The sequence below is a fragment of the Chiloscyllium punctatum genome, chromosome 14 (genome assembly GCF_047496795.1).
Source record: "Chiloscyllium punctatum isolate Juve2018m chromosome 14, sChiPun1.3, whole genome shotgun sequence".
NCBI classification, from domain to species: domain Eukaryota; kingdom Metazoa; phylum Chordata; class Chondrichthyes; order Orectolobiformes; family Hemiscylliidae; genus Chiloscyllium; species Chiloscyllium punctatum.
Genome location: NC_092752.1, coordinates 96,069,026 through 96,124,727, shown reverse-complemented (window position 1 = coordinate 96,124,727; position 55,702 = coordinate 96,069,026). Strand labels below are relative to the sequence as shown.

The 55,702-nt window shown below is 45.6% G+C and overlaps 1 long non-coding RNA gene across 1 annotated transcript; it reads left to right on the top strand.

The window, feature by feature from the left end:
• The first annotated feature begins 3,363 nt into the window (after nucleotides 1–3,363).
• On the top strand, nucleotides 3,364–32,789 carry LOC140485791 (uncharacterized). Its single transcript, XR_011962457.1, has 3 exons — nucleotides 3,364–3,452; nucleotides 26,710–26,803; nucleotides 32,569–32,789. It is a non-coding gene; the product is annotated as an uncharacterized lncRNA (long non-coding RNA).
• The last annotated feature ends 22,913 nt before the right edge of the window (nucleotides 32,790–55,702 follow it).

Below are 55,702 nucleotides of genomic sequence, written 5' to 3'. Positions count from 1 at the left end.
ATTTGAATCTACATGTAGATTGGTCGAACCAGCTCAGTCAGGGTAGCCGTGATGAGTTCATTAAGTGTATCCATGATAGTTTTTTTGAACACTATGAAATGGAACTGACAAGGAGCAAGCTATCCAAAATCTGGCCCCTGTGCAATGAGACAGGAATAATTAATGACCTCAGAGTTAGGGATCCTCTTGGAAGAAGTGATCACTGTATGGTTGAAGTTAGAACAGTTAGAATGGAGAGTGTAAAGATAAAATCTAATACCTTGGTCCTGTGCTTGAACACGGGAAACTAAAATAGAATGAGGGAGAACCTGGATAAAGTCGACTGGAAACAAAGATTTTAAGGTGGGACAGTTGATGAGCAGTGAAAAATGTTTAAAGACATTTAAGGAAGTGCTCAGCAAAAACATATTCCAGTGAAAAGGAAGGACTGTAAGAAAAGGTGGTGGACAAAAGATAGGGAATTCTACACCAGTTAGTTTATTCTCTGTTGTTGGAAAGATGCTTTGGTCTATTATCAAGGAAGAAATAGCAGGGAATCTCGATAGAAATTGTCCCATTGGGCAAACAGAGCATGGATTCATGAAGGGCAGGTCATGCTTGACAAATCGTTTGGAATTCTGTGAAGACATTTCGAGCAAGGTGGACAACGGCGACCCAGTGGATGCGGCGTGCCTGGATTTCCAAAAGGCCTTCAACAAGGTGCCACGCAAGAGGCTGTTGTATTATATAAGGGTGCATGGGATAGAGTATTAGCATGGATAGAAGATTGGTTGATTAACAGGAAGCAAAGAGTGGGGATAAATAAGCCTTTTTCTGGCTGGCAATCAGTAACTAGTAGCGTGCCTCTAGGATCAGTGTTGGGACTGCAATTATTTAGAATTGATACAGATGATTTGGAGTTGGGGACCACATGTAGGGTGTCAAAGTTTGCATATGACACTAAGATGAGTAGCAGAACAAAGTGTGTGGAGGACTGGGAAACTTTGCAGAGGAACAGAGATACATTGAGTGAGTGGGCAATGGGCTGGCAAGTGGAATATTATGTACATAAATGTAAAGTCATACTCTTTGGTTGGAGTAATATTAGTAAAAAGATTATTACTTGAATTTTTAAACAAATGCATTATTTGCTATGCAGAGGCACCTGAACATCCTTCTGTAGGAGGGTTAGTCACCAGATACAACAATAAATTCAGAAGGCAAATGGAATATTGTCCTTCATTGCTGAAGGGATTGTGTTTAAAAGCAGAGGTGGGGTATAGTGGGTGCTGTTGATCCCACACCTGGAGTACTGCATGTAGTTTTTATCTCCTTTCTTGCTCAAGGATGTACTGGAACTAGAGGGGGTGCAGGGGAGGTTAACTATGTTGACTCCGGAGGTGAAGGCGTTGGCTTAACAGAGATTGAGTAGATTGGGATTATATTCATTGGAATTCAGAAGAATGGAAAGATATAAAATAATGAATGGAATGGATAAAATAGAAGTAGAGAGGATGTTTCCACTGGCAGACGAAGCTAGGACAAGACGGCATCGCCTCAATATTAGAGGCAGCAAATTTAGGACTGAATTGAGAAGGAACTTCTTGACCTCTATGGAATGCATTGCCCAGGGAAGTAGTTGATGCTAGTTCAATAAATGTTTTTAAAGCTAAGTTAGTTTTTTTTTAAAAAAAAGAAATAATTAATTTAGGAATACGGTAAGAACGTGGGTAAATGGTTCAGCACCCACAAAATGATCAGCCATGATCTTATTGAATGGTAGAGCATGCTTGAAGGGCAGGACGGCCTTCTCCTTTTCCTAGATCTTTTCTTCTTATGTTATGCATGCCTCCATCTCTCGTGACTTGGAGGTGCTGGTGTTGGATTAGGATGGACAAAATTAAAATTCATAGAACACCAGGTTATAGTCCAACAGGTTTATTTGGAAGCACTACTTTGCTGGTCCTTCATCAGGTGATTATCTGATTTTTAACTTTGTCCCTCATTCTTGTAACTGAGAAACAGCAACAAAAGCCACGAAGCAGTGCGCAAGCTCCAGCCAACAGTTGGTATTGTGGACAATGAAGAAGGTTATCTCAGAATACAATGGGATATTGATCAGATGGGTTAGTGGGCTGAGGAGTGGCAGATAGGATTTAATTTAGACAGACTAGGTGAGAATATCTGGTTTTCATAGACAGGTTGGACCAATGTCTAGGAAGGGGAGGAGCTGGAGGACTTGGTGGGGCAGTTGGTCCTCCGGCCAATCAGTGAATGAGGCGGGACTAGACTTTCTTGGGGCGCGGATGTTCGGAATGTGTGCGCGCGGAGCGCTGTCGGTAAGGAAAGAAATAAACAGCAGGAAGCGGGAGGGAAATGGTGTTGGTATGGTCTGAGAGGTTTTACAATCATTTGGTACATATCGGAAAATATAAATCTGAAACTTTTGCAGCAAACGGGAATATGCCTCGTTGAGTAATCGGCCCGAGTGAGCGTCGCCATCTTTATTCGGGGCAATGATTCACTGGACACGTGGGCGGCCGCCAGCTTTGTAGGGGGCAAAGTTCAGAGGGATGTATGTACAGCCTTCCCTGGTAAAAAGAGTCATAGGGCAGGATTGACACAGCATATTCAAACCCAGAGAAATGGACTTTTTTCTGGATTTGTTTCGTCATTCATTTAAATGATTTGGATGTGAATAGAGGCCGTATAGTTAGTAAGTTTGCAGGTGACGACAAAATTGGAGGTATTGTGGACAATGAAGGAGGTTATCTCAGAGTACAGTGGGATATTGATCAGATGGGCCAATGGGCTAAGGAGTGGCAGATAGGATTTAATTTAGATAGATTAAGCTAGGATATCTGGTTGGCATAGGTTGGACCGAAGAAGTCTGTTTCTGTGCTAGACATCTTTGACTGTGGGATCATAAAAGTGAGTTCTGCTCTGGTTCACCTCTGGGTTCTCTGATATCCACTTGTTCATTATCTAGCTTCCTCAGTCTCTCATGGGTATATTTTTCCTCATTATAGTATTTTACGATTACTTTCACAGCTGTTTTGTAAATGATTTGAAAAATATAGAGCTGGAAAAACACAGCAGGCCAGGCAGCATCCGAGGAGCAGGAGAATGAATGTTTTGAGCATAAGCCCTTCTTCAGGAATGTAAATGAATTGTCCACTGCTGCCTGGCTCCTGACCATGTGCTGTTCCATTATCAGGTTATTTTTTTCCACAATATCTTTGACAGTCAAAAATTCTTTTGTCCAATAAGCGAGTGCATTTTCCTTCCATTTCTGACAGTCAAATTGTGCATCATTTTCATTCGCTGTAATTCATATTGCACTCCCTGAAACATCAACTGTGTATTTCTCCTTCCACAGAAACCAATGATCAATGCCAAAGCCTTGTTGCCTGTGGAGAGGGTGATGTTTGACTTCCTTGTACTGCTGCAGTTTGTATGGTGAAGGTGGTTGGGTAAGAGACATTAAAGATTATTCACTCAGCGATATTGAAGAGTAGAAGATATCTGTGCAAATCATCATGGTTTTAATTTCACAAAAATATTATTGAGAACTTTTGACATAAGGCTACAGATGGAGAATATTGTGTCCAGTGATCACAACCATTGCCAAATAAGCAGTTTTTCAAGAATGCCTTAAAGGAAGAAAGTAGATCTTAGTGGGGATTCCAGACCATGTTCCCTTGCAGTCTACAGAAACAGTCACACAGGTGAACTCAAAATTAAACACATGATTGAGAGTCTGAACTAAAATGAGTTATTGAGATATGAAAGGGTGTGTGGTGCAGGGAGATAGGAATAATTACAGCCAGGAATTAATTCAAAGGTGCGAAAGTAAATTGTTGTTGCTTCTAAATGGGAGTCTTTTGATTGATCGGCAAGTTTTGGTACGAGTGAGCACTTCGGCAGTAGAGTTTTTAATATTCTTGAGATTATCGGGAGGGTGAATGTGGGATGCTGGCCAGGAGTGGGTTTAGACAATGAAATCTAGAGTTAACAAAAGGAATGAATGAAGGTTTCAGCAAATGAGCTGAGACTGTGGTGAGGCCAGGTGATATCACTGAAGTCGAAATAGTGGACTTGGAGGGGGTCTGGCCTCAGCCTCACCTCCCCTCTGGGATTCAGCTGCTTGTCAGTTTGTGAATCCAATCTGTAACAAGCTCAGGAACTGAGTGGCCCAGGCAGAACCCAAACTGGGCATCGCTGAGCAGGTTATTGCTGAGCAGTTGCTTGACAGCACTGTTGATGACACCTTCCATCACTTCACTGCTGAGCGAGTGTGGACCGATGGAGGGGAATTGGCTGAGTTGGATCTGCCCCTGTGTTTTTGTGTTGGAACATCCCTGAGCAATGTTCCACAAAGTCAGTAGGTGCCAGTGCTGGAGCAGTACTTGCCTCGGTGGGCAGCAGGTTCTGGAGCACAGCCAATAGTATTATTGCCAGAATATTGGCAGGGCCCATACCTTTACACTGCTTATCCATTTCTTGATCTGATTTGACATGAGTTTTCAACCAAGTTGATCCATATCTGTGATGTCAGGGACCAATGGAGAAGGCTCATCCACTTGGCACTGCTGGCTGAAAATCGCTGCTAATGCTGTCCTCTTATCTGTTGCATGAATGTGTGAGACCCCTCCATCTGTAAGGGTGGGGATATCTGTGATGCTTCCTCCAGTGAGTTGTTTAATTGTCCATCACTATTCTTGACTAGGTGTGGCAGAACTGCAGAACTCAAATCTAATCTATTGGCTATGGGATCACTTAGTTCTATTTAGTGTTGCTTGTGCTGTTTGGCATGCAGCTTTTGGTAGCTTCACCAGGTTGGCACCTCATTTTTAGGTATGCCTGCTACTGCTCCTGGCATGCCCTCCTGCATTCACCATTGAACCAGGGTTGATTCCCCTGGCTTGATGTTAATGGTTGAGTAGGGGGTATCAGGCGATGAGATTTCAGATCGGGCTGGAGTACAGCTCTGCTGCTGTTGTTGGCCCTCAGTGAGACAGAAGTTGCAGGGTCAAGAGGGCTGATTGTGTGGTTGTATTTTCCAGTGCATTGGTAGATGTAATGTGGTCCATCCAGTTTCATTCCTTTGTTGAGACTGTGCAGTGATTAATACAATGAGTGATTTGATGGCCTTCTGTTGGATTTCTTTCCCTCAAGGACATTGTCAATGGCAGAAAAACATCCCCAATGGTTCCATGTCAAACAGTAGATTCTTCATTCCAGTTATTTTTTTCTTGACTTCAGAGCCACCCTCTACCAATTTGGGATTCAAACCTGAACTTCAGTTGTATATTTTAATATTCTTGATAAATGATAAATATGACAGGTTTGTTCACTTATTTTTAGAATCACTATCACAGGTTTTGTTTATTGTTTTGGAAATAAAAAGAATGTCCATTATCCTGTCTCCTCCATCCTCCCCTCCAACAAGAAGAGTGAGGAGCACATGGAGTTTCTCTGTCCATAACATTGAGACAATCCAGTCAGCTGCCTCTGCTTCTTTCCTCCCTCTCCACTAGCCCACCGAGTCACACTGCCTCACAAGGGTGCTCCTCATTTTAGTCCTAAACTTGCATTTCCTAGAGTCTCTTGTCAAGCCTTATCAGAGGTCATCTTGACCATTTACCCGAGTGTAGCTAAATGATGGACATTCCAAATCTCTGTCTCATTCTCCCGCTTGTCACCGCTCTCTTTCCCCCCCGCCCAAACCACCCACCCCCATTGCAATTCACAGATATTGTTCCATAATCTGTCTGTCTGTTTTTTTCTGGTTATGTCCTTCTCTCCCATTCAGCTAAAACCTAATATTTGACCTCACCATCAATGGAAAATCCTGCTCCATCTCCACTCTCCCTTACCTTTCTGAGTTCATTGTATTTGGTGTCCCTCCAGGATCTATCCTTGGCCCGTCCTGTTTCTCACCGACATAGTGCCAGGAGGTAACATCGCCCAAAAGCACCGTGTTAGGTTTCACATGTACACTGACGATGCCCAGCTCTCCCTCCCGATCATCCCTCTCCATTACTCCACTATTACTCAGTTATCAAACTGCTTACCACGCTTCGATTAGCTGCAATTCACTCCAATGAAACACTGTAATTGTTAAACCCATTGCCTTCAGTTGCTATTCCAAATTCATTTCCCTTACTGCTGTGTCCCTCCCTCTCACTGGGAAGTGTCTGAGGCAGAACTACATTCTTCACAATATTGCTCTCATATCTGACCCCAAGGTGACCTCCTGATCAGACATCTACACAATCACAAATACCAGGAATTCCAATCTCTAAAACGTTGCTTGTCTCCTTCTCACGCCAGCTCCATTGCTACTGAAACCCTAACCTGTGTCGGTGTTGCCTTTAACTTGACAAATCTGAAACAGAACCCTTGATTCCGCGACTGATCCAGAATCTGGTTCAAGACTCACTGTAATGGGACACATCGTCTCCATATTTACCCTGTCAAACCTCGATAGAATCCTGTATGTTTCAAAGAGATCACCTCTCATTCTTCCAAAGTCCAGTGAGTAGATTCCCAATTTATTCAGCCATTGCTGACAGGATAATCCCTTCAAAACAGGGATCATCCCAATGGATCGTCTCTGAAATGCCTCCAATAAACTATTCTATTTCATTAACTAAAGTGGCCATATCTGTTCACGTTACTCCAGATGTGGTCTCACTTGCCATTTGTTTAGTTGCCCTAAGGTATATACTCCAAACTCTTATATTGCAAACTCTTTGAAATAAGGGACAGCATTCCATTCCCCTTCCTGATTCCCTGTTGTAACTGTGTGCTCGCTTTCTGTGTTTCCTGCTCATTTTCCCCCAGTCCCTTTGTGGTGCAGCTTTCTACAGTTTATCCCAAGTTATACTCTATTTGCCAACTTGTTGCCCACGTTTCCTGTGAATATCTCTCTGTAAACTGTTTATAATCCTTTTGGAACTTTCCTGTTATGCCTTTTCTAGGAGATTCCCCCCCTCATTATTTGAACCATGTACTGAGAGCACTGGGCAGTCTTTCAGGCTATCTTTCAGGGATACTCTGTTTAATGACTGGGAGGATCTTGCTGCCCATTGGTCAGAATGTTGACAACTTGCCCATTAAGCTGCATGAGCCTTTCACACCCCATGTCTTATTGTGGAGACACAGCGGCAACACGGAAGGAAAGAAAACGAAGCAAATCCTGCTCTCCATATCTCACTGAATCTTGGGATATTCTGTCCCATGTTCAGTCACATGAAGTTCCAAGGTGGATACTTATAGAAACCCACACAGATTTGCCCTTGAAGTGCCTGCTAACCTCCACCAGGGGTAATGTGTACAGTCATCCTGGGCCAGGAGGAGGGGATTGTATGAGTTTCAAACTTGAACTGACAGTGACGGATTTTATAATCTTGTATTACAGGCAGATATTCAGATGGTAATCTCAGTCATTGTAACGCAAACTCTGACAGAATTACTCAATACTTCACGACCTGGATATTCATATTGTGTGAGAGTATTGTGTTCCAGATCAATACCATTTGCTGAATAAAAGTTCTCCTTTGAATCAAACCATCCTCTCAATAGATCTTCCCAAATTTTCAACATGTGTTCTGTAACCCTTGTAATAATGAGCTGATGGGTGTAAGGTTTATTATTATAACGTGTAACTTTTGTAAACCGCTTTGTCACAGCTCCCCAAATTTCCTTTGGTACAAGGAGAACAATCTCAGTTTTTTCAAAACCGCTGATTCCCCAATGTCTGTTTTCTCTCTTTCAGGTACACATCAGTGTTGTATTGGAACATTCTCCACTTGCCTGCATCAGTGCACCACCCCCCCCAACAATATTAAAGAAAGTGAAAATCCTCCAGGGTAAAGTACTGTACCCGAGTGGTTTCCCATCCACTACCTTCAGCATTACCTCTCCCAACCCTCGAGGCACAGTGGCATCACTGTGTAAAAGATCAAGTCAGCATTGTCCTACCCGACCATAGGACTGCTCTCTCATTAGAGAGAGATGTCTGGTCGTGGTTAACCTGAATATTACCACAGCGCAGGCAAGGGGAGAGGTTGAAAAGGAGAGTCCATTAATTGCGGATGGTTATTAGATTAGATTAGATTTCTTACAGTGTGGAAACAGGCACTTCGGCCCAACAAGTCCACACCGCCCCGCCGAAGCGTACCCACCCATACCCATACATCTACCCCTTACCTAACACTACGGGCAATTTAGCATGGCCAATTCACCTGACCTGCACATCTTTGGACTGTGGGAGGAAACCGGAGCACCCGGAGGAAACCCACGCAGACACGGGGAGAATGTGCAAACTCCACACAGTCAGTCGCCTGAGGCAGGAATTGAACCCAAGTCTCTGGCACTATGAGGCAGCAGTGCAAGTCACTGTGCCGTCCTTTGTTGAGACTGTGCAGTGATTAATACAATGAGTGATGTGGATTAGCAACACACATGTCACGTGAACAATTAATGTTAAAAAAGGCCCACAAATTCTGCAACTAAAATCCCCCATTCCTTGAACCATCCTGTTAAATCTCCTGTGCCCTCTCTCAGGGACCCTGCCACCCTTCACAATGTGTGGGCGATCTGTGGTTCGCACAGACCCAGCTGCTCTGAACCCTGTGGGGGATTGCATAGAGCAACAGTTGCACTAAACATCACTGTCTGGAAGAGAGCGAGAGACAGAAATCCCGAAGGCATTTAAAATCTATTTAGGAACACACTTGCAAGGCCAAGGCTGACAGGTCTATGGGCTCTGTGCTGGAAAATGGGATTAAAATAGTTAGCTGGGAGATTTCTTTACAGCGTAAACCCAATGGACCACAAAGCCATTTTCCGTCATGTAGACCACAAATGCGTAATATAGGAATATTACAAGCCACAATAGAAACCAGGTCAGAGAAGGTGATATTAGAATAGATGATAGGTGATTGATTAATGTTTTTTGGAGGAAAATGTGACAGAGGTTAAGCGGGACATTGTGGAGCTCTGGGTGCAGGAATCTGAAATAAAAATGGGTTATCTTGAAGGCTGGAATTAAAGAAAGGCACATCACAGAGATTTGTGAGGGTGGACAAGATGAAAGATAGAGAGGGTGTTGAGACTGGAGGATGTTGTAGAGATCGAGATGTTTTTGATGCAGAGATAGTGATAGTTCTGAGGCTAGAGAGGAATTATAGAGATAAGGATGAGTTGTTAGCTTTCCCAACAATACCTCTTTACTGATAATGATTGTTTCTCTGTCCTCATCTGCTATTGCCTCCATAGGCCTGCGACAATGAGACGACACAGACAGTATGTTCCTGTTAAGGCCAAGGCTGGGAGGGGTCGAGAATGCTGCATGACCTGAGAAATTGAGGCTCTGGTCAAGAAAATGAAGGGAGGATATGGCAGGTACAGACCCCACTGTGTTTGAGTAAGTCCCCAGGGGACGAAAAGGGCAGTAGGAGTATACTCGCGGGAAACCAGGAGCAGAAAAGGGGACATGAGATAATTTTGGGAAATAGGTTTAAGGAGAATCCAAAGAGATTCTACAAATACACTAAAGACAATAGAATTACTAGGCAGAGAATAGCGACCCTCAATGATCAACAAGACTGTCTATGGAACAGTAGGAGGTGGGAGAGATTCTATAAGTATTTCATGTCAGTTTTTACTGAAAGGGGATATAGAAGTTAGAGAAGTTGGAGAAATAAATAGTGATAACTTGGCAAGTGTACATATTACAGAGCAGGAGGTACTGGATGTCTTAAAATGCATAAAGGTGGATAAATCCCTGGAATCTGATCAGGTGTATCCCAGAATTTTGTGGGTAATTAGGGAAGCTTTTGCTAGGCCCCTCGCTGCGATATTTGTATCATCGATTGCCACAGGTGAGGTGCTGGAAGATGGGTGCCATTATTTGAGAAAGGTGGTAAGGAAAAGCCAGGGAACTATAGACCGGTGAGCCTGAAGTCAGTGGCAGAGATGTTGTTGGAAGGGATTCTCCGGGACAGGATTTACATGTCACTGGAAAAGCAAGAAATTATTAGGGAGAGTCAGCATGGCTTTTGCATTGAAATCATTAACTTGGACTTGAGAAAGACACAAGGTTTCACATAACACACTGGTTAGCAGGTTCAACACCATAGAATTCTGGTGGAACTAGCTGTTTGGATACGGAATTGGCTGGAAGGCCAAACAGTTATAGATGGACAGCACAGAAACAGAGACCCGTCGGTCCAACCAGTACATGCTGATCAGATATCCCAATGCAATCTAGTCCTACCTGTCCGCACCCGGCCCGTATCCTTCCTATTCATATACACATGAAGATGCCGTTTAAATGTTGCAATCGTAATGGCCTCCACCACTTCCTCTGGCAGCTCATTCCATACACGTCCCACCCTCTGTGTGAAAACGTTGCCTCTCAAGTCTCTTTAAAGTCTTTCCTCTCATACCATAAACCTATGCCCTCTCGTGCTGGGATCCCCCACGCCAGGGAAAAGACTTTGTCTATTTATCCTATCCATCCATCTCACGTTTTGATATGCATCGATAAGATCACCTCTCAGCCTCCGACGCTGCAGGGAAAACAGCCCCAGACTATTCAACCTCCATTCAACCCCCAGCCTAGCTCAAATCCTCCAACCCTGGCAACGTTCTTGTAAATCTTTTCTGAACCCTTTCAAGTTTCACAACATCCTTCCAATAGGAAGATGACGAGATTTGTACGCAACGTTCCAAAAGTGGCCTAACCAATGTCCTGTACAGCTGCAACATGATCTCATAACTCCTGGACTCAATACATTGTCCGATAAAGGCAAGCATACCAAATGCTGCCTTCACTATCCTATCTACCTGCACTCCAAGGCCTCTTTGTTCAGTAACACACCTCAGGACCTTACCATTAAGTGTATATGTCCTGCTAAGATTTGCTTTCCCAAAATACCACTCCTCAGCCATTCACCCATCTGATCAAGATCCCATTGTACTCTGAGGTAATCTTTTTCACTGTCCACTACACCTCCAGTTTTGGTGTCATCTCACTAACTATACCTCCTATGTTCACATCCAAGTCATTGATATAAATGACGAAAGGTAGTGGATCCAGCAGTGATCCTTGTAACAATCCACTAGTCACAGGCCTCCAGTCTGAAAAGCAACCCTCCATCACCACCCTCTGCCTTCTGCCTTTGAGCCAGTTCTGTATCCAAATGGTTAGATCTCCCTGTATGCCATGAGCTCTAAACTTGCTGAGGAGTCAGTGTCATAGTGGAGGGTGCTTTGGGACTTGAAGCCTGTGATGAGCAATATGCTGTCAGGCTGGGTACTGGGTCCACTGCTTTTTGCCATTGATATAAATGATATCTATGTGAATAAAGGAGCTATGGTTAGTAGGTTTACAATAGACACCAAAATTGGAGGTGCAATGGATAGCAAAGTTGCCAGAAAGTACAATGAGACTCTGATCAATTGGGCTGTGGAGTGGCAGATGAAGTTTAATTTAGATATCTGTGAGGTTCTGCATTTTGGAAAAGCAAATCAGGGTGGGACTTCTACACTTAATGGGAAGGTTCTGGGGAGTGTTGCTGAACAAAGAGATCTTGGAGTGCAGGTTCATAATTCCTTGAAAGTGGAATCATAGATAGGCAGGGTAGTGAAGAAAGTGTTTGGTGTACTTGCCTTTATTGGTCAGTGCATTGCGTACAGGTGCTGTGACGTCATTTTGCGGCTGTACAGGACATTCATTCAGCCACTTCTGGAATTCTGCTTTCAGTCCTGGTCTCCCCGCTATTGGAATGATATTGTGAAACTTGAAAGGATTCAGAAAAGATGCAAAGATGTTGCCAGGGTTGAGGGATTGAGCTATAGGGAGAGGCTGAATAGACTGAGGCTGTTTTCACTGGAGAATCGGATGCTGAGAAGTGACCATAGAGGTTGATAAAATCGTGAGGGGTATGGATAGGGTCAACAGCCAGGGTCTTATTCCTGTTTAGGTGAGTCCAAAAGTAGAAAGCACATGCATGTGGGAAAAGATTGAAAAGGGATATTAAGGGCAAAGTTTCAAACTGAACGTAGTATGTGTATGGAATGAGCTGCCAGAGAAAGTGTGGAGGCTCGTACAGTTACAACATTTAAAAGGCATCTCACTGGATATGTGATTGGGAAACGTTTCGAAGGCTATGGGCCAAGGGCTGGCATATGGGACGAGATTAATTTAGGATATCTGGTCGGCATGGACAAGTTGAACTGAAGGGTCTGTTTCTGTGCTGTACATCTCTATGGCACTAATAAATTAAAATTAAGATAGGTTTCTCTTTTATGGAGAGTTAGCAGAAGGTCAGACAATTCTCCTTGGAGCTGCGAAGGTTAAGCAGTGATTTTGACCAGGAGAGGATTTATTTCCAGGGTATTTTATTTTCAGAGAGACAGAGTGAGAAATTTTTAACGTCACAATTTTTAGCAACTATTTTCAGGTAACTGGCAAATAATGCAAAGAAAACTGTGAAGATTATTTTACTCACTAAGTTCTGAGCATCTGGAACAGTTTGACCGACAGCTGGATGCAGATTCAGTAGTTATTGTCAAAACAAATTTGAAATTTAACATTTTTAAGGAAGGATTTGGAGGGCTCTGTCCAAATGGGAGGTGAGTTGGGACTGACTGGCACCATCTCCAGAGGGAGAGAGTACAGCCCCAATGGGCAGAATAGCCTCCAGTCCCTGTGCTCTGTGATACTGACCCATTCACTGTGAATGATGAAGCTCATCACAGGGCAGAGCCGTAGAGATGTACAGCATGAAAATAAACCCTTTGGTTAAACTGGTCCATGCTGACCAGATATCCCAACCTACTCTAGACCCATTTGCCAACACTTGGCACATTTCACTCTACACCCTTCCTATTCATATACCCATCCAGATGCCAAATGGTTTAATTGTACCAACATCCTCCACTTCCCGACAGAAGATTCCATACACGCACCAACCTCCGTGGGGACAAATAATTGCCCCTCAGATCCATTTTAAATTCTTCCCCTCTCATCTTAAACCTATGCCCTCTCATTCTGGACTCCCCGACCCCAGGGAAATGACCTTGTCTATTTATCCTACCCATGCCCCTCATGGTTTTATAAACCTCTATGATGTCACCCCTCAGCCTCTGATGCACCTGGGAGGATCCCACCACTCAGGTCACAATGGGGCCTGGCTGATTGACACAGCTTCAGACCAAATGGAGAGTTGGCATGATCCTCCAGCCAATGGGAGTGAATGAGGGGTGGGTCCAGCAGGCCAACACATGACCATCAGCTTTGCAGGCGCAGTGTCACTGTGAGGGGGGACTGAATGTGAAGGAGTGGGAGAGACAGCAGATACTGGGAGAGAGATGGAGTTAGTGTGGACTGGGAAGGTTGATAAACGCTGTTTCAGTCTGCTGGACCTGAATGAGATACTCCGGGTAAATTGGAACCAAAAGAACTTTGGATGCTGCAAATCGCACACAACAACCAGAAGGTACTGGAAAAGCTCAGCAGATCAGGCAGCATCTGTGAAAAGAAATCAGTTCACATTTTCGATCCAGTGACGCTTCCTCAGGAACTGATGATAGTTAGAAAAAAAGTCTATTTTTATGCAGAAGGTCGGGGTTAAGGAATAAATGATAAGGGGGGATAGAGTCCAAAGAGAGAGATAAGAGCATTTGGACAAAGGAGTGGATAACGATCTGACGGGGGGAGGGTGAATAGCTGTTTATGGGGACTGTTAGTGGCTAACCATAGGTAGTGTGTAATGGTAGGCTACGTAATAACAAGGCCTGGTATGTGGGGTAGGGGCAAAGACACTAGGACGTGGGAGAGTTCAGGACCTAAAATTATTGAATTTGATGTTGAAGCCAGAGGGTTGCAGGGTCCCCGAGTGGGAGATGAGGTGTTGTTCTTCCAGCTTGTGTTAAAGTGTGATGCTGGAAAAGCACAGCAGGTCAGGCAGCATCCACGAAGCAGGAGAATTGAAGTATTGGGCATGTCAGTACTTCATCAGAAATGTGGGTGCTGGAATACGGCTGAGAGATAAATAGGGAGGTGTGTTTGGGGTTGGGGGAAGGGAGCTAGGGAGGCAATAGGTGGTTGTAGATGGAGGGTAGTTGTGAGAGGATGGAATGAACAATTGGGCAGGAAGATGGGAAGGTGGGACTGTTCAAGAGGCCAGTGCCGTGTTGGAGGGTTGAATCTGATATAAGTTGGGGGAGGGGAGTTGAGCAAACCTTGATGCCGTGTGGTTGAAAGTTCCCAAGGTGGAAGATGAGGTGTTCTTCCTCCAGGTGTCGGGTGGCTCAGATTTGGGGATGGAGGACTTGCATGTCCTTGGCAGCGTGGTGGCGGAGGGGGTGAGGGGTAGCTGAAGTGGTCGGCCACAGGGCGGTGGGGTTGGTTGGTGCATGTGTCCCAGAAATGTTATAGACAATAGACAATAGATGCAGGAGTAGGCCATTCTGCCCTTCGAGCCTGCACCGCCATTCAATATGATCATGGCTGATCATTCCTACTCAGTATCCTGTTCCAGCCTTATCTCCATACCCCTTGACTCCACTATCTTTAAGAGCTCTATCCAATTCTTTCTTAAAAGAATCCAGAGACTGGGCCTCCACTGCCCTCTGGGGCAGAGCATTCCACACAGCCACCATTCTCTGGGTGAACTAGTTTCTCCTCATCTCTGTCCTAAATGGTCTACCCCGTATTTTTAAGTTGTGTCCTCTGGTTCGGCACTCCCCCATCAACGGAAATATGTTCCCTCCTGCCAGAGTGTCCAGTCCTTTCATTATCCTATACGTTTCAATCAGATCCCCTCTCAGTCTTCTAATCTCAAGGGTATACAAGCCCAGTCGCTTCAGTCTTTCCGTGTAAGGCAATCCTGCCATTCCAGGAATTGACCTCGTGAACCGACGCTGCACTCCCTCAATAGCCAGAATGTCTTTCCTCAAATTTGGAGACCAGAACTATACACAGTATTCCAGGTGTGGTCTCACCAGGGCCCTGTACAGCTGCAGAAGCACCTCTTCGCTCCAATACTCAATCCTTCTTGTTATGAAGGCCAGCATGCTATTAGCCTTCTTCACGACCTGCTGTACCTGCATGCTTGCCTTCATTGACTGGTGGACAAGAACACCCAGATCTCTCTGAACAGCCCCTTGACCTAATTTGATACCATTGAGGTAGTCATCTGCCTTCCTGTTCTTGCCACCAAAGTGGATAACCAGACATTTATCCACATTAAACTGCATCTGCCATGCATCTGCCCACTCACCTAACTTGTCCAGGTCTCCCTGTAATCCCCTAACATCCTCATCACATTTCACCCTACCACCTAGCTTTGTGTCATCAGCAAATTTGCTAATGTTATTGCTGATACCATCTTCTATATCATTTACATATGTTGTAAAAAGCTGCGGTCCCAGCACAGATCCCTGCAGTACCCCACTGGTCACTGCCTGCCATTTCGAATTAGAGCCGTTAATCACTACCCTTTGTTTCCTATTAGCCAACCAATTCTCTATCCAATCTAGTACTTTGCCCCCAATCCCGTGCGCCCTAATTTGACTCACTAACCTCTTGTGTGGGACTTTATCAAAAGCTTTCTGAAAGTCCAGGTACACTACATCCACTGGATCTCCCTCGTCCATCTTCCGAGTTACATCCTCAAAAAATTCAAGAAGATAAGTTCCCTGAAATATTCCACAATTTGGCGTCCTGAGAGCAAGGGACACAATAGGTGAGGTGTTTGGGTGGGCAGGGAAATCTCTGCTGGATGTGGGAGGATCCAGTGGTGCCTTGGATGGAGGTGAGGGGAAGGTGTGGGCACAGGTTTTCCACCTCTTACAATGGCAAGCGAAGGTGCTTGGAGTGGAGAGTGGGTTGGTGGGGACTGTGGATCGAACGTGGAAGTCACAGAAGGTATGATCTCTGTGGAATGCTGAAAGGGGTGGGGAGGGAAATATAACTCAGGTGGTTGGATCTGATGGTGGACAGAGCAGAGGATGATGGGTTGTATCTGGGTGGAAGGTGAGGATGGTGGGATTCCATCTTTGTTGCATTTGGAGGGGTGGGGTTCAAAGGCAGTGGTTTGGGAAGTGGAGGAGATACACTGGAGGGCATTGTTGACCACATGTGAGGGGAAATTGCAGTCCTTGAAATAGCAAGCCATTTGGGTATGTTCTGAAGTGTTCTTCCAGCTTGCATCAAGCTTCACTGGAACACTGCAGTAAGCGTGAGACAGAGATGTTGGACAGGGAACAGTCTTGTGTGTTAAAGAGCAGGCAACTGGAAGCTCAGGGTCTTTTTTGCAGGCACAATGTAGATCATCAGCCACCATTTCCACCACCGCCACTGAGATTCTAGAAGGTTCCTGTCTCCTCCATTAACAGCTTTCCACCTTCCCACTCCTTTATCTTTCCAAATGTTCCTGTGTCTCTTTGGGCTCTGTCCCCACCTATTATTTACTCTTTAACCTTTATCTCCTGTAGTCCAAAGATCTGTAGGTTCGGTGAATTGGCCCAGCTAAGGTTCCCGTAGTGTTCGGGGATGTGCATTAGTTCGGGGAAATGGAGAGTAATAGAATAGGAGAATGGGTCTGGGTGGGATAAACTTCGGAGGGTGGGTGTGGAATTGTTGGGCCAAAGGGCCTGTTTCCTGAAGGGATTCTAATTTTCCCAGCTGTCATCGGTTCTGAGGAAGGGTCACTGGACCCGCGATAACCCATGGTGTGTGCAGGAGGCGGAAAGGGGAGAGTGGCAGCAGAAACCAGATGAAATGTATCAGTGTAGACTGGGAGGGTTTAGTTACACTCTGTGCAGGTCGTTAGTCTGAATTAGAAACTCTTGGTCCCACGTTTGCAGCAAAGGGGAAGATGGCTTGGGCCTCAGGCAGTGAGAGGAGCATTTACACATCAAACACATACCGAGAGAAGTGTTTGTCTTCACTATTCATCTTGCACTGACTGTGAGCTTTGTTTTGTGAATTCAGTTTATAGGATATTAATTGAGGATAATTGAGACAGGGATCTCAGTAAACAAGTTTCTACAGTCAGCGGGATCATGGGGATCTGAATATCATTGGCATTTAACTGTGGAACGAGAAAGGTTTGTCTGTTCTGTCTGTGGGAAAATGTCTTCAATATTTTTGTCAAGCCAAAAGCAGAAAGATGTTCAAGTCCATGGTTGGATCACCCTTGGGGTATGTGTTCAATTCATGGCCCTGTAGCTGTGGAAGGAGGTATTGGCCTGAGAGGGAGCACAGATTTATCCAAATTACACCTCGTCTTTTTGCAGGAACTGTCAGATTTAGTCTCAATCATCCACTTTATAATGTTAATCTGTAAACTCCCGACTTCCAATTCTCTGCACATTTCTGGTGCATTCAAATTCCAGCACCATTTCAGGTGGAACGTTCCAGATTCTGACAACTGTCTGTTCATTCAGAAACTGCTGAAGTCCATTTTGACTCTGGGGTTACAAAGGGCAGAATTGAAAGATGCAATGCTGGTCCTGAGCTCCCATTGAGGTGCATTGGAACAGTACAGTGTAGGTGTGAGCAGACAATGAAAATGACAGGGCTGCACTGTGAGTGCTGCTTGGCTCAATGAGAGTGTTTTGGAGTTGGGTGTAAATAGTGAGGTGAGACAGGGAGAAGGTGAAGCTGAAACTCAGTTTTAGTTCAGGCCTTTCAGAAATTCACATTCCCAATGGGAATAGCCAATTTGTCAGTGATACCTGCGGAGTATTTAAGTTTTTAAAGTATGACATATCAGCTTAAGTAAAGATATTTTTTGTTATTGTAATGGACATGTTTGAAGTGAAGGAAGGTTACTCACTCATTTAAATTCTCTTAATGGGAGTAACTGGATGAATGTAGAGAGACGTTGTGACAGGAGCCCTCAGACCCGTGGTGTGCTCCTCTTGCACATTGTGGGAAATATGGGCCGCTTCCAGTGTCCCTGACGGCTATTTGTGCAGGAAGGGTTCCCATCTGCAGCTTCTGGGAAACTGCCTTTCAGAGCTGGAGCTTAGAGTGGACTCACTGTGGAGCATCTGCAATACTGAGAATTTTATGGACAGCACTTTTAGTGAGTTAGTCACACTGCAGGTGAGGGTTACACTGGCAGAAAGGGAATGGTTGAAAATCAGATCTAGTAAAAGGCTCAGGAAGTGAGTACAGGAGTCCCCCGTTGTTATCCCCTTCTCATACAGATACTGTATAACACTTGGGATTCTGTAAGGGCAGGAATGGGTGGGGTGGCTTCTCGGAAAATCAGCATCAGCCAGGTTCATGACACCACAGAGAGCTCTGCTGATCAGAACAAGAGGAAAGAGAGTGGCAGGGCAATAGTGACAGGGGATTCAATAATCAGGGGTACAGCCTGGCACTTCTGTGCCCACAGACATGAATCGAGGATGGTATGTAATCTCCCTGGTGCCAAGATCCATGATATCATGGAGTGGCTGCAGGACATTCTGGAGCTGGAGTGTAAACAGGCCGTGGTCGTGCAACACACAGATACCAAGGACATCGCTAAACAGAGGGATGAGGGCCTGAAAGCTGGACTCAGCGAGAGCAAGATGCATTAAAATGTAGCTCCTGAAATGTAATAATGTCAGACTTATTCCCAGTTCCATGTGCTAATGAGAGCAGGAATGAGAAGGTAGATCAGCTGGATGTGTGGCTGGGGAAATGGTGTACCAGAGAAGGGTTTTGATTCTTCAGGCACTGGGACTGTTTCTGGGTTAGGTGGGACCTATACCAGCCTGACCGGTTACCCCTGGGCAGAGCTGAGACAAATCTGGTGGGGGCTTTTGCCAGTTCTGTTGGTGAGTTTGTAACTAGTCTGGCAGGGGGATGGCAACTAAAGTGTAGGCTTAGATGGGTCAGATTCAGGACAGGGAATGGGAGGTAGAATATTAGTGATGTAGTTAGCGGCTCAGAAAGCCAAAGGAAAGGAGGATTAAACGAAGATTGAGTCCCTCTTCAGCCATCAGTCCTGACATCCCAGGAATGTGAGTCAACAAAATATGGAGCTGTTTACATGTCTATGACTCTGTGCTTCTCGAAAAACTCAATGAGGTTTGTGAGACATGACCTGCCCTTGACGAAACCATATTGACGATCCGAAATCATATTGTTGTTTGCCAGATGATTACAAATCATGTCTCTGAAAATCCTTTCCAAACCCATTCCTACAACAGAAGTAAGGCTCACTGGTATATAATTACCTGGGTCATCTCTACTGCCCTTCTTGATCAAGGGCATAACATTTGCAATCACCCAGTCCTCTGGGACTGAACTTGTAGGCAATGACAACTCATTATCAAAGCCGATTTCTTTGCTATCTTCTCCTTAGCTTCCCAGACAATCTACGGATAAATCCCATCTAGCCCAGGGGACTGGTCTACTTTAATCCTTCTAGAATTGATAACACCTGTTCGTAACTAACCTCGGTCCTTTCTAGTCTAACATCTTCGACCTCATTATTATCTACAACATTCTAATTTTCCTGAGTGAAAACCAATGAGAAATGTTTGTTTAGCACCTCTCCGATTTCCACAGTGTCCACACTCAACTACCCACTTCTGTCTTTGATTGGCCCTATTCCTCCCCTATCCTTTATTCCTCACATACCTATAGAAAGCTTTAGGGTTCTCCTTTATTCTATTCGCTAAAGACTGCTCGTGTCCTCTCTTTGCTCTTCTTAACTCTCTTGAAATCCTTCCTAGCTGATCTGTAAGTCTCCATCGCCTCATCTGTACCATTTGTGTCATCAACACATAAGCCTCATACTTCTTCTGAACGAGAGATGCAACTTCTGTTCTAAACCACGATTCCCTTACCTTATCACTTCCTCCCTGCCTGACAGGGACATACCTATCAAGGACACACAATATCTGTTCCTTAAACCAGCTCCACATTTCCATTGTCTGCATCCACTGCATTTCGCTCCTCCATCCTATGCATCCTAATTCTTGCAGAATCGCATTATAATTGCCACTGCCCCATTGATAAGTCTTCACCTGTACCATATACCTATCCCTTTTCATCGCTAAACTAAACATAACTGAATTATGGTCACTCTCCCCAAAGTGCTCACCTACACCTAAATCAAACACCTAGTCCGGTTCATGACCAAGCACCAGATCCAATGTGGCCTCCCCTCTTGTCGGCCCTTTGACATACTGTGTCAGGAAACCCTCCTGTACACATTGGACAAAAACTGATCCATCCGACGTACTAGAATTATAGAATTTCCAGTCAATGTTAGGGAAGTTAAAGTCCCCCATAATGACCACCATGTTACTTTCACTCCTACCCAGAGTAATTTTTCTAATCCTCTCTACCCCCTTCCTGGAACTCTGTGGCAGCCTATAAAAATTCCAAGCAGTGTGACCTCCCCTCTCCTGTTTCTAACCTCAGCCCACACTACTTCAGTAGACAAGTCCTCATCAAATGTTCTCTCAGCCACCGTTATACTATCCTTGACTAACAAGACATCCATGGGCCCATTGCGGTGCTTCAAATTCCATGAGGCAGCCATACTGTCTATGACAGACAGACTCAGTCTGGAACCTCCTCTATCCTTAAGACCTGATGCACTGCCTACGCTCCTCCATTTCCCCTTTGCACGTTCCCTTTTCAACCCACCCCATCCCACCTGCATCACTCCACAATTGGAGCTGTCAAGGGCAGAAGTCTGTGGAACACCCTCCCTAACCTTCTCTATCCTCTTTTAAGATGTATTTTAAAATCATCCTCCTTAATCAATGTTTTGATCATCCATGAAACACCTTAGGAGATTTGCCATTATGAAAGATTCCATAGAAAGCAAATAGTTGTTGTTATTGCTGTACATTAGGGGAAACAGAAATACAGAAATGATGCTTTCAAAATTCTAACAAGATAGGCGCAGTGTGTAGGCCAAATAATAACATCACATTGGGATGGACAATAAACAAAGAAATAGCTGATGCCTATAAAAATGGCATGTCTATTCCCATGGGTGATTTTAATCTACATGAAGATTGGTCGAACCAGCTCAGTCAGGGTAGCCTTGAGGAGTTCATTAAGTGTATCCATGATAGTTTTTTTGAACAGTATGAAATGTAAACGATAAGGAGCAAGCAATCCAAGATCTGGCCCCTGTGCAATGAGACAGGAATAATTAATGACCTCAGAATTAGGGATCCTCTTGGAAGAAGTGATCATTGTATGGTTGAAGTTAGAATACATATGGAGAGGTGTGAAGATAAATTACCTGCCCTCGATCTCTTCATAGCCAACTGCCACTGCGACATTAACCGCCTCAACTTCTCCACCCCTCTCACCCACTCCAACCTCTCAACCTCGGGACGTGCATCCCTCCACTCCATCCGTTCCAACCCCAACCTCACTATCAAACTGGCAGACAAGGGAGGTGCGGAAGTAGTTTGGCACACCGACCTTTACACCGCTGAGGCTAAACGCCAGCTCGCGGACACCTCCTCCTGCTGCCCCCTTGACCATGACCCCACTTCCCACCACCAAACCATCATCTCCCAGACCATCCATAACCTCATCACCCCATCCACCGCCTCCAACCTCATAGTCGCTCAACCCCACCGCCAGTTTCTACCTCCTGCCCAAAATCCACAAACGTGACTGCCCCGGCCGACTCATTGTCTCAGCCTGATTCTGCCCCACCGAACTCATCTCTGCATACCTCGACACGGTCCTGTCCCCCTTAGTCCAAGAACTCCCCACCGACGTTCGGGACACCACCCATGCCCTCCACCTCCTCCATGATCTTCGTTTCTCCGGCCCCCAACGCCTTATCTTCACCAGTCCCTATACACCTCCATCCCCCATCATGAAGAACTCAAAGCCCTCAGCTTCTTCCTTTCCCACTGTATCAACCAGTATCCTTCCACTGACACCCTCCTTCGACTGACTGAACTGGTCCTCACCCTGAACAACTTCTCTTTCCAATCCTCCCACTTCCTCCAAACCAAAGGAGTAGCCAAGGACACCCGCATTGGCCCCAGCTATGCCTGCCTCTTCGTAGGATATGTGGAACAGTCCATCTTCCGCAGTTACACTGGCACCACCCCCCACCTTTTCCTCCGCTACATCAATGACTGTATTAGCGCTGCCTCATGCTCCCATGAGGAGGTTGAACAGTTCATCCACTTTACCAACACCTTCCACCCCGACCTCAAATTCACCTGGACCATTTCAGACTCCTCCCTCCCCCTCCTAGACCTTTCCATTTCTATCTCGAGCGACCGAATCAACACGGACACTTACTGTAAACTGACCGGCTCCCACAGCTCCCTCGACTACACCTCCTCCCACCCTGCCCCCTGTAAAAAAACACCATCCCATATTCCAAATTCCTTCGTCTCTGCTGCATCTGCTCCCAGGAGGACCAGTTCCAATACCGTACAACCCAGATGGCCTCCTTCTTCAAAGACCGCAATTTCCCCCCAGACGTGGTCGACGATGCCCTCCACCGTATCTCCTCCACTTCCCGCTCCTCCGCCCTTGAGCCCCGCCCCTCCAACCACCACTAGGACAGAACCCCACTGGTCCTCACCTCCCACCCCACCAAACTCCATATACAGCGTAACATCCGTCGTCATTTCAGCCACCTCCAAATTGACCCCACCACCAGGGATATATTTCCCTCCCCTCCCCTATCCGCATTCCGAAAAGACCACTTCCTCCGTGACTCCCTTGTCAGGCCCACACCCCCCACCAACCCAACCTCCACTCCCGGCACCTTCCCCTGCAACTGCAAGAAATGCAAAACTTGCGCCCACACCTCCCCCCTTACTTCCCTCCAAGGCCCCAAGGGATACTTCCATATCCACCACAAATTCACCTGAACCTCCACACATGTCATTTATTGCATCCGCTGCACCTGATGTGGCCTCCTCTATATTGGGGAGACAGGCCACCTACTTGCGGAACGTTTCAGAGAACACCTCTGGGACACCTGGACCAACCAACCCAACCACCCCATGGCTCAACACTTCAACCCCCCCCTCCTACTCCACCAAGGACATGCAGGTCATTGGACTCCTCCATCGTCAGACCATAGCAACACGAAGGTTGGAGGAAGAGCGCCCCATCTTCCGCCTAGGAACCCTCCAACCACAAGGGATGAATTCAGATTTCTCCAGTTTCCTCAATTCCTCTCCCCCGCACCTTGTCTCAGTCAAATCACTCGAACTCAGCTCTGCCTTCCTAACCTGCAATCTTCTTCCTGACCTCTCTGCCCCACCCCCACTCGGGCCTATCACCCTCACCTTAACCTCCTTCCACCTATCGCATTTCCAACACCCCTCCCCCAAGTCCCTCCTCCCTACCTTTGATCTTAGCCTGCTGGACACACTCTCCTCATTCCTGAAGAAGGGCTTATGCCTGAAACGTTGATTCTCCTGTTCCTTGGATGCTGCCTGACCTGCTGCGCTTTTCCAGCAACACATTTTCAGCTCTGATCTCCAGCATCTGCAGTCCTTACTTTCTCCTCCAGTGCAAAGATAAAATCTAATACCTTGGTCCTGTGCTTGAACATGGGAAACTAAAATAGAGTGAGGGAGAACCTGGATAAAGTAGACTGGAAACAAAGATTTTATGGTGGGACAGTTGATGAGCAGTGAAAGATTTTCAAAGACATTTTAGGAAGTGCTCAGCAAAGGCATATTCCAGTGAAAAGGAAGGACTGGAAGAAAAGGCAGTGGACAAAAGATAGGGAATTCTACACCAGTTAGTTTATTCTCTGTAGTTGGAAAGATGTTTGGGTCTATTATCAAGGAAGAAATAGCAGGGAATCCCGATACAAATTGTCCCATTGGGCAGACAGAGCATGGATTCATGAAGGGCAGGTCATGCTTGACAAATTGTTTGGAATCCTATGAAGACATTTTGAACAAGGTGAACAACAGCGACCCAGTGGATGAGGAGTACCTGGATTTCCAAAAGGCCTTCAACAAGGTGCCACGCAAGTGGCTGTTGCATTATATAAGCGTGCATGGGATAGAGTATTAGCATGGATAGAAGATTGGTTGACTAACAGGAAGCAAAGAGTGGGGATAAATAAGCCTTTTTCTGGCTGGCAATCAGTAACTAGTAGCGTGCCTCTAGGATCAGTGTTGGGACTGCAATTATTTAGAATCGATACAGATGATTTGGAGTTGGGGACCACATGTAGGGTGTCAAAGTTTGCATATGACACTAAGATGAGTCACAGAACAAAGTGTGTGGAGGACTGGGAAACTTTGCAGAGGAACAGAGATACATTGAGTGAGTGGGCAATGGTGTGGCAAGTGGAATATTATGTTCATAAATGTAAAGTCATACTCTTTGGTTGGAGTAATATTAGTAAAAAGATTATTACTTGAATTTTTTAAAAATGCATTATTTGCTATGCCGAGGCACCTGAACATCCTTCTGTAGGAGGGTTGGTCACGCGATACAACAATCAATTCAGAAGGCAAATGGAATATTGTCCTTCATTGCTGAAGGGATTGTGTTTAAAAGCAGAAGTGGGCTATAGAGGGTGCTGGTGATCCCACACCTGGAGTACTGCATGTAGTTTTTATCTCCTTTCTTGCTCAAGGATGTACTGGCACTAGAGGGGGTGCATAGGAGGTTAACTATGTTGACTCCGGAGGTGAGGGGTTTGGCTTAACAGAGACTGAGTAGATTGGGATTATATTCATTGGAATTCAGAAGAATGGATAGATATAAAATAATGAATGGAATAAATAAAATAGAAGTAGAGAGGATGTTTCCACTGGCAGGTGAAGCTAGGACAAGAGGGCATCACCACAAGGTCAGAAGCAGCAAATTTAGGATTGAATTGAGAAGGAATGTCTTGACCTCGATGGAGTGCATTGCCCAGGGAAGTAGTTGAAGCTAGTTCAATGAAAGTTTTTAAAGCTAAGTTAGTTTTGTTTTTACAAAATAAATAATTAATTAAGGAATACGGTGAGAACATGGGTAAATGGTTCTGCATCCACAAAATGATCAGCCATGATCTTATTGAATGGTAGAGCAGGCTCGAAGGGCAGGACGGCCTTCTCCTTTTCCTCGATCTTTTGTTCTTATGTTTTGCATTCCTCCCTCACTCATGACTTGGAGGTGCTGGTGTTGGATTAGGATGGACAAAATTAAAATTCAGAGAACACCAGGTTATAGTCCAACTGGTTTATTTGGAAGCACTACTTTGCTGGTCCTTCATCAGGTGGTTGTGTGATTTTTAACTTTGTCCCTCATTCTTGTAACTGAGAAACAGCAAAAAAAGTCACGAAGCAGTGCGCAAGCTCCAGCCAACAGTTGGTATTGTGGACAATGAAGAAGGTTATCTCAGAATACAATGGGATATTGATCAGATGGGCCAATGGGCTGAGGACAGGCAGATAGGATTTAATTGAGATAGATCAGGTTAGAATATCTGGTTAACATCGACAGGTTGGACCGAAGAAGTGATTGATGTCAGCGGCGGACCAATGGAAAGGCAGGGGCGGAGCTGGAGGACCTGGCGGGGCAGTTGGTCCTCCAGCCAATCAGTGAATGAGGGCGGGACTAGACTATACCACGTGATCATCCTCGTGGTGGGCGCGGATTTTAGGGACAGATGTGTGGAGTGCTGTTGGTAAGGAAAGAAATAAACAGCAGGAAGTGGGAGGGAAATGGTGTTGGTATGGTCTGAGAGGTGTTACAATCATTTGCTGCACATCGGAAAATACAAATTTGAAACTTACAGTCCCGTTTTTGCAGCAAACGGAAACATGCCTCGTTGAGTAATTGGCCCGAGTGAGCGCCGCCATCTTTATTCGGGGCAATGATTCACTGGACACGTGGGCGGCCGCCAGCTTTGTAGGGGGCAAAGTTCAGAGGGATGTATGTACAGCTTCCCTGGTAAAAAGAGTCATAGGGCAGGATTTACACAGAGCACATTCAAAGCCAGAGAAATGGACTTTTTTTTCTGGATTTGTTTCGTCATTCATTTAAATGATTTGGATGTGAATAGAGGCCGTTTAGTTAGTAAGTTTGCAGGTGACACCAAAATTGGAGGTATTGTGGACAATCAAGAAGGTTATCTCCGAGTACAGTGGGATATTGATCAGATGGGCCAATGGGCTGAGGAGTGGCAGATAGGATTTAATTAAGATAGATTAAGCTAGGATATCTGGTTGGCATAGGTTGGACAGAAGAAGTTTGTTTCTGTGCTAGACGTCTTTGACTGTGGGATCATAAAAGTGAACTCTGCTCTGGTTCACCTCTGGGTTCTCTGATGTCCACTTGTTCATTATCTAGCTTCCTCAGTCTCTCATGGGTATATTTTTGGTCTGAATAGTATTTTACAATTACTTTCATAGCTGTTTTGTAAATGAATTGAAAAACGTAGAGCTGGAAAAACCCAGCAGGCCAGGCAGCATCCGAGGATCAGGAGAATCGACGTTTCGGGCATAAGCCCTTCTTCAGGAAGGTAAATGAATTGTCCACTGCTGCCCGGCTCCTGACCGTATGCTGTTCCATTATCAGGTTATTTTTTCCACAATATCTTTGACAGTCAAGAATTCTTTTTTCCAATAAGCGAATGCATTTTCCTTCAATTTCTGACAGTCAAATTCTGCACCATTTTCATTCCCTGTAATTCATATTGCACTCCCTGAAACATCAACTGTGTATTTCTCCTTCCACAGAAACCAGTGATCAATGCCAAAGCCTTGTTGCCTGTGGAGAGGGTGATGTTTGACTTCCTTGTACTGCTGCAGTTTGTATGGTGAAGCTGGTTGGGTAAGCGACATTACAGATTTATTCACTCAGTGATATTGAAGAGTAGAAGATATCTGTACAAATCATCATGGTTTTAATTTCACAAAAATATTATTGAGAACTTTTGACATAAGGCTACAGATGGAGAATATTGTGTCCAGTGGCCACAACCATTACTAAATAAGCAGTTTTTCAAGAATGCCTTAAAGGAAGAAAGTAGATCTTAGAGGGTTAGAGTGGGGATTCCAGACCATGTTCCCTTGGAGTCTATAGAAACAGTCACACAGGTGAACGCAAAAATAAACACATGATTGAGAGTCTGAACTAAAATGAGTTATTGAGATATGAAAGGATGTGTGATGCAGGGAGATAGGAATGATTACAGCCAGGAATTAATTCAAAGGTGCGAAAGTAAATTGTTGCTTATAAATGGGAGTCTTTTGATTGATCAGCAAGTTCTGGTACAAGTGAGCACTTCGGCAGTAGAGTTTTCAATATTCTTGAGATTATCGGGAGGGTGAATGTGGGATGCTGGCCAGGAGTGGGTTTAGACAATAAAATCTAGAGTTAACAAAAGGAATGAATGAGAGTTTCAGCAAATGAGCTGAGACTGTGGTGAGGTCAGGTGATATGACTGAAGTCAAAATACTGGTCTTGGAGGGGATCTGGCCTGTCATCCTCACCTCATTCAGCTGTTTGTCAGTTTGTGAATCAAATCTGTAACAAGCTCAGGAACTGAGTGGCCCTGGCTGAACCCAAACTGGGCATCGCTGAGCAGGTTATTCCTGACCAGGTGCATCGGCCTGCTATCACTTCACTGCTGAGCGAGTGTGGACTGATGGAGGGGAATTGGCTGAGTTGGATCTGCCCTGTGTTTTTGTGTTGGAACATCCCTGAGCAATGTTCCACAAAGTCAGTAGGTGCCAGTGCTGGAGCAGTACTTGCCTTGGTGGGCAGCAAGTTCTGAAGCACACCCATCAGTACTATTGCCAGAATATTGGCAGGGCCCATAGCCTTTACACTACTTATCCATTTCTTGATCTGATTTGAAATGAGTTTTAAACCATTTCGATTCATATCTGTGATGTCAGGGACCAATGGAGAAGGCTCATCCAATTGGCACTGCTGGCTGAAAATTGCTGCAAAGGCTGTCCTCTTATCTGTGGAATGGATGTGTGAGACCCCTCCATCAGTAAGGGTGGGGATATCTGTGATGCTGTAATTGTCTATCACCATTCCTGACTAGGTGTGACAGAACTGCAGAACTCCGATCTAATCCATTGTTAATGGGATGACGTAGTTCTATTTGGTGTTGTTTGTGCTGCTTGTAGCTGCACCAGGTTGGCACCTCATTTTTGGTACTGCAGGCATGCCCTCCTGTATTCACTATTGAACCAGGGTTGATTCCCCTGGCTTTATGTTAATGGTTGAGTGGGGGATATCAGGCCATGAGATTTCAGATTGGGCTGGAGTACAGTTCCACTGCTCTTGTTGGCCCAGAGTGAGGCAGAAGTTGCAGGGACAAGAGGGCTGATTTTGTGGTTGTATTTGCTAGTGCATTGGTAGATGTAATGTGGTCCATCCAGTTTCATTCCTTTTAGATTAGATTAGATTACTTAGTGTGGAAATAGGCCCTTCGGCCCAACAAGTCCACACCGACCCACCGAAGCGCACCCATCCAGACCCATTCCCCTACATTTACCCCTTCTCCTAACACTGCGGACAATTTAGCATGGCCAGTTCACCTAACCTGCACATTTTGGACTGTGGGAGGAAACTGGAGCACCCGGAAGAAACCCACGCAGACATGGGGAGAATGTGCAAACTCTACACAGTCAGTCGCCTGAGGCAAGAATTGAACCCGGGTCTCTGGCACTGTGAGGCAGCAGTGCTAACTACTGTGCCACTGTGCCACCATGCCGTCCTTTGTTGAGACTGTGCAGTGATTAATACAATGAGTGATTTGTTGGCCTACTGTCGGGTTTCTTTCCCTCAAGGACATTGTCAATGGCAGAAAAAACATCCCGAATGGTTCCATGGCAAACAGTAGATTCTTCATTCCAGTTTCTTTATTTTTCTTGACTTCAGAGCAACCCTGTACCAATTTGGGATTCAAACCTGAACTTCAGTTGTCTATTTTAATATTCTTGATAAATGATAAATACGATAGGTTTGTTCACTTATTTTTAGAATCACGATCACAGATTTTGTTTTTTATTATTTCGATAACAATGTCCATTATCCTGTCTCCTCCATCCTCCCCTCCTACAACAAGAGTGAGGAGCACATGGAGTTTCTCTGTCAATAACATTGAGATAATCCGATCAGCTGCCTCGGTTTCTTCCCTCCCTCTCCACTAGCCCACCGAGCCATTCTGCCTCACAAGGATGCTCCTCATTTTAGTCCTAAACTTTCATTTCCTAGAGTCTCTTGTCAAGCCTTATTAGAGGTCATCTTGACCATTTACCCTAGTGTAGCTAAATCATGGACATTCCAAATCTCTCTCTCATCCTCCTGCTTGTCACTGCAACCCCCCCCCCCCCCCCCTTGCAATTCACAGATATTGTTCCATGATCTGTCTGTCTTTTCTGGTTATGTCCGTCTCTCCCATTCTGCTAAAAACTGATATTTGACCTCACCATCATTGGAAAATCCTGCTCCATCTCCACTCTCCCTTTCCTTTCTGAATTCATTGTATTTGGTGTCCCTCAAGGATCTATCCTTGGCCCGTCCTGTTTCTCACCTACATACTGCCAGGAGGTAACATCGCCCAAAAGCACTGTGTTAGGTTTCACATGTACACTGACAATGTCCAGCTCTCCCTCCCCTTCATCCATCTCCATTACTCCACTGTTACTCAGTTATCAAACTGCTTACCACGCTTCGATTAGCTGCAATTCATTCCAATGAAACACTGCAATTGTTAAACCCATTGCCCCCCCAGTTGTTATTCCAAATACATTTCCCTTACTGCTGTGTCCCTCCCTCTCACTGAGAAATGTCTGAGGCAGAACTGCATTCTTCACAATATTGCTCTCATATCTGACTCCAAGGTGACCTTCTGATCAGACATCTACACAATCACAAACACCAGGCATTCCAATCTCTAAAACGTTGCTTATCTCCTTCTCACCCCAGCTCCATTGCTACTGAAACTCGAACCTATGTCGGTGTTGCCTTTAACTTGACAAATCTGAAACAGAACCCTTGATTCCGTGACAGACACAGAATCTGGTTCAAGACTCACCCATAGTGCGACACATCGTCTCCATATTTACCCTGTCAAACCTCGACAGAATCCTGTATGTTTCAAAGAGATCACCTCTCATTCCTCCAAAGTCCAGTGAGTAGATTCCCAACTTGTTCAGCCTTTGCTTTCAGGATAATCCCTATAAAACAGGGATCATCCCAAAGGATCTCTGAAATGCCTCCAATCAACTGCTCTATTTCGTTAACTAAAGCGACCAAATCTGTTCACGTTCCTCCAGTTGTGGTCTCACTCGCCATTTGTTTAGTTGCCCTAAGGTATACATTCCAAACTCTTATATTGCAAACTCCTTGAAATAAGGTACAGCATTCCATTCCCCTTCCTGATTCCCTGTTGTAACTGTGTGCGAGCTTTGTGTTTCCTGCTCATTTTCCCCCAGTCCCTTTGTGGTACAGCTTTCTACAGTTTATCCCAAGTTATACTCTATTTGCCAACTTGTTGCCCACTTTTCCTGTGAATATCTCTCTGTAAACTGTTTATAATTCTCTTGGAACATTCCTGTTATGCCTTGTCTTGATTTTCCCCCCTCATTATTCAAAACATTTACTGTGAGCACTGGGCAGTGGGAAGCATGCGCAGTTGCTATCTTTCAGGGATACTCTGTTTCATGACTGGGAGGAGCTTGTTGCCCATTGGTCAGAATGGAGACATCTTGCCCATTAAGCTGCATGAGCCTTTCACACCCCATGTCTTATTGTGGAGGCACAGCGGCAGCACGGAAGAACAAAAAGGAAGCAAATCCTGCTCTCCATATCTCACTGAATCTTGGGACATTCTGTCCCATGTTCAGTCACATGAAGTCCCAAGGTGGAAACTCATAGAAACCCACACAGATTTGCCCCTGAATTGCCTGCTGACCTCCGCCAGGGGTCATGTGTACAGTCCTCCTGGGCCGGGAGGAGGGGATTGGATGAGTTTCAAACTTGAACTGACAGTGACGGATTTTATCAACTTGTATTACAGGCAGATATTCAGATGGTAATCTCAGTCATTGTAACGCCAAACTGACAGAATTACTCAATACATCAGGACCTGGATATTCATATTGTGTGAGAGTATTGTGTTCCAGATCAATACCATTTGCTGCATAAAAGTTCTTCTTTGAAACAAACCATCCTATCAATAGATCTTCCCAAATCTTCAACATTTGTCCTGGAATCCTTGTATAATGAGCTGACGGGTGTAAGGTTTATTATTATAATGTGTAACTTTTGTAAACCGCTCTGTCACAGCTCCCCACAATTTCCTTTGCTACAAGGAGAATACTCTCAGTTTTTCCAAACCCCTGATTCCCCAATGTCCGTTTGCTCTCTATCATGTACACATCAGGGTTGTGTTGGAACATTCTCCACTTGCCTGCATCAGTGCACCCCCCCCCCCCCCCCCCTCACCCAACAATATTAAAGAAAGTGAACATCCTCCAGGGTAAAGCACTGTACCTGAGTGGTTTCCCATCCACCACCTTCAGTATTCCCTCTCCCCACCCCCGAGGGACAGTGGCATCACTGTGTGAAAGATCAAGTCAGCATTGTCCTCCCAGACCATAGGACTACTCTCTCGTTAGAGAGAGATGTCTGGTGGTGGTTAACCTGAAGGTTACCACAGCACAGGCAAGGGGAGAGGTTGAAAAGGAGAGTCTATTAATTTTGGATGGTTATTCTTGATGTGTATTAGCAACACATGTCACGTGAACAATTAATGTTAAAAAAGCCCCACAAATTCTGCAACTAAAATCCCCCATTCCTTGAACCATCCTGGTAAATCTCCTGTGCCCCCTCTCAGGGACCCTGCCATCCTTCCTAATGTGTGGGCGATCTCTGGTTTGCACAGACCCAGCTGCTCTGTGTTCCTGTGGGTGATGGCATCATAGAGCAACAGTTGCACTAAACCTCACTGTCTGGAAGTGAGTGAGAGACAGAAGTCCCGATGGCATTTCCAATGTATTTAGCAACACACTTGCAATGCCAAAGCTGACAGGTCTCTGGGCTCAGTGCTGGAAAATGGGATTAAAATAGTCAGCTGGGAGATTTCTTTACAGCAAAAACCTGATGGACCACAACACCTTTTTCTGTCATGTAGACCACAGATGCATAATATAGAAATATGACAAGCCAAAATAGAAACCAGGTCAGAGAAGGTGATATTAGAATAGATGATACGGAATTGATTAATGTTTATTGCAGGAAAATGTGACAGATGTTAAGTGGGACATTGTGGAGCTCAGGATTCAGGAATCTGAAATAAAAGTGGGTTATCCTGAAGGTTGGAATTAAAGAAAGGCACATCACAAAGATTTGTGAGGGTGGACAAGATTAGAGGCAGGGAGAGTGTTGAGACTGGAGGAGATGAGAGATTGGAGGATGTTGCATTGATTGAGATGTCTTTGATACCAGAGATAGTGATAGTTCTGAGGCTAGAGAGGAATTATAGAGATAAGGATGAGTTGTTAGCCTTCCCAACCCGACCTCTTTACTGATAATGATTGTTTCTCTGTCCTCATCTGCCATTACCTCCATAGGCCTGCGACAATGAGACTACACAGACAGTATGTTCCTGTTAAGGCCAAGGCTGGGAGGGGTCGAGAATGCTGCATGACCTGAGAAATTGAGGCTCTGGTCAAGAAAATGAAGGAAGGATATGGCAGGTACAGACCACTCTGTTTGAGTGAGTCCCTCGAGGACGATAATGGAAGTAGGAGTATGCTCGTGGGAAACCAGGAGGCAGAAAAGGGGACATGAGATAGCTTTGGGAAATAGGTTTAAGGAGAAACCAAAGAGAATCTACAAATATACTAAAGACAAAAGAATAACGAGGCAGAGAATAGCGACCCTCAAAGATCAACAAGACTGTCTATGGAACAGCAGGAGGTGGGAGAGATTCTGTAAGTATTTCATGTCAGTTTTTACTGAAAGGGGATATGGAAGTTAGAGATGTTGGAAAAATAAATAGTGATAACTTGGCAAATGTATATATTACAGAGGAGGAGGTACTGGATGTCTTAAAATGCATAAAGGTGGATAAATCCCTGGAATTTAATCAGGTGTATCCCAGAACTTTGTGGGTAACTAGGGAAGCTTTTGCTGGGCCCCTCGCTGTGATATTTGTATCATCGATCGCCACAGGTGAGGTGCTGGAAGATGGGTGCCATTATTTGAGAAAGGTGGTAAGGAAAAGCCAGGGAACTGTAGACTGGTGAGCCTGAAGTCAGTGGCAGAGACGTTGTTAGAAGGGATTCTCCGGGTCAGGATTTACATGTCATTGGAAAAGCAAGAAATTATTAGGGAGAGTCAGCATGGCTTTTGCATTGAAATCAGTCACTTGGACTTGAGAAAGACACAAGGTTTCACATAACACACTGGTTAGCAGGTTCAATACCATAGAATTCTGGCTGTTTGAATACGGAATAGGCTGGAAGGTCAAAGAGTCATAGATGGACAGCACAGAAACAGAGACCCGTCGGTCCGACCAGTACATGCTGATCAGATATCCCAATGCAATCTAGTCCTACCTGTCAGCACCCGGCCCGTATCCTTCCTATTCATATACACATGAAGATGCCATTTAAATGTTGCAATTGTAATGGCCTCCACCACTTTCTCTGGCAGCTCATTCCATACACGTCCCACCCTCTGTGTGAAAACGTTGCCTCTCAAGTCTCTTTAAAGTCTTTCCTCTCGTACCGTAAACCTATGCCCTCTAGTGCTGGGATCCCCCACGCCAGGGAAAAGACTTTGTCTATTTATCCTATCCATGCACCTCATGTTTTTATATACAGAGATAAGATCACCTCTCAGCCTCTGACACTGCAGGGAAAACTGCCCCAATCTATTCAACCTCTATTCAACCCCCAGCCTAGCTCAAATCCTCCAACCCTGGCAACGTTCTTGTCAATCTTTTCTGAACTCTTTCAAGTTTCACAACATCCTTCCAATAGGAGCGAGACCAGATTTGTACGCAACGTTCCAAAAGTGGCCTAACCAATGTCCTGTACAGCTGCAACATGATCTCATAACTCCTGTACTCAATACATTGTCCGATAAAGGCAAGCATACCAAATGCCGCCTTCACTATCCTATCTACCTGCACTCCAAGGCCTCTTTGTTCAGTAACACTCCTCAAGACCGTACCATTAAGTGTATATGTCCTGCTAAGATTTGCTTTCCCAAAATGCCACTCCTCAGCCATTCACCCATCTGATCAAGATCCCATTGTACTCTCAGGTAATCTTTTTCACTGTCCACTACACCTCCAGTTTTGGTGTCATCTCACTAACTATACCTCCTATGTTCACATCTAAGTCATTGATATAAATGACGAAAGGTAGTGGATCCAGCAGTGATCCTTGTAACACTCCACTAGTCACAGGCCTCCAGTCTGAAAAGCAACCCTCCATCACCACCCTCTGCCTTCTGCCTTTGAGCCAGTTCTGTATCCAAATGGTTAGATCTCCCTGTATGCCATGAGCTGTAACCTTGCTGAGCAGTCAGTGTCATAGTGGAGGTTGCTTTTTGGACTGGAAGCCTGTGATGAGCAATATGCTGTCAGGCTGGGTACTGGGTCCACTGCTTTTTGCCATTGAAATAAATGATTTCTATGTGAATATAGGAGCTATGGTTAGTAGGTTTACAATAGACACCAAAATTGGAGGTGCAATGGATAGCAAAGTTACCCGAGAGTACAATGAGACTCCGATCAAATGGGCTGAGGAGTGGCAGATGAAGTTTAATTTAGATATATGTGAGGGTCTGCATTTTGGAAAAGCAAATCAGGGCGGGACTTATACACTTAATGGGATGGACCTAGGGAGTGTTGCTGAACAAAGAGATCTTGGAGTGCAGGTTCATAATTCCTTGAAAGTGGAATCATAGATAGGCAGGGTAGTGAAGAAAGTGTTTGCTGTACTTGTCTTTATTGGTCAGTGCATTGCGTACAGGTGTTGTGACGTCAGTGTGCGGCTGTACAGGACATTCATTCAGCCACTTCTGGAATTCTGCTTTCAGACCTGATCTCCCCGCTATTGGAATGATATTGTGAAACTTGAAACGGTTCAGAAAAGATGCAAAGATGTTGCCAGGGTTGAGGGATTGAGCTATAGGGAGAGGCTGAATAGACTGAGGCTGTTTTCACTGGAGAATCGGATGCTGAGAGGTGACCATAGAGGTTGATAAAATCGTGAGGGGCATGGATAGGGTCAACAGCCAGGGTCTTATTCCTGTTTAGGTGAGTCCAAAACTAGAAAGCACAGGCATGAGGGAAAAGATTGCAAAGGGATATTAGGGGCAAAGTTTCAAGCTGTACGTCGTATGTGTATGGAATGAGCTGCCAGAGAAAGTGTGGAGGCCGGTACAGTTACAACATTTAAAAGGCATCTCACTGGATATGTGATTGGGAAAGGTTTAGAAGGCTATGGGCCAAGGGCTGGATTATGGGCCGAGATTAATTTAGGATATCTGGTCGGCATGGACAAGTTGAACTGAACGGTGTGTTTCTGTGCTGCACATCTCTATGGCACTAATAAATTAAAATTAAGATAGGTTTCTCTTTTATGGAGAATTAGCAGAAGGCTAGACAATTCTCCATGGAGCTGAGAAGGTTAAGCAGTGATTTTGACCAGGAGTTGATTCGTTTCCAGGGTATTTCATTTACAGACAGGCAGAGTGAGAAATTTTTAACGTCCCAATTTTTAGTAACTATTTTCAGGTAACTGGCAAATAATGCAAAGAAAAATGTGAAGATTATTTTGCTCACTACGTTCTGAGCATCTGGAACAGTTTGACCGACAGCTGGATGCAGATTCAGTAGTTATTGTCAAAACAAATTTGAAATTTAACAATTTTAAGGAAGGATTTGGAGGTCTATGTCCAAATGGGAGGTGAGTTGGGACTGACTGGCACCATCCCCAGAGGGAGAGAGTACAGCCCCAATGGGCAGAATAGCCTCCAGTCCCTGTGCTCTGTCATACTGACCCATTCACTGTGAATGATGAAGCTCATCACAGGGCAGAGCCGTACAGATATACAGCATGAAAATAAACCCTTTGGTTAAACTGGTCCATGCTGACCAGATATCCCAACCTAATCTCGACCCATTTGCCAACACTTGGCACATATCACTCTACACCCTTCCTATTCATATACCCATCCAAATGCCAAATGGTTTAATTGTACCAACATCCTCCACTTCCCGACAGAAGATTCCATACAAGCACCAACCTCAGTGGGAAAAAAGAATTGCCCCTCAGATCCATTTTAAATTCTTCCCCCCCTCATCTTAAACCTATGCCCTCTCATTCTGGACTCCCCGACCCCAGGGAAATGACCTTGTCTCTTTATCCTACCCAGGCCCCTCATGGTTTTATAAACCTCTATGAGGTCACCCCTCAGCCTCTGATGCACCTGGGAGGATCCCACCACTCAGGTCACAATGGGCCCTGGCTGATTGACACAGCTTCAGACCAATAGGAGAGTTGGCATGATCCTCCAGCCAATGGGGGTGAATGAGGGGTGGGTCCAGCAGGCCAGCACATGACCATCAGCTTTGCAGGCGCAGTGTCACTGTGAGGGGGGACTGAATGTGAAGGAGTGGGAGAGACAGCAGATACTGGGAGAGAGATGGAGTTAGTGTGGACTGGGAAGGTTGATAAACGCTGTTTCAGTCTGTTGGACCTGAACTAGATACTCCGGGTAAATTAGAACCAAAAGAACATCGGATGCTGTAAATCACACACAACAACCAGAAGGTTCTGGAAAAGCTCAGCAGATCTGGCAGCATCTGTGAAAAGAAATCAGTTCGCATTTTCGATCCAGTGACGCTTCCTCAGGAACTGATGTTACTGAGAAAGAAAAAGTCTGTTTTTATGCAGAAGGTAGGGGTTAAGGAGTAAATGATAAGTGGGGGTAGAGTCCAAAGAGAGAGATAAGAGCAGTTGGACAAAGGAGTGAATAACGATCTGACGGGGGGAGGGTGAATAGCTGTTTATGGGGACTGTTAGTGGCTAACCATCGGTAGTGTGTAATGGCAGGCTACGTAATAACAAGGCCTGGTATGTGGGGTAGGGGGCAAAGACACTAGGACGTGGGAGAGTTCAGGACTTAAAATTATTGAATTTGATGTTGAAGCCAGAGGATTGCAGGGTCCCCGAGTGGGAGATGAGGTGTTGTTCTTCCAGCTTGTGTTAAAGTGTGGCTCTGGAAAACTACAGCAGGTCAGGCAGCATTCAAGGAGCAGGAGAATTGATGTATTGGCCATGTCAGCACTTAATCAGAAATGTGGGTGGTGGAATACGGCTGAGAGATAAATAGGGAGGGGTGTTTGGGGTTGGGGGGAAGGGAGCTAGGGAGGCAATAGGTGGTTGTAGATGGAGGGTCGTGGTGAGAGGGTGGAATGGACAATTGGAAAGGAAGATGGGGAGGTGGGACTGTTCAAGAGGCCAGTGCCGAGTTGGAGGGTTGAATCTGAGCTAAGTTGGGGAGTGGGAGATGAGGAAACCTTGATGTCGTGTGGTTGAAAGTTCCCAAGATGGAAGATCAGGTGTTCTTCCTCCAGGTGTCGGGTGGCTCGGATTTGGGATGGAGGACTTGCATGTCCTTGGCAGCGTGGTGACGGAGGAGGTGGGGGGTAACCAAAGTGGTCAACCACAGGGCGGTGGGGTTGGTTGGTTGGTGCATGTGTCCCAGAAATGTTCCATGGAATATTCCACAATTTGGCGTCCTGAGAGCAAGGGACACAATAGGTGAGGTGTTTGGGTGGGCAGGGAAATCTCTGCTGGATGTGGGAGGATCCAGTGGTGCCTTGGATGGAGGTGAGGGGAAGGTGTGGGCACAGATTTTCCACCTCTTGCAGTGGCAAGCGAAGGTGCTTGGAGTGGAGGGTGGGTTGGTGGGGACCGTGGATCTAACGTGGAAGTCACAGAAGGTATGATCTCTGTGGAATGCTGAAAGGGGTGGGGAGGGAAATATATCTCAGGGGGTTTGATCTGATGGTGGAAAGAACAGGGGATGATGCGTTTGTATATGGGTGGAAGGTGAGGATGGTGGGATTCTATCTTTGTTGCATTTGGAGGGGTGGGGTTCAAGGGCAGTGGTGTGGGAAGTGGAGGAAATACACTGGAGGGCATTGTTGACCACATGTGAGGGGAAATTGCAGCCCTTGAAATAGGAAGCCATTTGGTATGTTCTGAAGTGTTCTTCCAGCTTGCATCAAGCTTCACTGGAACACTGCAGTAAGCATGAGACAGAGATGTTGGACAGGGAACAGTCTTGTGTGTTAAAGAGCAGGCAACTGGAAACTCAGGGTCTTTTTTGCAGGCACAATGTAGATCATCAGCCACCATTTCCACCACCGCCACTGAGATTCTAGAAGGTTCCTGTCTCCTCCATTAACAGCTTTCCACCTTCCCACTCCTTTATCTTTCCAAATGTTCCTGTGTCTCTTTGGGCTCTGTCCCCACCTATTATTTACTCTTTAACCCCTATCTCCTATAGTCCAAAGATCTGTAGGTTCGGTGAATTGGCCCAGCTAAGTTTACCGTAGTGTTCAGGGATGTGCATTAGTTCGGGGGAAATGGAGAGTAATAGAATAGGAGAATGGGTCTGGGTGGGATAAACTTCGGAGGGTGGGTGTGGAATTGTTGGGCCAAAGGGCCTGTTTCCTGAAGGGATTCTAATTTTCCCAGCTGTCATCGGTTCTGAGGAAGGGTCACTGGACCCGCGATAACCCATGGTGTGTGCTGGAGGCGGAAAGGGGAAAGGGGAGAGTGGCAGCAGAAACCAGATGAAATGTATCAGTGTAGACTGGGAGGGTTTAGTTACACTCTGGGCAGGTCGTTAGTCTGAATTAGAAACTCTTGGTCCCATGTTTGCAGCAAAGGGGAAGATGGCTTGAGCTTCAGGCAATGAGAGGTCCTGGGTTATGGCCACCAACTTTATTTGGGGCAAGGTACATCAAGGAGCATGCACGTGTCCTCTTCCTGGCTGGGGGCGGGGTGATTTGAAGAGGAGCATTTAGACATCAAACACATACCGAGAGAAGTGTTTGTCTTCACTATTCATCTTGCACTGACTGTGAGCTTTGTTTTGTGAATTCATTTTATAGGATATTAATTGAGGATAATTGAGACTGGGGTCTCAATAAACAAGTTTCTACAGTCAGCGGGGTCATCGGGATCTGAATATCATTGGGATTTAACTGTGGAACGAGAAAGGTTTGTCTGTTCTGTCCGTGGGAAAATATCTTCAATATTTTTGTCAAGCCAAAAGCAGAAAGATGTTCAAGTTCATAGTTGGATCACCCTTGGGATATGTGTTCAATTCCTGGCCCTGTAGCTGTGGAAGGAGGTATTGGCCTGAGAGAGAGCACAGATTTATCCAAATTACACCTCGTCTTTTTGCAGGAAGTGTCAGATTTAGTCTCAATCATCCACTTTATAATGTTAATCTGTAAACTCCCGACTTCCAATTCTCTGCAAATTTCTCGTGGATTCAAATTCCAGTGAGGGGAGACAGGGAGAACGTGAAGCTGAAACTCGGTTTTAGTTCAGACCTTTCAGAAATTCACAGTCCCAATGGGAATAGCCAATTTGTCAGTGATACCTGTGGAGTATTTAAGTTTTTAAAATATGACATATCAGCTGAAGTAAAGATTTTTTTTTGTTATTATAATGGACATGTTTGAAGTGAAGGAAGGTTACTCACTCATTTAAATTCTCTTAATGGGAGTTACTAGATGAATGTAGAGAGACGTTGTGACAGGAGCCCTCAGACCCGTGGTGTGCTCCTCTTGCACAATGTGGGAAATAAGGGCCGCTTCCACTGTCCCTGACGGCTATTTGTGCAGCAAGGGTTCCCATCTGCAGCTACTGGGAAACTGCTTTTCAGAGCTGGCGCTGGGAGTGGACTCACTGTGGAGCATCTACAATACTGAGAATGTTATGGACAGCACGTTTAGGGAGTTAGTCGCACTGCAGGTGAGGGTTACACAGGCAGAAAGGGAATGGGTGACCATCAGATCTAGTAAAAGGCTCAGGAAGCGAGTACAGGAGTCCCCCGTTGTTATCCACTTGTCATACAGATACTGTCTACCACTTGGGATTCTGTAAGGGCGGGAATGGGTGGGGTGGCTTCTCGGGAAATCAGCATCAGCCAGGTTCATGACACCACAGAGAGCTCTGCTGATCAGAACAAGAGGAATGAGAGTGGCAGGGCTATAGTGGCAGGGGATTCAATAATCAGGGGTACAGCCAGGCACTTCTGTGCCCACAGACATGAATCCAGGATGGTATGTAATCTCCCTGGTGCCAAGATCCATGATATCATGGAGTGGCTGCAGGACATTCTGGAGCTGGAGGGTAAACAGGCCGTGGTCGTGCAACACACAGATACCAAGGACATCGCTAAACAGAGGGATGAGGGCCTGAAAGCTGGACATAGGGAGAGCAGAGATGCATTAAAATGTAGCTCCTGAAATGTAATAATGTCAGACTTACTCCCAGTGCCATGTGCTAATGAGAGCAGGAATGAGAAGGTAGATCAGCTGGATGTGTGGCTGGGTGTACCAGAGAAGGGTTTTGATTCTTCAGGCACTGGGACTGTTTCTGGGTTAGGTGGGACCTGTACCAGCCTGACCGGTTACCCCTGGGCAGAGCTGAGACAAATCTGGTGGGGGCTTTTGCCAGTTCTGTTGGTGAGTTTGTAACTAGTCTGGCAGGGGGATGGGAACGAAAGTGTAGGCTTAGAGGGTCAGATTCAGGACAGGGAATGGGAGGTAGAATATTAGTGATGTAGTTCGCGGCTCAGAAAGCCAAAGGAAAGGAGGATTAAACGAAGATTGAGTCCCTCTTCAGCCATCAGTCCTGACATCCCAGGAATGTGAGTCAACAAAACCTGGAGCTGTTTACATGTCTATGACTCTGTGCTTCTCGAAAAACTCAATGAGGTTTGTGAGACACGACCTGCCCTTGACGAAACCATATTGACGATCTGAAATCATATTGTTCTTTGCCAGATGATTACAAATAGTGTCTCTTATAATCCTTTCCAAAACCATTTCTACAGCAGAAGTAAGGCTCACTGGTATATAATTACCTAGGTCATCTCTACTGCCCTTCTAATCAAGGGCATAACATTTGCAATCACCCAGTCCTCTGGTACTGAACTTGTAGGCAATGACGACTCAATATCAAAGCCGAAGTCTTTGCTAACTTCTCCCGAGCTTCCCAGGCAATCTACGGATAAATCCCAACTAGCCCAGGGGACTTGTCTACTTTAATCCTTCTAGAATTGATAACACCTGTTCGTAACTAACCTCGGTCCTTTCTAGTCTAACATCTTCGACCTCATTATTATCTACAATATTCTAATTTTCCTGAATGAAAACCAATGAGAAATGTTTGTTTAGCACCTCTCCGATTTCCACAGTGTCCACACTCAACTTCCCACTTCTCTTTGATTGGCTCTATTCCTACCCTATCCTTTATTCCTCACATACCTATAGAAAGCTTTAGGGTACTCCTTTATTCTATTCGCTAAAGACTGCTCGTGTCCTCTCTTTGCTCTTCTTAACTCTCTTGAAATCCTTCCGAGCTGATCTGTAAGTCTCCATCGCCTCATCTGTACCATTTGTCTCATCAACACATAAGCCTCCTACTTCTTCTGAACGAGAGATGCAATTTCTGTGCTAAACCACGATTCCCTTCCCTTATCACTTCCTCCCTGCCTGACAGGGACAGACCTATCAAGGACACACAATATCTGTTCCTTAAACCAGCTCCACATTTCCATTGTCTGCATCCACTGCATTTCACTCCTCCATCCTATGCATCCTAATTCTTGCAGAATCGCATTATAATTGCCACTGCCCCATTGATAAGTCTTCACCTGTGGCATGTATCTATCCCTTTTCATCGCGAAACTAAACATAACTGAATTATGATCACTCTCTCCAAAGTCCTCACCTACACCTAAATCAAACACCTAGTCCGGTTCATGACCAAGCAGCAGATCCAATGTGGCCTCCCCTCTTGTCGGCCCTTCAACAGACTGTGTCAGGAAACCCTCCTGTATACATTGGACAAAAACTGATCCATCCGACGTACTAGAATTATAGAATTTCCAGTCAATGTACATGTCAATATACATGATAGTTTTTTTGAACAGTATGAAATGTAAACGACAAGGAGCAAGCTATCCAAGATCTGGCCCCTGTGCAATGAGACAGGAATAATTAATGACCTCAGAATTAGGGATCCTCTTGGAAGAAGTGATCACTGTCTGGTTGAAGTTAGAATACATATGGAGAGATGTGAAGATAAATTACCTGCCCTCGATCTCTTCATAGCCAACTGCTGCTGCGACATTAACCGCCTCAACTTCTCCACCCCTCTCACCCACTCCAACCTCTCAACCTCGGGACGTGCAGCCCTCCACTCCATCTGTTCCAACCGCACCCTCACTATCAAACTGGCAGACAAGGGAGGCGCGGAAGTAGTTTGGCACACTGACCTTTACACTGCTGAGGCTAAACGCCAGCTCGCGGACACCTCCTCCTGCTGCCCCCTTGACCATGATCCCATCTCCCACCACCAAACCATCATCTCCCAGACCATCCATAACCTCATCACCTCAGGGGATCTCCCATCCACCGCCTCCAACCTCATAGTCCCTCAACCCCACTGCCAGTTTCTACCTCCTGCCCAAAATCCACAAACATGACTGCCCCGGCCGACTCATTGTCTCAGCCTGATCCTGCCCCACCGAACTCATCTCTGCATACCTCGACACGGTCCTGTCCCCCTTAGTCCAAGACTTCCGCACCTACGTTTGGGACACCACCCACGCCCTCCACCTCCTCCATGGTTTTCGTTTCCCCGGCCCCCAACGCCTTATCTTCACCAGTCCCTATACACCTCCATCCCCCATCATGAAGAACTCAAAGCCCTCCGCTTCGTCCTTTCCCACTGTACCAACCAGTATCCTTCCACTGACACCCTCCTTCGACTGACTGAACCGGTCCTCACCCTGAACAACTTCTTCTCTTTCCAATCCTCCCACCTCCTCCAAAGGAGTAGCCAAAGGCACCCACATGGGCCCCAGCTATGCCTGCCTCTTCGTAGGATATGTGGAACAGTCCATCTTCCGTACCTACACTGGCACCACCCCCCACCTTTTCCTCCGCTACATCAATGACTGTATCGGCGCTGCCTCTTGCTCCCATGAGGAGGTTGAACAGTTCATCCACTTAACCAACACCTTCCACCCCGACCTCAAATTCACCTGGACCATTTCAGACTCCTCCCTCCCCCTCCTAGACCTTTCCATTTCTATCTCGGGTGACCGAATCAACACGGACATTTACTATAAACCGACCGGCTCCCACAGCGACCTAGACTACACCTCCTCCCACCCTGCCCCCTGTAAAAAAACGCCATCCCATATTCCAAATTCCTTCGTCTCTGCTGCATCTGCTCCCAGGAGGACCAATTCCAATACCGTGCAACCCAGATGGTCTCCTTCTTCAAAGACCGCAATTTCCCCACAGACGTGGTCGACGATGCCCTCCACCGCATCTCCTCCACTTCCCGCTCCTCCGCCCTTGAGCCCCGCCCCTCCAACCACCACCAGGACAGAACCCCACTGGTCCTCACCTACCACCCCACCAAACTCCATATACAGCGTATCATCCATCGTCATTTCAGCCACCTCCAAACGGACCCCACCACCAGGGATATATTTCCCTCCCCTCCCCTATCAGCATTCCGAAAAGACCACTCCCTCCGTGACTCCCTTGTCAGGTCCACACCCCCCACCAACCCAACCTCCACTCCCGGCACCTTCCCCTGCAACCGCAAGAAATGCAAAACTTTGGCCCACACCTCCCCCCTTACTTCCCTCCAAGGCCCCAAGGGATACTTCCATATCCACCACAAATTCACCTGCACCTCCACACACACCATTTATTGCATCCGCTGCACCCGATGTGGCCTCCTCTATATTGGGGAGGCATGCCGCCTACTTGCGGAACTTTTCAGAAAACACCTCTGGAACACCTGGACCAACCAACCCAACCACCCCATGGCTCAACACTTCACCTCCCCCCTCCCACTCCACCAAGGACATGCAGGTCCTTGGACTCCTCCATCGCCAGACCAGAGCAACACGACGGCTGGAGGAAGATCGCCTCATCTTCCGCCGAGGAACCCTCCAACCACAAGGGATGAATTCAGATTTCTCCAGTTTCCTCATTTCCCCTCCCCCCACCTTGTCTCAGTCAAATCTCTCGAACTCAGCTTCATCTTCCTAACCTGCAATCTTCTTCCTGACCCCTCAGGCCGGAGTGGGGGTGGGGCAATCACCCTCACTTTGACCTACTTCCACCTATCGCATTTCCAACACCCCTCCCCCAAGTCCCTCCTCCCTATCTTTTATCTTAACCTGCTGGACACACTTTCCTCATTCCTGAAGAAGGGCTTATGCCTGAAACGTCGATTCTCCTGTTCCTTGGATGCTGCCTGACCTGCTGCGCTTTTCCAGCAACACATTTTCAGCTCTGATCTCCAGCATCTGCAGTCCTCACTTTCTCCTCCAGTGCAAAGATAAAATCTAATACTTTGGTCCTGTGCTTGAACATGGGGAACTAAAATAGAATGAGGGAGAACCTGGATAATGTAGACTGGAAACAAAGATTTTATGGTGGGACAGTTGATGAGCAGTGAAAGATTTTCAAAGACATTTTTGGAAGTGCTCAGCAAAGGCATATTCCAGTGAAAAGGAAGGACGGTAAGAAAAGGCGGTGGACAAAAGATAGGGAATTCTACACCAGTTAGTTTATTCTCCGTAGCTGGAATGATGTTTGGGTCTATTATCAAGGAAGAAATAGCAGGGAATCTCAATACAAATTGTCCCATTGGGCAGACGGAGCATGGATTCATGAAGGACAGGTCATGCTTGACAAATCGTTTGGAATTCTATGAAGACATTTCGAGCAAGGTGGACAATGGGGTCCCAGTGGATGCGGTGTACCTGGATTTCCAAAAGGCCTTCATCAAAGTGCCACTCAGTGGCTGTTGCATTATATAAGGGTGCATGGGATAGAGTATTAGCGTGGATAGAAGATTGGTTGACTAACAGGAAGCAAAGAGTGGGGATAAATAAGCCTTATTCTGGCTGGCAATCAGTAACTGGTAGCGTGCCTCTCGGATCAGTGTTGGGACTACAATTATTTAGAATTGATACAGATGATTTGGAGTTGGGGACCACATGTAGGGTGTCAAAGTTTGCATATGACACTAAGATGAGTAGCAGAACAAAGTGTGTGGAGGACTGGGAAACTTTGCAGAGGAACAGAGATACATTGGGTGAGTGGGCAATGGGCTGGCAAGTGGAATATTATGTTCATAAATGTAAAGTCATACTCTTTGGTTGGAGTAACATTAATAAAAAGATTATTACTTGAATTTTTAAAAAGTTACATTATTTGCTATGCAGAGGGCACCTGAACATCCTTCTGCAGGAAGGTTCGTCACCAGGTATAACAATCAATTCAGAAGGCAAATGGAATTTAGTCCTTCATTTCTGAAGGCATTGTGTTTAAAAGCAGAGGTTATGTTCTCGCTATAGTGGGTGCTGGTGAGGCCACACCTGGAGTACTGCATGCAGTTTTTATCTCCTTCCGTGCTCAGGGATGTACTGGCCCGAGAGGGGCTGCAGAGGATGTTAACTATGTTGATTCCGGAGGTGAAGGGTTTGGCTTAACAGAGACTGAGTAGATTGGGATTATATTCAGTGGAATTCAGAAAAATGGATAGATATAAAATAATGAGTGGAATAAATAAAGTAGAAGTAGAGAGGATGTATCCACTGGCAGGTGAAGCTCGGACAAGAGGGCATCACCACAAGGTTAGAGGCAGCAAATTTAGGAGTGAATTGAGAAGGAATGTCTTGAACTTGATGGAGTGCATTGCCCAGGGAAGTATTTGATGCTAGTTCAATGAACGTTTTTAAAGCTAAGTTAGTTTTTTTTAAAAAGAAATAATTAATTAAGGAATACGGTGAGAACGTGGGTAAATCGTTCTGCATCCACAAAATGATCAGCCATGATCTTATTGAACGGTAGAGCAGGCTCGAAGGGCAGGACGGCCTTAACTTTTTCCAAGGTCTTTTGTTCTTATGTTATGCATTCCTCCCTCACTCATGACTTGGAGGTGCTGGTGTAGGATTAGGATGGACAAAATTAAAATTCTGAGGACACCAGGTTATACTCCAACAGGTTTATTTGGAAGCACTACTTTGCTGGTCCTTCATCAGGTGGGTGTGTGATTTTTAACTTTGTCCCTCACTCTTGTAACTGAGAAACAGCAACAAAAGCCACGAAGCAGTGCGCAAGCTCCAGCCAACAGTTGGTATTGTGGACAATGAAGAAGGTTATCTCAGAATACAATGGGATATTGATCAGATGGGCCAATGGGCTGAGGACAGGCAGATAGGATTTAATTTAGATAGATCAGGTTAGAATATCTGGTTGTCATAGAGAGGTTGGACCGAAGTGATTGATGTCAGCGGCGGGCCAATGGGAAGGCAGGGGAGGAGCTGGAGGACCTGGCGGGGCAGTTGGTCCTCCTGCCAATCAGTGAATGAGGCCGGGACTAGACTATACCACGTGATCATCATCGCGGTGGGCGCGGAGTGCTGTCGGGAAGGAAAGAAATAAACAGCAGGAAGCGGGAGGGAAATGGTGTTGGTATGGTCTGAGAGGTTTTACAATCATATGCTGCACATCGGAAAATACAAATTTGAAACTTACAGTCCCGGTTTTGCAGCAAACGGAAAAATGCCTCGTTGAGAACTCGGCCCGTGTGAGCGCCGCCATCTTTATTCGGGGCAATGATTCACTGGACACGTGGGCGGCCGCCAGCTTTGTAGGGGGCAAAGTTCAGAGGGGTGGATGTGCTGCCTTCCCTGGTAAAAAGAGTCATAGGGCAGGATTTACACAGAGCACATTCAAACCCAGAGAAATGTATTTTTTTCTGGACTTGTTTCGTCATTCATTTAAATGATTTAGATGTGAATAGAGGCCGGAGAGTTAATAATTTTGCAGGTGACACCAAAATTGGAGGTATTGTGGACAATGAAGAAGGTTATCTCAGAGTACAGTGGGATATTGATCAGATGGGCCAATGGGCTGAGGAGTGGCAGAAAGCTTAGGTTAGGATATCTGGTTGGCATAGATTGGACCGAAGAAGTCTGTTTCTGTGCTAGACATCTTTGACTGGGATCATAAAAGTGAATTCTGCTCTGGTTCATCTCTGGGTTCTCTGATGTCCACTTCTTCATTATCGAGCTTCCTCAGTGTCTCATGGGTGTATTTTTGCTCTGTATAGTATTTTACTATTATTTTCTCAGCTGTTTTATAAATGAATTGAAAAATGTAGAGCTGGAAAAATACAGCCGGCCAGGCAGCATCCGAGGAGCAGGAGAAACGACGTTTTGGGCATAAGTCCTTCCTCAGGAATGTAAACGAATTGTCCACTGCTGCCTGGCTCCTGACCATATGCTGTTCCATTATCAGGTTATTTTTTCCACAATATCTTTGACAGTCAAAAATTCTTTTGTCCAATAAGCGAGTGCATTTTCCTTCAATTTCTGACAGTCAAATTCTGCACCATTTTCATTCCCTGTAATTCATATTGCACTCCCTGAACCATCAACTGTGTATTTCTCCTTCCACAGAAACCAATGATCAATGCCAAAGCCTTGTTGCCTGTGGAGAGGGTGATGTTTGACTTCCTTGTACTGCTGCAGTTTGTGTGGTGAAGGTCCTCCCACAATGTGGTTGGGTGAGAGACATTACAGAGTATTCACTCAGCGATATTGAAGAGTAGAAGATATCTGTACAAATCATCATGGTTTTAATTTCACAAATATATTATTGAGAACTTTAACATAACGCGACAGATGGAGAATATTGTGTCCAGTGACCAAAACCATTGCCAAATAAGCAGTTTTTCAAGAATGCCTTAAAGGAAGAAAGTAGATCTTAGTGGGATAGAGTGCGGATTCCAGACCATGTTCCCTTGGATTCTATAGAAACAGTCACACAGGTGAACTCAAAAATAAACACATGATTGAGAGTCTGAACTAAAATGAGTTATTGAGATATGAAAGGGTGTGTGGTGCAGGGAGATAGGAATGATTACAGCCAGGAATTAATTCAAAGGTGCGAAAGTAAATTGTTGTTGCTTATAAATGGGAGTCTTTTGATTGATCAGCAAGTTCTGGTACAAGTGAATACTTCAGCAGTAGAGTTTTCAATATTCTTGAGATTATCGGGAGGGTGAATGTGGGATGCTGGCCAGGAGTGGGTTTAGATAATGAAATTAGAGTTAACAAAAGGAATGAATGAGAGTTTCAGCAAATGAGCTGAGACTGTGGTGAGGTCAGGTGATATCACTGAAGTCGAAATCGTGGACTTGGAGGGGGTCTGGCCTCAGCCTCACCTCCCCTCTGGGATTCAGCTGCTTGTCAGTTTGTGAATCAAGTCTGTAACAAGCTCAGGAACTGAGTGGCCCAGGCAGAACCCAAACTGGGCATCGCTGAGCAGGTTATTGCTGAGCAGTTGCTTGACAGCACTGTTGATGACACCTTCCATCATCTCACTGCTGAGCGAGTGTGGACTGATGGAGGGGAATTGGCTGAGTTGGATCTGCCCTGTGTTTTTGTGTTGGAACATCCCTGAGCAATATTCCACACAGTCAGTAGGTGCCAGTGCTGGAGCAGTACTTGCCTTGGTGGACAGCAGGTTCTGGAGCACAGCCAACAGTATTATTGCCAGAATATTGGCAGGGCCCATACCTTTACACTGCTTATCCATTTCTTGATCTGATTTGAAATGAGTTTTCAACCAAGTTGATCCATATCTGTGATGTCAGGGACCAATGGAGAAGGCTCATCTACTTGGCACTGCTGGCTGAAAATCGCTGCTAATGCTGTCCTCTTATCTGTTGCATGAATGTGTGAGACCCCTCCATCTGTAAGGGTGGGGATATCTGTGATGCTTCCTCCAGTGAGTTGTTTAATTGTCCATCACTGTTCTTGACTAGGTGTAGCAGAACTGCAGAACTCACATCTAATCTATTGGCTATGGGATCACTTAGTTCTATTTAGTGTTGCTTGTGCTGTTTGGCATGCAGGTTTGGTAGATTCACCAGGTTGGCACCTCATTTTTAGGTATGCCTGCTACTGCTCCTGGCATGCCCTCCTGCATTCACCATTGAACCAGGGTTGATTCCCCTGGCTTGATGTTAATGGTTGAGTGGGGGATATCAGGCGATGAGATTTCAGATTGGGCTGGAGTACAGTTATGCTGCTGTTGTTGGCCCACAGTGAGGCAGAAGTTGCAGGTTCAAGAGGGCTGATTTGTGGTTGTATTTGCTAGTGCATTGGTAGATGTAATGTGGTCCATCCAGTTTCATTCCTTTCTTGAGACTGTGCAGTGATTAATACAATGAGTGATTTGATGGGCCACTGTCGGGTTTCTTTCCCTCAAGGACATTGTCAATGGCAGAAAAACATCCCCAATGGTTCCATGGCAAACAGTCGATTCTTCATTCCAGTTATTTTTTTCTTGACTTCAGAGCCACCCTGTACCGATTTGGGATTCAAACCTGAACTTCAGTTGTATATTTTAATATTCTTGATAAATGATAAATACGACAGGTTTGTTCACTTATTTTTAGAATCACTATCACAGGTTTTGTTTATTGTTTTGGAAATAAAAAGAATGTCCATTATCCTGTCTCCTCCATTCTCCCCTACAACAACAAGAGTGAGGAGCACATGGAGTTTCTCTGTAACTCCATGTTACAGAGTTTCTCAATAACATTGAGACAATCCAATCAGCTGCCTCTGCTTCTTTCCTCCCTCTCCATTAGCCCACTGAGCCACACTGCCTCACAAGGGTGCTCCTCATTTTAGTCAAAAACTTGCATTTCCTAGAGTCTCTTGTCAAGCCTTATTAGAGGTCATCTTGACCATTTACCCTAGTGTAGCTAAATGATGGACATTCCAAATCTCTGTCTCATCCTCCCACTTGTAACCGCTCTCTCCCCCCACCCACCCACCCCCATTGCAATTCACAGATATTGTTCCATCATCTGTGTGTCTATTTTTTCTGGTTATGTCCTTCTCTCCCATTCGGCTAAAACTTAATATTTGACCTCACAGTTGTTGGAAAATCCTGCTCCAACTTGGACTTGAGAAAGACACAAAGTTTCACATAACACACTGGTTAGCAGGTTCAACACCATAGAATTCTGGCAGAACTAGTTGTTTGGATACGGAATTGGCTGGAAGGTCAAACAGTCATAGATGGACAGCACAGAAACAGAGACCCGTCGGTCCAACCAGTACATGCTGATCAGATATCCCAACACAATCTAGTCCTACCTGTCAGCACCCGGCCCATATCCTTCCTATTCATATACACATGAAGATGCCTTTTAAATATCGCAATCGTAATGGCCTCCACCACTTCCTCTGGCAGCTCATTCCATACACGTACCCCCTCTGTGTGAAAACGTTGCCTCTCAAGTCTCTTTTAAGTCTTTCCCCTCATACCATAAACCTATGCCCTCTAGTGCTGGGATCCCCCACGCCAGGGAAAAGACTTTGTCTATTTATCCTATCCATGCACCTCAGGTTTTTATATACATAGATAAGATCACCTCTCAGCCTCCGACGCTGCAGGGAATACAGCCCCAGTTTATTGAACCTCTATTCAACCCCCAGCCTAGCTCAAATCCTCCAACCCTGGCAACGTTCTTGTAAATCTTTTCTGAACCCTTCCAAGTTTCACAACATTCTTCCAATAGGAGGGTGACCAGATTTGAACACAACGTTCCAAAACTGGCCTAACCAATGTCCTGTACAGCTGCAACATGATCTCATACCTCCTGTACTCAATACATTGTCCGATAAAGGCAAGCATACCAAATGCCGCCTTCACTATCCTATCTACCTGCACTCCAAGGCCTCTTTGTTCAGTAACCCACCTCAGGAACTTACCATTAAGTGTATATGTCCTGCTAAGATTTGCTTTCCCAAAATACCACTCCTCAGCCATTCACCCATCTGATCAAGATCCCATTGTACTCTGAGGTAATCTTTTTCACTGTCCACTACCCCTCCAGTTTTGGTGTCATCTCACTAACTATACCTCCTATGTTCACATCTAAGTCATTGATATAAATGACGAAAGGTAGTGGATCCAGCAGTGATCCTTGTAACACTCCACTAGTCACAGGCCTCCAGACTGAAAAGCAACCCTCCATCACCACCCTCTGTCTTCTGCCTTTGAGCCAGTTCTGTATCCAAATGGTTAGATCTCCCTGTATGCCATGAACTCGAACCTTGCTGAGCAGTCAGTGTCATAGTGCAGGATGCTTTTTGGACTGGAAGCCTGTGATGAGCAATATGCGGTCAGGCTGGGTACTGGGTCCACTGCTTTTTGCCATTTATATAAATGATTTCTATGTGAAGAGAGGAGCTATGGTTAGTAGGTTTACAATAGACACCAAAATTGGAGGTGCAATGGATAGCAAAGTTACCTGAAAGTGCAATGAGACTCCGATCAAATGGGCTGAGAAGTGGCAGATGAAGTTTAATTTAGATATCTGTGAGGTTCTGCATTTTGGAAAAGGAAATCAGGGTGGGACTGACACACTTAATGGGAAGCTCCTGGGGAGTGTCGCTGAACAAAGAGATCTTGGAGTGCAGGTTCATTGTTCCTTGAAACTGGAATGATAGATAAGCAGGGTAGTGAAGAAAGTGTTTGGTGTACGTGCCTTTATTGGTCTGTGCATTGTGTCCAGGGGTTGTGAAGTCATTTTGCGGCTGTACAGGACATTCATTCAGCCACTTCTGGAATTGTGCTTTCAGTCCTGGTCTCCCCGCTATTGGAATGATATTGTGAAACTTGAAAGGATTCAGAAAAGATGCAAAGATGTTGGCAGGGTTGAGGGATTGTGCTATAGGGAGAGGCTGAATAGACTGAGGCTGTTTTCACTGGAGAATCGGATGCTGAGAAGTGACCATAGAGGTTGATAAAATCGTGAGGGGAATGGAGAGGGTAAACAGCCAGGGTCTTATTCCTGTTTCGGTGAGTCCAAAACTAGGAAGCACAGGCGTGAGGGATAAGATTGAAAAGGGATATTAGGGGCAAAGTTGCAAGCTGAACATAGTATGTGTATGGAATGAGCTGCCAGAGAAAATGTGGAGACTGGTACAGTTACAACATTTAAAAGGCATCTCATTGGATATGTGATTGGGAAAGGTTGAGAAGGCTATGGGCCAAGGGCTGGCATATGGGACGAGATTAATTTAGGATATCTGGTCGGCATGGACAAGTTGAACTGAAGGATCTGTTTCTTTGCTGTACATGTCTATGGCACTAATCAATTAAAATTAAGATAGGTTTCTCTTTTATGGAGAGTTAGCAGAAGGTCAGATAATTCTCCTTGGAGCTGCGAAGGTTAAGCAGTGATTTCGACCAGGAGTTGATTTGTTTCCAGGGTATTTCATTTACAGACAGGCAGAGTGAGAAATTTTTAGTAACTATTTTCAGGTAACTGGTAAATAATGCAAAGAAAACTGTGAAGATTATTTTGCTCACTAAGTTCTGAGCATCTGCAACAGATTGACCGACAGCTGGATGCAGATTCAATAGTTATTGTCAAAACAAATTTGAAATTTAACATTTTTAAGGAAGGATTGGGAGGGCTATGTCCAAATGGGAGGTGAGTTGGGACTGACTGGCACCATCTCCAGAGGGAGAGAGTACAGCCCCAATGGGCAGAATAGCCTCCAGTCCCTGTGCTCTGTCATACTGACCCATTCACTGTGAATGATGAAGCTCATCACAGGGCAGAGCCGTAGAGATATACAGCATGAAAATAAACCCTTTGGTTAAACTGGTCCATGCTGACCAGATATCCCAACCTAATCTATACCCATTTGCCATCACTTGGCACATATCACTCTACACCCTTCCTATTCATATACCCATCCAAATGCCAAATGGTTTAATTGTTCCAACATCCTCCACTTCCCGACAGAAGATTCCATACACGCACCAACCTCAGTGGGGAAAAAAAATTGCCCCTCAGATCCATTTTTAATTCTTCCCCTCTCATCTTAAACATATGCCTTCTGATTCTCGACTCGCCGACCCCGGGGAAATGACCTTGTCTATTTATCCTGCCCAGGCCCCTCATGATTTTATAAATCTCTATGAGGTCACCCCTCAGCCTCTGATGAACCTGGGAGGATCCCACCACTCAGGTCACAATGGGGCCTGGCTGATTGACACAGCTTCAGACCAATAGGAGAGTTGGCGTGATCCTCCAGCCAATGGGAGTGAATGAGGGGTGGGTCCAGCAGGCCAACACATGACCATCAGCTTTGCAGGTGCAGTGTGACTGTGAGGGGGGACTGAATGTGAAGGAGTGGGAGAGACAGCAGATACTGGGAGAGAGATGGAGTTAGTGTGGACTGGGAAGGTTGATAAACACTGTTTCAGTCTGCTGGACCTGAATTAGATACTCCGGGTAAATTAGAACCAAAAGAACTTCGGATGCTGTAAATCACACACAACAACCAGAAGGTACTGGAAAAGCTCAGCAGATCAGGCAGCATCTGTGAAAAGAAATCAGTTCACATTTTCGATCCAGTGACGCTTCCTCAGGAACTGATGTTACTGAGAAAAAAAGTCTGTTTTTATGCAGAAGGTAGGGGTTAAGGAGTAAATGATAAGTGGGGGTAGAGGCCAAAGAGAGAGATAAGAGCAGTTGGACAAAGGAGTGGATAACGATCTGACAGGGGGAGGGTGAATAGCTGTTTGTGGGGACTCTTAGTGGCTAACCATAGGTAGTGTGTAATGGCAGGCTACGTAATAACAAGGGCTGGTATGTGAGGTAGGGGGCAAAGACACGAGGACCAAAAATTATTGAATTTGATGTTGAAGCCAGAGGGTTGCACGGTCCCAGAGTGGGAGATGAGGTGTTGTTCTTCCAGCTTGTGTTAAAGTGTGGCTCTGGAAAAGTACAGCTTATCAGGCAGCATCCAAGGAGCAGGAGAATTGATGTATTGGGCATGTCAGCACCTCATCAGAAGTGTGGGTGGTGGAATACGGCTGAGAGATAAATAGGGAGGGGTTTTTGGGGTTGGGGGAAGGGAGCTAGGGAGGCTATAGGTAGTTGTAGATGGAGGGTTGTGGTGAGAGGGTGGAATGGATAATTGGAAAGGAAGATGGACAGGGGGGACTGTTCAAGAGGCCAGTGCCAAGTTGGAGGGTTGAATCTGAGATAAGTTGGGGAGGGGAGATGAGGAAACCTTGATGCTGTGTGGTTGGAAGTTCCCAAGGTGGAAGATGAGGTGTTCTTCCTCGAGGTGTCGGGTGGCTCAGATTTGGGATGGAGGACTTGCATGTCCTTGGCAGCGTGGTGGCGGATGGGGTGGGGGGTAGCCGAAGTGGTCGGCCACAGGGCGTTGGGGTTGGTTGGTGCATTTGTCCCAGAAATGTTCCCTGAAATATTCCACAATTTGGTGTCCTGAGAGCAAGGGACACAATAGGTGAGGTGTTTGTGTGAGCAGGGAAATCTCTGCTGGATGTGGGAGGATCCAGTGCTGCCTTGGATGGAGGTGAGGGGAAGGTGTGGGCACAGGTTCTCCACCTCTTGCAGTGACAAACGAAGGTGCTTAGAGTGGAGGGTGGATTGGTGGGGACCGTGGATCGAACGTGGAAGTCACAGAAGGTATGTTATCTGTGGAATGCTGAAAGGGGTGGGGAGGGAAATATATCTCAGGGGGTTGGATCTGATGGTGGAAAGAGCAGAGGATGATGCGTTGTATCTGGGTGGAAGGTGAGGGTGGTGGGATTCCATCTTTGTTGCATTTGGAGCGGTGGGGTACAAGGGCAGTGGTGTGGGAAGTGGAGGAGATACACTGGACGGCATTGTTGACCACATGTGAGGGGAAATTGCAGTCCTTGAAATATGAAGCCATTTGGTATGTTCTGAAGTGTTCTTCCAGCTTGCATCAAACTTCACTGGAACACTGCAGTAAGCATGACACGGGGAACAGTCTTGTGTGTTAAAGAGCAGGCAACTGGAAGCTCAAGGTCTTTTTTGCAGGCACAATGTAGATCATCAGCCACCATTTCCACCACCACCACTGAGATGCTAGAAGGTTCCTGTCTCCTCCATTAACAGCTTTCCACCTTCCCACTCCTTTATCTTTCCAAATGTTCCTGTGTCTCTTTGGGCTCTGTCCCCACCTATTATTTACTCTTTAACCCCTATCTCCTATAGTCCAAAGATCTGTAGGTTCGGTGAATTGGCCCAGCTAAGTTTCCTGTAGTGTTCAGGGATGTGCATTAGTTCGGGGAAATGGAGAGGAATAGAATAGGAGAATGGCTCTGGGTGGGATAAACTTCGGAGGGTGGGTGTGGAATTGTTGGGCCAAAGGGCCCGTTTCCTGAAGGGATTCTAATTTTCCCAGCTGTCATCGGTTCCGAGGAAGGGTCACTGGACCCGCGATAACCCATGGTGTGTGCAGGAGGCGGAAAGGGGAGAGTGGCAGCAGAAACCGGATGAAATGTATCAGTGT